At 36.4% G+C, this 71,701-nt stretch overlaps 7 protein-coding genes and 1 long non-coding RNA gene across 13 annotated transcripts; 2 read left to right on the plus strand and 6 right to left on the minus strand.

Annotated features, from left to right (window-relative positions):
* Window positions 1-7,957: 7,957 nt before the first annotated feature.
* On the minus strand, window positions 7,958-17,989 carry LOC141606595 (uncharacterized). 3 transcript variants are annotated; one of them, XM_074425786.1, is made up of 5 exons: window positions 17,726-17,989; window positions 16,516-16,573; window positions 14,115-15,338; window positions 8,778-8,835; window positions 7,958-8,343 (listed from the first exon to the last, which is right to left on the minus strand). In XM_074425786.1, exons 3-4 carry the CDS (start codon window positions 15,334-15,336, stop codon window positions 8,807-8,809), a joined length of 1,251 nt encoding a protein of 416 aa, XP_074281887.1. In that variant the 5' UTR covers window positions 15,337-15,338; window positions 16,516-16,573; window positions 17,726-17,989; the 3' UTR covers window positions 7,958-8,343; window positions 8,778-8,806. The 3 variants fall into 3 exon arrangements, 2 of the variants coding, with proteins under 2 accessions (XP_074281887.1, XP_074281888.1); XM_074425787.1 differs by lacking the exon at window positions 8,778-8,835; XR_012526764.1 differs by lacking the exons at window positions 7,958-8,343; window positions 8,778-8,835; window positions 14,115-15,338 and adding an exon at window positions 15,542-16,081.
* An 11,229-nt stretch (window positions 17,990-29,218) lies between these two features.
* LOC141606596 (putative cysteine-rich receptor-like protein kinase 39) lies at window positions 29,219-34,376 on the plus strand. The gene is made up of 4 exons (XM_074425788.1): window positions 29,219-30,123; window positions 31,230-31,490; window positions 32,257-33,147; window positions 33,739-34,376. The coding sequence occupies exons 1-4, from the start codon at window positions 29,682-29,684 to the stop codon at window positions 34,227-34,229; spliced, it is 2,085 nt and encodes a 694-aa protein (XP_074281889.1). The 5' UTR covers window positions 29,219-29,681; the 3' UTR covers window positions 34,230-34,376.
* A 2,718-nt stretch (window positions 34,377-37,094) lies between these two features.
* LOC141608738 (uncharacterized) lies at window positions 37,095-38,328 on the minus strand. Its single transcript, XM_074428081.1, has 2 exons — window positions 38,260-38,328; window positions 37,095-37,694 (listed from the first exon to the last, which is right to left on the minus strand). Exons 1-2 carry the CDS (start codon window positions 38,326-38,328, stop codon window positions 37,095-37,097), a joined length of 669 nt encoding a protein of 222 aa, XP_074284182.1.
* A 5,381-nt stretch (window positions 38,329-43,709) lies between these two features.
* On the minus strand, window positions 43,710-49,510 carry LOC141606597 (pentatricopeptide repeat-containing protein At3g48250, chloroplastic-like). 4 transcript variants are annotated; one of them, XM_074425790.1, is made up of 4 exons: window positions 47,510-49,510; window positions 46,654-47,202; window positions 46,138-46,201; window positions 43,710-44,535 (listed from the first exon to the last, which is right to left on the minus strand). In XM_074425790.1, the coding sequence occupies exons 1-2, from the start codon at window positions 49,426-49,428 to the stop codon at window positions 47,148-47,150; spliced, it is 1,974 nt and encodes a 657-aa protein (XP_074281891.1). In that variant the 5' UTR covers window positions 49,429-49,510; the 3' UTR covers window positions 43,710-44,535; window positions 46,138-46,201; window positions 46,654-47,147. The 4 variants fall into 4 exon arrangements, with proteins under 4 accessions (XP_074281891.1, XP_074281892.1, XP_074281893.1 ...); XM_074425791.1 differs by lacking the exon at window positions 46,138-46,201 and having other exon boundaries at window positions 46,654-46,815; XM_074425792.1 differs by lacking the exon at window positions 46,138-46,201 and having other exon boundaries at window positions 46,654-46,823.
* LOC141608739 (uncharacterized) lies at window positions 43,906-45,110 on the minus strand. Its single transcript, XM_074428082.1, has 2 exons — window positions 45,054-45,110; window positions 43,906-44,535 (listed from the first exon to the last, which is right to left on the minus strand). Exons 1-2 carry the CDS (start codon window positions 45,108-45,110, stop codon window positions 43,906-43,908), a joined length of 687 nt encoding a protein of 228 aa, XP_074284183.1.
* Window positions 49,511-51,580: 2,070 nt separating the features above from the next.
* LOC141608740 (pentatricopeptide repeat-containing protein At3g48250, chloroplastic-like) lies at window positions 51,581-53,509 on the minus strand. Its single transcript, XM_074428084.1, has one exon. It carries the CDS (start codon window positions 53,507-53,509, stop codon window positions 51,581-51,583), a length of 1,929 nt encoding a protein of 642 aa, XP_074284185.1.
* Window positions 53,510-57,172: 3,663 nt separating this feature from the next.
* Window positions 57,173-58,897, plus strand: LOC141609437 (uncharacterized). The gene is made up of 3 exons (XR_012527429.1): window positions 57,173-57,468; window positions 58,547-58,609; window positions 58,793-58,897. It is a non-coding gene; the product is annotated as an uncharacterized LOC141609437 (long non-coding RNA).
* A 4,465-nt stretch (window positions 58,898-63,362) lies between these two features.
* On the minus strand, window positions 63,363-67,720 carry LOC141606598 (AT-hook motif nuclear-localized protein 6-like). Its single transcript, XM_074425793.1, has 5 exons — window positions 66,166-67,720; window positions 65,364-65,428; window positions 64,777-64,908; window positions 64,342-64,503; window positions 63,363-63,944 (listed from the first exon to the last, which is right to left on the minus strand). The coding sequence occupies exons 1-5, from the start codon at window positions 66,536-66,538 to the stop codon at window positions 63,681-63,683; spliced, it is 996 nt and encodes a 331-aa protein (XP_074281894.1). The 5' UTR covers window positions 66,539-67,720; the 3' UTR covers window positions 63,363-63,680.
* Between the last annotated feature and the right edge of the window lie 3,981 nt (window positions 67,721-71,701).

Here is a 71,701-nt window from a genome sequence, read left to right on the forward strand (position 1 = left end):
TATACGATTGTCTAGAAAATTCAATACTATTACAAAAATGATGATATTCATTCAAGCGTGCCCATGACATATATAATATACTACTCCGTAATCTTTAGTTGATAAATGAATACCTTTATAAGAAGCCACTTAATAGCAATGTAGCATTTTGTAGTTACTTTTTTAATGACATAATATACGAAAAACTTGTATTCTACTCGGTAATATATAGCATAGTATATAGTAAATTACCTCTTCGTCTATTAATAAACGTAAAACTTGTATTCTACTTGAATTGTATTTTTTTGTTAATGACTGCATATTTCTGCTTAAAGAATAAAGAGACCAGGAGATTCACACTTGCGAACTACTTTTCTCCAAACATTAATATATATATCGAGCGTCGACATTAGTGTCTTCGATCTTGGCGATGAAGACATACCGAGATATGGTAGAATATACTAATAGTGAAGGTGAAACCTCTGGTGTGAATTATACTTTTTGTGAATGATGATATACTGGTGTGAATATTATCCAGTGCTAAAATTCAGAAGTTTCTATAATTCTCATTTGAACGAATAAAATATTTAATACGAAGTAGAATATTAAATCTCAAATTTTTTATGAAATATAAAAGGATAATGCTATTGAATAATTAGATGTGATACTTTTGCCATGGGATTTGAGTTTTAAAAAGTGATACGTGATATATTATTGATTCTATGATAATGTGTTGATGATAAGTTCCTCCTATAATAATGCTAACTTCTCCTATAATGATAACACAATCTCGTTTTATGGCAATATTATATCTTAGTTATTATGGGAATATGTTGAAGACCAATCAGAGAGAATTTTCCTCATTTAATGTTGTTATTATAACTTCCTCTTATAATCACGGTATAATCATGTTAATTCTTTTTTAAAGTTCTACGTATTATGGGAAAGAATCAATAATTGATATTTAATTTAAGTTTAAAAAAATATGAAAATGAAAATATAATATATTTTGTGGGAATGACACATGGCAATTGGAGAGGGAATGACACGTGGCAAATGAAGGGGTCACTGGTTACAGTTTTAATATAATATATGCACAAATTCTCATTATAGACGGACACTATCCGTCTATACGTATAGACGGATACCATTTCCCCTCACAAAATACCCATTTGTCATAAAGTGGGAAGACACGCGTGGTCCCCACCTTGTCCCACCCATTTTATTATTAGTGCTTTCTCGCCTGTCGCCTCACCCGTCTATACCAAGCACATGGGGGGTGCCGTCAGTGTACGTAGAAGAATGAGGCGAACAGACGGGTAAAGACCTCTAATAAAATGGGTAAGGAGGACAAGGTGGGGCACCCCCATGTGCTTCCCACTTTATGGCAAATGGGTATTTTGTGAGGAAAAGTGATCCGTCTATACGTATGTACGATAGTCTTGCGTCTATAATGAGAATTTGTGTTAATTTATTGTCTTGGTGTAGTATGGATCATATAATTATATTGGATGTTTAATTTTTTGTTTTGATTTTGATTAGTAAGATTAATGATAGACCTCAAAAGCAAGTTTTTTGATTGACCAGTTTCCAAATGATTAAATTTAATTGCAGATTATTGGTATGAATCAAATTGGTATGTTTAATTATTTCTTGTTTTGATTAGGATTAATGAATCAATCAAATTATTAGATGGGATGTTGTTTAATTATTTCTTGTTTTGATTAGGAGGAGCAAATGACAATTATAGACTGGAACCTTAAAGGCTCCTATAAAAGGAGACGGCCCTCTTCTGTGGATAGATTGACAAGTTTACCAAATGATTTATTGACTCGAATTTTGACAATCCTCCCAACCAAGGATGCTGCTGCAACACAAGTAGTGTCCAAGAGAATGAAACAAGCAGCTTTTTGTTGGATAACAAGCATTGACTTGGATAATTCTCATGTATTACATTGCGTAAGGCGTCCCAGTCCCAATCTAGTTGAAAAATCTAGAACCCTCCCGTCTCTATGCATGGATCTCTTACCCGTTAGCCCATTGTGGGCTTAGGGAACTTGACCTCTCCTTTCATGTAAGGAACTCTGGTCAATGTAAGCTCCCCCCGGGACTTTTTGCTTGCCAATCATTAGAGGTGTTGAGGCTTGATTCCAATCTTGAGATTAATAATGGCGGCGTTGGCGATGAAATTCCCCTCATTTGTCTCCCTAACTTGAAAATCCTTCACTTGTTTTCCTTGGTTTTTACTGATGATGATTTTGTCACTAGGCTCGTTTCAAACTGCCCTGTCCTTGAAGACCTCGCTCTCAACTGATGGTGTGTACTGTGTTAACTGATTGCAGGGTTTCTTTGTACATGACAATGATAGATGTGTTGTTAGTTATCGTGAAGATTCGGAGATAGCTGATTTGGAAGCAGAGGGTTGGAGAACTACAAATATCCCTTCATGTTTTCAATCTCATCTCAGACAAATTGTGATAAACAGTCCCTGTGGATGCGATAGAGAACTAAATATGATGAAATTTCTTCTTGGTAACGCATCAATTTTGAAGGAGTTATTTATATGCTATTCAAAGAGTAAATTTTCTCCATTTGGAATTCGGTTTGATGGTCACAATGCTGATCAATTTAAGAAGACACTTGAAGAGCTACCAAAGGCATCCAACTCATGTTCTATAATGCATTGTGAGTTTGTGACGATGAATCTACCTTCATTGGATATTTAGATTTGTATGTAATTTAGATAACCTTTACTCCCTCCTATTCCTATTCGGCACGTTCTTACGTTTCATTAAAAAACTCCTCACAAAAGAATAAAAACGTATATTATTTAATTAAATAATATGTAGTTCAAATATTATTGATATGTTTAGATGGATTTAGGCATTATTTGGTTACTCTTCTAAATCATGGGAATTTAAGAATTCCTTGAATTGGGTTTTTTAATGCTTGTTTGGTTGGTTACCCTTGTTTTTGTAAAATGGTGGAATTTAAAACTCCTCCCGATTTATGGGGGAGTTTAATCGAAAAGGGTAGAGTTACCCCAGGTGGTGTAACTCTACCCTTTTCGGCAAATACCAGCCGCTCTCAAAAGTTGACTCCAGTAGACTTGATATTTCAACAACTGTACTGCTACTGCTAGCATTATAAAGGTGAACAACATAGTATGAGTTGAAATTTAGACCGTTTCACTTCATACTTAAAGGGAAAGGGCACAGGCTAATGAGACTTTCATTCTTTTTCTTAACTTTCGAACAAACAGAAGAGACGACATTGATCGGTTAATTTAATGAAGACCAGAATAGACTTAATTACTTAAACGTCAACAGGGATCAGACATGGAAGGTTCCATCCAAATACATTACAAGATATATCTACGTTGTCATTAGTCCAAGGCTCTTCCTTTAAGATTTCAATTTATAGTGATTCATGTTTTTTCCCTTTCACATATAATGATTTAGCTCTTCCTTCAAAAAATTGGCTTAGTCTTTGATGATTTTATGTATTCTACTTTATTTTGTTGGACTTGTAACTACTCGAAAAGAGCCTTGATTGAATTTGCTGAGAGAAGGCCTAATAAGTAATAATTTGCCTTATGGTTGAACTACTCCACTTTCAGGTGACAAGGAAGCCAATTTCACGCGAAGTGAGTTTATTATCATATTGAAACGAAACTAGAATTTGATCAATATTAAGCTTAAGAATTGTCGGGTCATCAATTTAATCGGGTCAATATCGGATCGTCATCAGGTTGCAACATTTTCGGATTCTAGCGGGTCAAGTTAGCTCAGATTCAGGTCGGGTCGGATCAATTTCGAATTTATAGGAGTTCCACATATTATTTGTTTAATACGTAGTGGTAAGCTTTAAATTATACCTTTGAATTGTGTTGTACTTGGCAGTTCGTAACTCCACATTACAAGTTTATATTTTGTACACTATTACAAGTGAATATTCAATTTCGGTTTTCTCTCGATAAATAAGTGAAAATATATTATAGATCAAGTTATTTGTGGATAATAATCAGTCTGTAACAATAAACATTTGGGTCGGGCTATACTGGGTTTGGGTCAAGTTCGAATCTTGAATTTAGATGTCATAACGGGTTCGAATTTGGTTATTCGGATCGGATAATTTGGATCGGGTCAATTTTACAAGATCTACTAGGAGGGAGTATGTTTTTGAGCGCCAACAAGGCAACAATGGTTTATGAATTTGACTTTTGAAAGGCTGGATGAAGCCCAAAGCTTTTGGGCTTGGCCCCTACATGATTACAATCAATGCGCCCATTCCAAATTTCCAATGGTCCTGTTAAGGCGCAAAGCCATCTCCCACATCAGTCATCAGTAGTATAAAAGTGAAAGCTTATCTTTATAAGTACCATCAAATCAATCAATCAATCAATCAATCAATATCTATCTATATTAATAAAGGAAGCTTTTTTCGAGCGATTATAGAGAGTCCAACTTTTATATAAGTCTTTTAATTTTTAAAACTTTAAAAAACTGTAGATAATAATGATTAGTTAAACCGAAGATAAACAAGCTACTGCTATTATATATTATATACTCGTATAAGATATAGTTTGGGAAACATTAGATCTATCTAAGATATAGTTTGGGAAACATCAGATCAATGTAGGATTCTTATAGCATTGTCCTATATAATACAAATACCCTTCCCATATTTGTCATGCTAATAAATGTCTAAATTACCTTTATCAAAATTATTTTCAATATTATTATTGACAGTTTAGTAGATTGTTACTAATGTAACTAGTATAGATCCCGCGCATGCATGTGCGGTATTTCTAGATCATTTAGTTTATAGTGTATTATTTATAGATTTAAAATTGACACATTATCAATTTTTCATATTTTAATAAAAAAAATTGAAATATAAAACTAATCAAAAGAATTGAGTAAACTCATAAAATGTGTATTTTAATGAAATTTTTCATTACAAAAAAAAAATCAATTTATAAATTTTCTCAAATAATTTTTAAAAATTTTTTGTCACGAAATTAATAATACAGTTCATATTTTTATACGAAACAAATAATATTAATTTATAGGTTTTTCATATATGAATTTTTATATTTATATTATTTTTTTTATTTTAATTAAGAAATTATAATTTAGTTAAAAAAAGATTATAATGATTAAAAGATTTTATAGTAATTAAAAGATAATAATTTAATAAAACATAAAGTCTTGTTTCCTTATTTAAGTAGATTCCTTTTGGAGGGAAAATCATTGAGAATTTTTATTCTCTTAGTAGTAGGGGGATTACGTGACTTTTCATGTAGTATGAGCAACTGATTTATTTTTGCTTATCTAATTACGTGATTTTTGATGTAGTACATGCAATTAGTCGATTTTTCTCTATCGTTATTTTTATTCTATTCTAATACATTCCCGGCCTTTAATGTCGTGTATTATTCGAAAGCGTCGATATTAGCATCAAACCGATGAGCACACCATGGTTGATAAGAGATATTTTTTTTATACCGAGTAAATTTCAGCGTGCATAGAAGGTAATTTCTCTTAATTTCGGTGTTTTATTGGCTACGTGGGTCTATTGACCATTAATTAATTAAATTGGATTTATCTTATCTAAACTTGGAGAGATTTAATCTTAAGAGCATAAAAAGAGACAACATTTACACCATAAATTGTACACTTACCAAACCTGAATGGCGCAAAACATGTCTTAAGTTGTAGATTAGTTTGTTTTACGCATTAAATTATAGAAGCACCGTTTTATACGAATATTTACATTACTATTTGTTATGTAACCTACTTACTCATAGATCTTTGTTTCTTTGAGGAATTTCTAAAGCTCTTATGATTAGTAAATTAGATACGGAGTAATATTTTGCTTTCATGAATTACAGAAGATAATACGAAGATATGAATTTTAGTTGGCATAAAATTCTTGCATATTAATAATTTTGTGTACGGTAGGATTTTAACGTTAAGCCCTAACTTAACTATCTTTTTATCACATCACAGGGTTGCAATTTCAAAGTCAAATAAGTTCAATTTGAAGTTGAGGATGAGGACATACCATATTATTTCATTAATATACATCATTTCGTTTAGTGATAAAGACGGTATGCCTAGAATATAAAACAAAACTTAATTTTGACAACTCACTCACAAATTTGGTATCTTGAGCTTCCATTAATTAAGAGTTATATTAGTCTCAAATAAATTAGTCTTAGGGTGATAAACTGATAATATATGGACTATGGAGTACATACATATAAAATTCCTTAGAATTGAAAAGAATCCTAACTAATATATGGAGTACTTACATACATATAAAATACTCTAGAATTTGAAAACAATCCTAACTATATATAACAACGAGAAAAAGTGTAATTTTTGTTGCCCTTCAAACGATTAAACATAACCCACTATGAGTTAGCTTTTTTTTTTTGGAAGATTTTCTTTACTTAAAAGCATTTACTTAGGTCGTTTAGGGTTCTATTAACACCAGATAATCTTCGGTTTGTGTAGGTTCAGTTATAGTCGAGTCATTTGGGTAGTGGGTTGTCTAATAGAGTAATATAGGAGCTCTTCAATTTAAGAATGATTATTTATATAAAAAATAAGAGTTGATAATTATTAAAATTAGGGAAATCGATTTACACCCTTTTTCTTTGGTTTTTTACCTATTATTTACACAAGAAGTAAACAATAGATCTGGTAGACAATAGTTAATAGCTATTACCTATTCAATTAGGAAAAAGAAATAAAACCATCCACGAGGACCACGACCATCCACTCTATTAGCTCTCATTGTGAATACTTCCTATACGTAATTTGCGATCACTTCAAATTAATTTCTATATGGAAAAAGAGTTGTATGATTGTAAGAAAGGTGTTCATTAAAGACGTTAAGCAAAACCTTAAAACAAAGGCCAGGTGTTCATTAAAGACGTTAAGCAAAACCTTAAAACAAAGGCCAATGGCCAACAAACCCATCAAAAGAATAATTTATCAATTATTCGCACTACAAGTTGATCTAAATTAGAAATCAAAATTGCAAACTCTGTGTCTCTCTATGTATGGCACTAACTAATTGTATGTACCACAAAACAATAAGCAGTACTCCTATTAAATTTCTTAAGATTCAAAATTATAGAACTTTGCAAGAAAAAATAACTATGAAACTACAATAGTGCTTATTAATGACCTAATTTTCACATAGAGACGTTTCTTAATTTTTTTTAGATTTTCAGATTTAGATTAAACAGTACAAAGTTTTATCAACTAAAGAAATTATGTAAATATCGAACGAATAGGCCCGTGCATCGCACGGGCATTAAATCTAGTATATATATAAAAGAGAGTTTTTTCGAGCGATATGAGAGCGTCCACATCATCAAAAATCAATTTAGGAAAGTATAATTTTTGATGTAAAAAATAAAGTAGAGAATCTTTTAATTATTATAATATGTATATTTCCTAAATTATATTCAAGTGATATTTCTAATTTTTATATCAAACTTTTACATTTCATTTGCCAAAAAAATATCGTTAAAAAATTATGAAAATAATATAATTAGCTTTGTGGTAAAAAATACTATCATTAGAGTATAAATTTCATATTATTTGCACATATTAAAGATGATGTACTTATTAATATGTAAAATTGTGTACTTTTTAGTATGTTTTGTCCCACATTGGAAAATAAGTAGGTGTGCTGAATATACTACATATAAATAGTAGAATTGTCCCACATCGAAAGATTAGTATAAGGTAAATAGTGTGATCCTATGATTGTAAATAGGAGACATATTTAGAACTTATGTATCAACCCAAAAAAATTTGAGTCTCATAAATATTGTTTTAAAGAGCTCTCTTAAGATTTTCTATTATTATCTCTATGATATGATATAAAACATAAAGTGGAGATTGATGATAACTACTCGAGAAAGAGTTAGGAACGTGAACAAGAGAAGCAAAAATCACTTAATGTTGGTGTCACATAGGCAACCTATAATGAACAACATTACAACATACACACAGTTAAAGCTTAAAGCACAATACAAAACCAAGAGTTTTACTAATGGTTGTCTTGTAACACCCCCATTTATTTAAGGGCCTGGCCAAGGACTCCTCAGATAAAGAAGGGTGTTACCATCTCGGAAATCCGAGGTAGTAGATAACAAAGGAAAAATAGACAGTACTTTAAATAGAAGGATATGAATGTTTACAACTCAAATGGAATACGTCTCATAACTGAAATTAAAGTCTGATAACTAAACAGAAATAAAAGTGGGCTAGTTCTAATTCAGGTGGTCCCAGCTCTCTTCCCATCCGGCTCCTAACAGTCACTGGAGTACCTGTCAATCTGCTCCCCATAAAACGGTTCATCACAGGTGTTCACGAATACACAGGGTCAACCACGAGGTTGAGTAGGGAAAACAATGAAACAATAAAATATGATATGCATGATCCACCGTCACCTCCATCTCGGTCACAACTCCACCACACACATCCCCGGAACGCCCAGCCATACCGATCCCCGGCAGACTATCAATCGACCGTCGTCGATATACCAGCTCAACAGCTGAGGTTATCCAGGGCAGGTCCTGCAGAACCCGCCTGGGCCTTATCGTAATAATCTCATCTCCTCCAACTCCAACTCCGATGCAAATGCAACGTATGAAATGTATGAAATGATAATGCTCAATAAGATAGATGAGATAAATCAGATATGTCATATAATCACCGAACATGCCAACTCTTTATAATCGTAAGAACTCAATTAGTGTATTTCCCTACCTCAATATTGTAGTCAAATGGACAGATGCTCAGTAATATTCCACAACAAATTCGCCCTCTGAAAGATAAATAACGATAAATGATTACTTAACTATTCTCGTTCCCAAAATAGAAATTTACTAAAATAGAACTTCCTAAATGGAAAGTTTCCTTAAATGGAAACTTCCCCGATATAGCGGTTTTCCAGTTTAACCAACCCGACTCCAAACCCGTCTCTAAATTCTCTAAATTATTTAAATGGTTCGGAGATTAATTAAATGATTATTTAAGTAACCCGGGAATTGAATTTAATAATTATTTAAGTGACTCGGGAAATAAATTAAATAATTATTTAAGTGACTCGGGCATTGAATTAAATAATTATTTTAAGTAACTCGGGAATTGAATTAAATAACTAACACGTTAATTAAAAGATTTAAACGAATTAAACGATTAAGAACCCGAATCTAACTTTAAACAACTCAAACACCCGTCTCCAATTATTTAAATAACTCGGAAGTTAAATTGATTAAATTATTTAAATGTTACGGAAACTACATTAATTAATTAATACGATATATCGACGGATTCTAATTATTAAACTCGGAATTAAAAATCAAAATGATAAACTAACGAAAACCGTAAACAACACTCAATAAACAACCCGTACTTCACTCTCTCACAACCCACCACACGCCGCTGAACCACCACGACCACCACCACCGCCGTGGTCTCTACTTCAACCCCACCACCAACCACCAGTGCCAAGGTGGTCGACTCCCGCCGGCGAGTCCAGCCATGGCCGTCTTTTGGCCCGGTTCGAAGCCGTGCCTCACCAAACACCTCTCGTTCTTCCTATACCACCACCACACACGACAACCATCCCCCTGCCAACCACCACAGGCATGGTCGCCACCAGCCCACGAACCCCGACAACATGGAGCCACCATTTCGACCTCCCCCGAGTCCATGGTGGCTCCACCCCAAAACTAAACACATAAACCGCCTGAGAATCCCTGTTTTAACCCGTTTTGCCCACCTTAATCGAAACCACCTCCCTCTGCCCCTACAACCACCTAAGACCACCCTAACCACCACCAAACTATTCTACCCTGACCACCCATTACCAATACCCTGCCAACCACCACCAGAAACCCTTATAATAGCCACGCAAACACCCGCAACAAAACCCGACAACAAGAATAAAAACAGAGGAAGGGTCGAGTGCTTACCCAAACCGCCACGAAAACCACCACCTAGGGCCGCCTTACCACGCTGACAACCACCCTACTTTAACCCTTGCTGCACTGTCAAGGCCCACGCTCACTTTCTCTCCCTCGAAATGCGTGAAAAGGTGAGATTGGATCTCGAGAAAGGGGAAGGCTGAATGTTGTGTGTGTGTGTTCATTATGACGGTTTGTGATGGGTATTTGTAGAATTCAAATACCATTGTTTAATTGAGGTAGGGTAAGTTTATTTAATTAATGTCAAATTGGGGTGTGTTGTTCATGATGACGGTAGGGATGGTATATGTAGGTTAGTGTATTATTATTTTAATTAAAGCTAGTGTACTTATTATTTTAATTAAGCTAGTGTACTTATTATTTTAATTAAGGTTAGCTACTATAATATAATTAAGGTTAATTTGGGCTGGTCATTTTATTGGGCCAGCTCAAATGGGTCGATTTCAATTTCCGTATAAACCCGTGTCAATTAACTAGGATCGATACAACGCGAGTTAAATAAAATAAATTGCCATAATTACCGACTCAACAAATTACCCAACTTAAATAGTAATATAAAATACGGGGTATTACAGTCTTCCCCCCTTAAAATGAACTTCGTCCCGAAGTTCGCTCATCTAACAAACCGCCATGCATCGATGTGGGTACCAAAACAGATGTTCTTATAAAAGGACTCGTGGTTTAGGCCTATAAAACCGAAATGTTACATTCTACCCTCCTAAAAAGAAAGTTACGTCCCGGAACTTACCTCATGTAAACAGGTGTGGATAGCTTTCCCTCATGGAAGCCTCAGTCTCCCATGTAGCTTCCTCAACATTGTGGTTAGACCACAAGACTTTCACCAAAGCTATCTCTCCATTCCTGGTCTTTCTTACTTTCCTGTCCAGAATCTCCTTAGGTGTCTCTAGATAGGACAACTGTTCATCCACCTCGATCACCTCAGGACTCAACACATGTGATGGATCGCTCAAGTATCGCCGCAACTGGGAAACATGAAAGACATTGTGAACTCTGGCTAACGCTGGTGGCAAAGCTAAACGATATGCCACCTCTCCAACTCTGTCCAAAATCTCATAAGGTCCGATGAATTTCTGACTCAACTTTCCTCGCTTCCCGAACCTCATAACTCCCTTCATTGGCGACACTTTGAGTAGTACCTTCTCTCCCACCTCGAAAGAAATGTCACTTCTCCTAGTGTCAGCATAGCTCTTCTGCCTGTCCTGGGAAGCTCTCATCTTTTGCCTAATAGTCTGTACATGTTCAACCATCTCCTGAATCATCTCTGGCCCCAAAATGACAAATCGGATCGATCATCCCAACACACAGGGCTCCTGCATTTCCTACCATAGAGTGCCTCGAATGGTGCCATCCCAATGCTAGCGTGATAACTATTGTTGTAAGAAAACTCGATCAACCCTAGTCTGTCCTCCCAAGATCCGCCAAACTCTAGAACACAAGCTCTCAACATATCTTCGAGGGTCTGAATAGTCCTTTCTGTTTGACCGTCAGTCGCAGGATGAAAAGCGGTGCTCATCTTCAGTTGAGTGCCCATCAATGACTGCGCATTCTGCCGAACTTGGATAGAAATCGGAATCTCTCGTCGAGATGATATCCTTAGGCACACCATGCAGCTTGACCACATATTGAACATAAGCCTTAGCCAACTCAGCCTTACTCCAAGTGTCTTTCATGGGGATAAAGTGAGCTGACTTGGTCAACCTGTCGACAATTACCCAAATCATGTTGTTACCTCTTAGAGTCCGAGGCAACCCAACGATGAAGTCCATGGATATACTCTCCCATTTCCACTCTGGCACTTCTAGCGGCTGCACCTTCCCTTGCGGTCTCTTGTGTTCACCCTTCACCCTCTGGCATGTCAAACATCGAGACACGAACTCAACGACCTCCTTCTTCATGTTAGGCCACCAGAACGTCTTTTTGAGATCTTTGTATAACTTATCCCCTCCAGGATGTACAGAGTAAGAAGTAGCATGTGCCTCTGTAAGAATTTTCTTCTTCAGTTCCTCGATAGCTGGCACACACCACCTTTGTCCAAACCTCAAACTCCCATCTGAATGAATACTGAATCTAGAGTAAGGTTACTCGCACCGCCGCTCTACCGCATTTCGCCATTTCTGAATTCTAGCATCCTCTTGCTGTAGTTCTCGAATCTCCTTGTACAACTCCGGCTCAATTGTCATATCTCCCATTGTCTCACCTCGTCGTATCATGTAAATCCCCATGTTCCTTAGCTCGCCTAGCATCCTCACCCTGGATCTGGCACTGATCAGGGCATGGATAGACTTCCGACTCAAAGCATCAGCTACGACATTCGCTTTCCCCTCATGGTAGAGCAAGTCCATGTCATAGTCGCCAATCAACTCGATCCATCTCCTCTGTCTCATGTTCAGCTCCTTCTGAGTATAGATATACTTCAGGCTCTTGTGATCAGAAAATACCTTGAAGGTTGCTCCATAGAGATAATGTCGCCACAACTTGAGAGCAAACACCACCGCTCCCAACTCTAGGTCATGGGTAGGGTAATTCTCCTCATAGGTCTTCAACTGTCGAGAGGCGTACGCGATTACCTTCCCGTTCTGCATCAACACACACCCGAACCCTTTCTTGGAAGCATCCGTATACACCTCGAAGTTATCATTCCCATCTGGCAAAGCAAGGATAGGAGCTGTGGTTAGGCGCTCCTTAAGTGTTAGGAAAGCCTTCTCACAACTCTCCTCCCAAACGAACCTATTCTCCTTCCTCATTAGAGATGTCAATGGTTTTGCTATCTTCGAAAAGTCTTTGACAAACCTCCTGTAGTATCCAGCTAGTCCCAAGAAGCTTCGAATTTCGCCCACATTCTTCGGACTCTGCCATCTAGTCACCGCCTCGATCTTGCTAGGATCCACGGACACTCCTTCTTTGGAAATCACATGCCCCAGAAAGGCAACTTTCTCCAACCAAAACTCGCACTTACTCAATTTGGCATACAACTGATTCTCTGCCAAAGTCCTCAGCACTATCCTCAGATGCTCCTCGTGCTCTTCCTCATTCTTGGAGTAAACCAATATATCATCAATGAATACGACCACGAACTTGTCCAGATAAGGACTGAACACCCGATTCATTAGGTCCATAAACGCAGCTGGTGCATTGGTCAATCCGAAAGGCATGACCACGAACTCGTAGTGTCCATATCTAGTTCTGAATGCCGTCTTAGGAATATCCTCGTTCTTTATCCCCAGTTGATGATAACCCGACCTCAGATCAATCTTGGAGAACACTCCAGCTCCACTCAGTTGGTCAAACAAATCATCGATCCTTGGCAAAGGATAACGATTCTTGACAGTCACGTTGTTCAACTCTCGGTAGTCCACACACAGCCTCAAACTTCCATCCTTTTTCTTGACAAATAGGACAGGTGCTCCCCAAGGTGAAACACTGGGTCGAATATAACCCTCCTCAGCCAATTCATCCAATTGCTTCTTTAATTCTTCCATCTCTTTCGGTCCCATACGGTATGGTGGTTTAGAAATAGGTCCTATTCCGGTTTTAGATTAATGGAAAACTCAACGTCGCGCTTAGGTGGTAGCCCGGAATCTTTTCCTAAATACCTCCTCAAACTCTCTCACTACGGGTATGTCGAAATCCTAGGGGCTTCGGACTCTCTATCCCACATCGACACAAGATCAACTGGTCTCCCTTTCTCGGACTCGATTTAAGGGTGTTTACGAAATAAATTTGACTTTGGGTTTAACCCCGTATCCCCCGTAGGTTACTCGACTCCCTTAGGTCCTTTCAATGATATTTTCTTTTGGTAACAGTCAATGAAGGCTTTGTATTTTCCCAACCAATCCATCCCTAGAATCACCTCAAAACCACCCAATGGAAACTCTATAAGGTTACAAAGAAAGACAACCTCTCCAATCAATAGGTACACTAGTATAGATTCTATCGCAAGACACAGACTCTCCCGAAGGTACTATAACAGAATCAACGACTCTATCATGAGCAGTAACGTTCAAGGCTCTAACATGTTCCCTAGATATGAATGAATGTGTGGCACCAGAATCGAATAACACAAATGTGGGTTTAGAATTGACAAGAAATGTACCAGTCACTACGTGAGCATCCTCCTCAGCTGCTTCCTTTCCCATGGTAAAGAGCTTGCCACTGGACTTAGCTCCAGACTGACTAGATGGAGCCGTACCAGGTTGCTTGTTCCCCTCATTCTGGTTCCTCTGAAAATTGCCACTCCCACTGGGCCGGTTCAGTTGGCTACGGTTCTGATAGTTGTTGTAGCTTCCTTGGTAACTGTTACTTGCCCCAGATCGGGCTCCTCCTCCATAGCCAGGGTTAGGGGCACGGTAGTTGTTGTACCCTGACCCCGCTGTACGAGATCCGCTGTACCCCGATGTAGGTGTCTGGAAACCCCCAGCTTGGTTTCTTCCAGAACTCATGCATTCCCGCACCTTATGCCCGAACTTCCCACAGCCAAAACAAGTGACCTTGGGCGCATTATCTCCCATACTAGCACTCCTGTAACTGCCTCCGCTTTGATTCCTCATACTCCCAGGAGCACTATTGGTGGAGTATCCACCGAATTTGCCTGAATTCGGCCTCTTGGCCCCAGCATTATCACTGGCAGTTTCCAGCTTTCTCTTCTCAGCTTTTCCTTTCTTCTCCTCCTTGATCTGCTCGGAGAGCCTCTCAGCAGCACCAGCCCTCAGGTAGATGTCCTGAACGGTGGTAGGCGGAGCTGCCGTGAGCCTCTTCTTGATGTCCACCGTCAGTCCTCTTTCAAACCTCATAGCCAGCATGGTCTCATTCCTAGCGAATTCGTCGATGTATGACGCCAACAGTCGGAATTTCCTGTGATAAATGTCCACCGTCATATCCTCTGTCATCCGGAATGTATCAAAGTCTTCCCTGAGCTTAGCTTTCCTGAACTCTGGCATGAACTGGTCTGTCAGTATCTCTTGGAACTCTGACCAAGACACGTAACCCTCCCCGATGTCCCGAGCAACATGTCGGATTTCCGCCTTGTTCCTGATCCACCATTCCCCAGCCGAGGCCCTAAGATAGTGGGCAGCCTGGTCCACTTGCAGCTCCTCTGGACAAGCAATCAGCTCAAAGAGGTTGGTGAATTCCCGACACCACTCACCCAGAAAGTGAGGTTCCCTTCTCCGAGTGAAGAAGGTGGGATTATGCCTCGCCACGATGTTACTGGTTCTAGCAGGATCGATTCTTTTGGCCTTTAGGGCCTCATTCTCAGCCCGTAGTTGATCTAACTCCTCCTGGGTGATGTTTACAGCTGTGTCCCTTCTTGGAGGCATGACTAAAAGAAAATTTTAGGATTTAGCTACAACACAAAATCATATTGGCAGTTCTAGCCAAATTTTATCATTTCTTACTCTACCTGTCTACCTAACATGGTTTAAGGATCATATAACCGTGTAAAGATATAAGTATGAATCAACTTTAAAACATGCAAAGTATTATGCTATCACTTCCCATTAACTCTCTTACGCAACGATTACTATACCGATCGGTTAACGATTAGGCACGATATATGAGTTTCATATCCAATATCATGTAACTTCCTCTACCCTTTCTCTCATATACACTCGTGTTTTCCGGGTCAAACTGAGAGGGCCACTGGTTCGGTGTGAGGGGGCCCCTAACTCATCCCTTACCTTAGTGGGCTCCTAACAGTTCTATCCCGGGGTTCATTTTATTTAGACTCTTCCTATGTTCATTGGATTCATTGGTTTAGGCCTGAGGATCGTTCGCTCTGATACCACTTTGTAACACCCCCATTTATTTAAGGGCCTGGCCAAGGACTCCTCAGATAAAGAAGGGTGTTACCATCTCGGAAATCCGAGGTAGTAGATAACAAAGGAAAAATAGACAGTACTTTAAATAGAAGGATATGAATGTTTACAACTCAAATGGAATACGTCTCATAACTGAAATTAAAGTCTGATAACTAAACAGAAATAAAAGTGGGCTAGTTCTAATTCAGGTGGTCCCAGCTCTCTTCCCATCCGGCTCCTAACAGTCACTGGAGTACCTGTCAATCTGCTCCCCATAAAACGGTTCATCACAGGTGTTCACGAATACACAGGGTCAACCACGAGGTTGAGTAGGGAAAACAATGAAACAATAAAATATGATATGCATGATCCACCGTCACCTCCATCTCGGTCACAACTCCACCACACACATCCCCGGAACGCCCAGCCATACCGATCCCCGGCAGACTATCAATCGACCGTCGTCGATATACCAGCTCAACAGCTGAGGTTATCCAGGGCAGGTCCTGCAGAACCCGCCTGGGCCTTATCGTAATAATCTTATCTCCTCCAACTCCAACTCCGATGCAAATGCAACGTATGAAATGTATGAAATGATAATGCTCAATAAGATAGATGAGATAAATCAGATATGTCATATAATCACCGAACATGCCAACTCTTTATAATCGTAAGAACTCAATTAGTGTATTTCCCTACCTCAATACTGTAGTCAAATGGACAGATGCTCAGTAATATTCCACAACAAATTCGCCCTCTGAAAGATAAATAACGATAAATGATTACTTAACTATTCTCGTTCCCAAAATAGAAATTTACTAAAATAGAACTTCCTAAATGGAAAGTTTCCTTAAATGGAAACTTCCCCGATATAGCGGTTTTCCAGTTTAACCAACCCGACTCCAAACCCGTCTCTAAATTCTCTAAATTATTTAAATGGTTCGGAGATTAATTAAATGATTATTTAAGTAACCCGGGAATTGAATTTAATAATTATTTAAGTGACTCGGGAAATAAATTAAATAATTATTTAAGTGACTCGGGCATTGAATTAAATAATTATTTTAAGTAACTCGGGAATTGAATTAAATAACTAACACGTTAATTAAAAGATTTAAACGAATTAAACGATTAAGAACCCGAATCTAACTTTAAACAACTCAAACACCCGTCTCCAATTATTTAAATAACTCGGAAGTTAAATTGATTAAATTATTTAAATGTTACGGAAACTACATTAATTAATTAATACGATATATCGACGGATTCTAATTATTAAACTCGGAATTAAAAATCAAAATGATAAACTAACGAAAACCGTAAACAACACTCAATAAACAACCCGTACTTCACTCTCGCACAACCCACCACACGCCGCCTGAACCACCACGACCACCACCTGCCGTGGTCTCTACTTCAACCCCACCACCAACCACCAGTGCCAAGGTGGTCGACTCCCGCCGGCGAGTCCAGCCATGGCCGTCTTTTGGCCCGGTTCGAAGCCGTGCCTCACCAAACACCTCTCGTTCTTCCTATACCACCACCACACACGACAACCATCCCCCTGCCAACCACCACAGGCATGGTCGCCACCAGCCCACGAACCCCGACAACATGGAGCCACCATTTCGACCTCCCCCGAGTCCATGGTGGCTCCACCCCAAAACTAAACACATAAACCGCCTGAGAATCCCTGTTTTAACCCGTTTTGCCCACCTTAATCGAAACCACCTCCCTCTGCCCCTACAACCACCTAAGACCACCCTAACCACCACCAAACTATTCTACCCTGACCACCCATTACCAATACCCTGCCAACCACCACCAGAAACCCTTATAATAGCCACGCAAACACCCGCAACAAAACCCGACAACAAGAATAAAAACAGAGGAAGGGTCGAGTGCTTACCCAAACCGCCACGAAAACCACCACCTAGGGCCGCCTTACCACGCTGACAACCACCCTACTTTAACCCTTGCTGCACTGTCAAGGCCCACGCTCACTTTCTCTCCCTCGAAATGCGTGAAAAGGTGAGATTGGATCTCGAGAAAGGGGAAGGCTGAATGTTGTGTGTGTGTGTTCATTATGACGGTTTGTGATGGGTATTTGTAGAATTCAAATACCATTGTTTAATTGAGGTAGGGTAAGTTTATTTAATTAATGTCAAATTGGGGTGTGTTGTTCATGATGACGGTAGGGATGGTATATGTAGGTTAGTGTATTATTATTTTAATTAAAGCTAGTGTACTTATTATTTTAATTAAGCTAGTGTACTTATTATTTTAATTAAGGTTAGCTACTATAATACTCCCTCCATTCAACTCCACACTACCATTATCTATTTTGTACACTATTCATAATTAAGCATTCAATTTCAATTTTCTCCCAATACATAAGTGAAAATATATTCATGTGGGATCTTGTTTTATTCGTCGTTACGAGTACATTAAAAATATCTAACTTTTATATTTTTTGCAAATACGTATCTAATGATATTTAGCGCGTAAAAGATGCGTTGACAAACGTGAAAAAAGAAAGTGGTAGTGTGGAGTTGAATGGAGGGAGTATAATTAAGGTTAATTTGGGCTGGTCATTTTATTGGGCCAGCTCAAATGGGTCGATTTCAATTTCCGTATAAACCCGTGTCAATTAACTAGGATCGATACAACGCGAGTTAAATAAAATAAATTGCCATAATTACCGACTCAACAAATTACCCAACTTAAATAGTAATATAAAATACGGGGTATTACATGTCTCCTAACACAGTACAAAACTAAAGATTTTACTAATGGTTGTCTCCCAGAGCGTTAATGTGTCGTTATATGTACGATATAGAGATCCCTATCTAATGATCGTCGATCGAGACTAAGTGGTTTTACCTTCAAAGAAAAATAATTCTTATACAATAATAGTTTTTTTTTTAAGAAGAGACATTTACTTCTTGGTATGTTATATCTTTCACATTGGAAAATAATGTAGGCATGATAAACATACTACGTCTAAATAATTAAATTATGTATCTCACATCGAAAGAATAGTATATAAAAGATATGTACTTTTTAGTAGGGTGAAATTTAAATAGGAGGCATTCTAAAAGATATGTACTTTTTAGTATATTATATGTCCTACATTGAAAAATAATGTAGGTGTGGTGAATATATTATGTATAAATAATAGAATTGTCTCATATATATACATTTTCTATATTATATTAAAGTGTTGTTTATAATTTTGATATAAAAACTTTATATTTTATTTGACAAAAAAGTATCGTATGAAAATTATATAATTAGATGGTGACAAAAAAAATGCTATCATTAGAGTGTAGATTCTATTGTATTTTCTCATTATTAAATCGAGTTGATGTCAAAGTAGGTGCGAAAATAAATGGGGTACTTAGTATGTTATGTGTCCTACATTGAAAAGTAATGTAAGTGTAGTGAATATACTATGTATATATATTAGAATTGTCCCACATCGGAAGATTACCATAAGGCAGGGTGATCTTATGATTATAAATAGAAGTCATAACCCAAAATCTTTTGAGTCTGTTAAGTATTGTCTTGGAGAGCTCTTAAATTTTATATCATTATTTTTTACCTATAGATTTTATATGTCCCACATTGAAAAATAATGTAGGTGTGGAAAATATACTACGTTTAAATAATATAATTAGAATTGTATTAAAAAAATTCTATTATTAGAGTATAGGTTCATATCATTTGCATATATTTTAATTATGATCAAAAAAATAGAAAACAAACGTATGAATATTAATAGATAATATAGTATTTGCTTATTATTAAATCGGGTTGGATGTCGAATTAGGTTCAAAAAATATGGTGTACTTTTAAATATGTTATTCATCTCACATTGAAAAATAATGTAGGTGTGATAAATATATATTACGTATAAATAGTTTAATTGTCCCACATCAGAAGATTATTATAAGGTGATGTGATCCCATGTTTATAAATAGGATTTATCCTTGGAACTTAGGTATCACCCCAAATATATTGAATCTCTCAAAGTATACTTATTATATAAGAGACTTTAAACATAATCTTGAATTAAATGTTAATTTTAAAGTTGTAACATTTTTTTAGGTGGGAGGAAGAGCGATAAAATGGTAAATATTATAACGAAAATGTTTCATTGTACCCTCGAATTTTGATAGATTACACATAATACCCCTAATTTTAAGTTTCTACATATAATACACTTGTGTTTAATTTTTTCATAATGCCGTTACTCCTATGAGTAACTGAGCATGCCATACTATTTGTGTTTTATTATTTAGGTATTAGATGTTAGTTTATTAAATAAAATATGGAATTAGGAATTAGATGATGAAGTGTTTGTGTAATAGATAACAAAAGAAAAAGGAGTCACAAGTCATAGGAGTAATGACGAAAGTTGTCAAATGGTATTCTGGGAAAGAGAAAGGTGAACACATGAGTATTATTTGTAGAAACTTAAAATTAGGGGTACCATGTGTAATCTATCAAAGTTCAAGGTTACCATGAGAAATTTCCAATATTATAATGATATAGTTAATTAAATTTTCATTTAAAAGAGAGAGATATCCGTACCAATAAAACAATAAAGGGTATATTATTCTTTAATTGTTATTTTATTAACATGTCATCAAACTTAACGTCCATTTAACAGCCTTTACATTAGGGGGTACCATAGGCAAAAAAATAGAACCTTAAGGGTACCATAGACAGATTCTTAAAAATAGGGTAACATGAAAAATCTGACAAAATTAAGGGGTAGCACGGGACATTTCCGTATCTCAATTATGATAAAAAAAAAATGAAGAAAAACAACGTACAAATATTAATGGAGAGTACTTGATCATATTATTAAATTTAAATATAACTATTATATATTATGAGTAACAATTGTCCGTGTTCGGTATTCGGGATCTGGTTGGATGTCGAACTAAGTGCAAAAACGATGGTCTAATTCTGAGTATGTTATTTGTCTCATATTGAAAAACAATGGAGGTTTGATGAATATATACTATGTATAAATAGTAGAATTGTCCCACATCAGAAACATAATCCAAGTTTGGTGAATATATTACTTATAAATAGTAGAATTGTCCCACATCGAAAAATTAGTATAAGGTGGGGTGATTATATGATTATAAATAAGAGTTAACCCACGTATATATTAATCTTTTATTTTTTTTGAAAGAGATATTTTAATAATATGTAAACAAATCATTAGACATAAAATGTAAACATTAAACTCTTATAACGTTTTTTTTTTCATTTTAAATAAGTTAATTACCCTGTTGCAACGCACGGGCATTCAAACTAGTTTGAGTAACAATAATAATAATGGACCAAAGCCGACCCGACTAGAATATACCCAAACTAAATTAAATAAAGTTAAAGGAGCTAAATTTAGGTCCAAATGAATCGTGCCTAATACCTTACTCTCTTGGCCATAAGTTATCTAAACTTAATATCAGCGAATGATTGAAAACCTTTCTAAAAAAAGTATGAAAATTACGAAGCGAAATAAGAATTTATTAACTCTAAGACATGCCTAGATAAATTATATCTATATCTTTAATTAAAATACCTTTATAATGAATATAGAAGTTAAACAAACGATTGAAAAGGAAAGAATATTTCATTTTGCATGGCTGAGATTTGGGATAGCAGTCGGAACTTTTTTGTGCATAAACTTTCGGCTAATGCTCAAAGAATCAGATGCTAAATTGTTAAGGTATCAGATTCTGTAGTCGATCAAGTGTACTATTTGGACCCTTCTAAATAAATATGTAAAAATACATTAAGCATAATCGTTTTAGATTCTTCACAAAATCTCATTTGTGACGGTTTGTGACGGCACGTATCCGTTATTTTAGAGAGGGAAGCACATGGAGGTGCCCCCACCTTGTCCCCCCTATCCGTTTTGTGAGTGGCATTATCTGTCACTTGCTCCGACCCGTCTTCAGCAAGACTAATTGTAGATTCTTAGGTGTTTGCTTGACAAAAAAAAAAAATTAATAAAGGTGCATTTAGTTTATTTTAATTCGATTAATTATATAACATATTCGTTCAATTCTCCGATCCATAGCATATCCATATATAACAATAAACCTAGCCATAAGTCATGTAAGAATACATCTTAAAACCAATTGATAATAAGCATTAAGGTGGTGCTATATAGTACCCGAACGAAATTGTCCTAACTATCAGTTGATAATATTTTAGTTTGGACCTTATCGAAATAGTAATCGTCTTAGTTTAGCTGATTACATCCACAAGGAAATGAATTGATAGAGGTTTTATCGTAAAACCGATAATAAGAGGAGTAATCCGACTTACTTTTCACAAATTAATCACTACCATTAGTTTTCTTTTTCGAAAAGTTGTCGTAGGAGTGAGTGAAAAAATTAAAAGAAATAATACTCAAAATATTAAACCAGTTTGGTAAGGAAGCATGACAATTGACATGCAAGTATGTAACCAACCCCATAGCTTTTACTATATAAACGCTTTTATGAGATTCTTGACGCTTTTCAGCATGGTGCTTAGTTGCTTATATTAAAGCAATTGTAAGTTGTTATCTTTATTTTAGGATATGTTCGTCTTAAATAAAAAATAAGTCAAATAAACTGATGAAACAAAAATAAAGTAAAAAATAAATGACAAATTCTTATCTCATACATCCATATACGAGTATAAAATATGGAGTAGTATATAAACTATTTTAAGGGTAGCCGACTGTTTTATTTTAAATTTAACCTCGGTCAGAAATCATATACTTTAAAAGAAAATACATTTCATATAATTAAATCATATACTTTAGAAAAAATTATGAAAATGATATCATTAGATTCGTCATAAAATTTGTTTTTAAAAGAAAATACATTTCATATTATTAACTTATACAATATATCTTAAGAGTAACCGACTGTTTCATTTTAAATTTATCCTCGGTCACAAATCATTTCTAACCAAGTAACCAACATTATATTAATGAATATGAAATTTTGTGCACAAAATTAATAACTGTCAATAAACCCTAGTATTTATAGCTTTAGGTCCTCCAAATTTTTAAGTTTGACCAACTCTTTGACCAAAATAAACTACGAAAGAATAACGTACATAATGTTTTTGGCGCCATTGGAGCAAGGTGATCCAACAACTTTATCCACCACGTGCTCAAGTGCTCTGCTTCAAATGCTTTCTTTACAACTTTATTCATGCCCTTTTCATTCCCTTCCTTTCTCAAGTAACACAAAGATGCCCTTCTACAAGGTACCCTAAGCGTCCGAGTATACGTAACGAGCTAGGCAGACGTCCCTGCTGAACAATGAAAAAAATGAAATTTCAGGTTAAAATTAGGAAAATGAGATGGCGACACCGGGTGTTACTCAATTTGGGTAACACCCGGGGCATAATTGTAAATTAGTTAGATATTTTCATTTCCCTCTCTTAATTTTTAAATTTCAAATTAATTAATAATAAGGGTAATTTAGGAACTTTATCTTATAATTAACTAAATAATCAAATTGATTTTGAGTTCCATATTATTTATCAACACCATTTTAATCTGGAGATCTCTTTCTAGCTAATGAAATAGATCTAGATTGAAGATCGTCAATTGGTTGCGAAACTTTAAAGCACACACTTCTTTTCCAAATTAACAAAGCTTTGATTTATGAAAAGATCATTAATAAATTCATGACTGATGAGAGAATTTAATGATCAAAACCTAATTTACATAAAGACAAATTAATTTAATTTCAAAGAGGCGAATGAACTAACGAAGATCAAATTCGATTGCAAACTGTATTAACATAAATTTATTATTCGCAAAGTAAAATCATATGAGTGCTAGATCAACCTCTTGAATGATACTCCACTAAGCAAATTATAATGATGAAGTTGGTTTTGCTATACGAGCAGAATTCATCTACTTACCTTCTCATTTGTTTAAACATTTACGAGTAATTCATACGGAGTAATTGTTATTATCAGTAATGCTTGGATATGTTAGATTTACCTAAAAAAAACTTTAGCTAATTTAATTACACTTCTACCCTTTAAAATTTTGGCGCAAATCTGAAAATAGATATTTTGACATTTGTTTTTATTAATTTTTTAATAAGGTGTTACCAAAACTCGGTAACACCCGGTGTCGCTCTATCACTTCCCTTAAAATTATAATGTACTCCGTATAAAGTTTATAATTACAGAAACACAATACTACCCTATTATTTTGTTCCTCTGAAACCCGAGGGTTCAAATGACCCTATTATCAATAAAACAAATACACGAAATGAAATTAAATGATGAACGTGGTTATGAGTTATGACTTACGACTATGATCGAACAATGAATTATAGCAAAATTACTGTTAGAGTATAAAATCGATCTACGGACTCCAACCATCAGTTTAAGCGTTTGGTTGAGATTGTTTATTGATATGGTATCAGAGTCAGTATGACCAAAAGGTCACGGGTATAGCCGATTAGGGAGGCCTGCAGATGCATCCACATTTCAAGCCCAAAGGGCGTTCGTGTAAGGGGGAGTGTTAGAGTATAAAACGATTTTGGGACTCCAACCATCAGTTTAAGCTTTCGGTTGAGAAGGGTTTTTGACAATTAGATTAATAAAATGTGAAATTTTACATGTGAAAAGATCTCATGGCTTATACACTAATGAGCATGCTAAACTTCATGCACCTAAAACGCAAAATATTCTAGGAAAGAACAAAAGACATTAAAAGACTATACATTAGCACAAAGGTTAAACAAAAGGCTTCAATAACCACATTAGCTAATGAATAAATCTAAAGGAAAGGGGATTGTGTCCATTAGTGCACAATAATTAGCATAAGTATGATGAAGAAAGACTAATTATGACCACTATTAATTTGAGTTCAATCACTTCAATATCATCATCATAAAAAATATAAAATTCAATAATTAACACCTTTTAGGATAACAAAAATAGCCCTAATTGGAGTAATTACTATGGAGTACATGTCATTTATTTTTTTGAAATGCCCCTTTTAAAAAGTTTTCTTTTAATTTGTAAGATAAGATAGATTTCTCAACCTTTCACTCCATGGGTTCAATTGATAAGATATAAAGAGATGGTACCTAGTACCTACAATCTCAACCAAATCGACATCGATTTATATGCATAATCTTTGTATATACGGACTATATATTTATCGTACCAGATTAAAATCACCCATCTATACTACAAGTTACTTTAAACTTAATTAATTATTAGCTCAAGACTTATTTTTTTTTAAAGCTTATGTAAACGCATAATCTCGTGTTTGGATATATTTACCTCAACTATCGAGTCAAAGCAATTTGAAGGATATTTCAAGTATATTTTTTTTAGCGTAAAAGGAGCCATAAACCTAATATGATGTTGACATGATTCAAACTCATTTCAGAAGTACTACGGAATATTTTTTTTACCATTTTACTAGTTAAACAAGCTGACAAGTGACATCTACATAATATTTTGAATTATAGGGACTTAAATGATCCAAAAGAATCGAATTTTCTCCCGATATAACTAAGATTCTTGACAAATTATTATGAGTAATCGGTTTCATTGTTTCAAGTGAACTAGTGAAGTCGTTTTGAGTTATCCACTTGTACTTCATATTTTAGGTGAATTGTTTCAATAAAGAAGGCTTGGCTAAAACATGAGATTGGTACAATCGATACACTAAGCACAAGGATTGCATCAAATCTAGTGTATAAAATGCTTATTTGTGCTTAAATAGCTTTCAATGTCTTACTATTGTGTCTTGTAGTGATTGACAATATCTATAAGATTTATGCATGAAAAGCAGTAAATTTGTGCTTAAAGCATGATACAGTAAAAACTTCTTTGTTGGTAAATGTATAAGCAATAGAGAACCGTAAAAGAGAATATAATTCTTCTTTTTGTCCATAAGTTGAACTTAATCAGGATCCTTTTGCATGGATCAATGTATTATGTATGGCATGATATATTTCAAACAACACAAATTCTCATTATAGACGGACACTATCCGTCTATACGTATAGACGGATACCATTTCCCCTCACAAAATACACATTTGTTATAAAGTGGAAAGCACATGGGAGGTGCCCCACCTTGTCCCCCCTACCCATTTTATTAGAGGTCTTTACCCGTCTGTTCGCCCCACCCGTCTATACCAAGACCTATTGTTCAAACAATGTGCGCTTGAAAGAAATATTTTGTTTGTTTCACCATGTTTAGCAGTATGTTACCTTTAGTTAATTTGGCCTCGATATGAAAATATAAAGAATGATGGGGGAGTATCTATATTCGAGTGAGTTTCGTTATCATCTTCTCACGTGTATTATATAATATATATATAGACTCGATACAAAAAAAAAGGTGAGAGAATCATGTAGACTTGTGAGTTACTAATGCCGTAATGCGCATGCGCACCTGAAATTCGATAATATTTGATGATAGTATGATACTATCTCTTTTTTTATGCTAATTTCAACTATTATAGATTATCCTCGATATCACTTAGTAAAAGGCACTCCTGTAATAAAAACTATAAGGTCAAATGATTTTACGATAAATTATTTGCAAAATTAAGTAGAGACGTATGTCTAATTAACATAGGTATATTAAAGAATATAAAAATTGTCTTAAAATTATATTTGAGTTAAATAAAAAGTACTATTACACACATCTAAAATTTCCACAAAAATTGTCTTAGCTATTTGTCTTAGTTATTTGAGTCAACAAGAAAAGCCAACCAGTCTCATTTATAACGGGTATATTTGTCGTAAATTTGTAATGAGTCAAGTACTATTCATGTGGGTAGATAAGACAAAAAAAATTACTACTCTTTAGGCACTCGATTTTGTCTTATCTACCCACAAAAATAGCATTTGATCCATTGCAAGTTTGCGACGAATATGCCTATCAGTCTGTCAGAGATGAGAATTTGTGGAAAAGGGAATGCTATATATATCTCCACGGTGAATTTAACTAATCCACGGGAGATGTAAGAAGAGTAAACAAATATCGTGGAATTAGTCATTTTCACCGTGGAAATAATGCAATTTCCCCAAAAAATACGCGGAGCAATTATCCGAGTCTCCACGCAGTCTGACTAGTCAGTGGGCCCGTAGTCCATGATCACTGAATGTCAGTCAGAATTTGGCCCAAGACATGGAAATTCAAAGACCTACTCAAATTATTTTGAAAAAAAAAAAAGTGATTTTCAGCTTTACATTACTACTCTACTTTTTAGATATGGGTCGGGTATTTTGGACAAAATTTTAAAACCCGTCAACTCTTATAAGATGCGTGCGTTAAGTTAAGTTCAAGGACTATAATTTCAGTCTAGTTTTGTTTAGCTTTAATTCAGTCAATTAAGTTCAACACAACTTATTTTCATTAAATTAAATCTAATTCAATTTAAGTAAGTTCAAGTTTCTATAAATCCAGTTCAAAGTCATTCAATTAAGCTAAATTCAAATAATTTCATTAAAAAACCGATGTCTAAGTTTTAGCTAGATTTGGCAAATAGGGTCAACCGAGCCAGGTGCAGGTTGGATCATTTCGTATTTGACAAAATTCCATTCAAATCCGGTCGAGCTAGGTCATTTCGAATCCAGGCCGTTTTCGATCTCTTATTATCAAATTATATTAGCGATAATGAACAAATGTGCAACAATCGATATTCAAGCCAGGTCATAATGGCCAAGTCAATTTGAATTACGGTGGAGCTATGCCCCGATTCAGATGTTGAGTCGGATTATTCGAGTCGGGTTATTTAAATCTGTCAATTTTATCTGGTCCAGGCCATCCAAATCATATGCATTTATGGTGTCAGCAAATACCAGCCGCTTTCAAAAGTTGACTCCAGTAGACTTAATATTTCAACAACCGTACTACTACTGCTAAATAATTACTAGTACTTCTGTAAAATCAAAGAATAAATGCTCCAAATTTAAAAATTTTACTCCTAATAAAGGAAGTCAAAACCATAACCAAATTAAAACCAGGTAAAAATTCAGACCTTAACTTGGTAAATTTACGTACAAGTTCCTAACTAAATGTACACTTTGCCAATTTTATGTCAACATTTTGTCATACTCATATTTATTTTCAGGAAAATACGGAGTATGCTTATAATATTAATATTTACTGTGAGTCAATCATGTGACTGATTTTTATGGTCACGGTTAATTTTAGTTGATCATGACTGTCAATTTTCATGATAGTTACTTAAAACATTGATGACAAGTGCAAATGTGCAATGATCACATGCAAACTTCATGTTACTAAATATTGATATTATGATGAATGATGATGTTGATGATCTTTTTTGATAATTCAATATGATATTGTTAGATACTTCTATATGATTTTGTTCGATTCTTCTCATATGATGTTGTTTACTTTCCATAAATTGGTTCGAATCCAAGTTCTATAGAAAGTGTATTGGATATTTCTCAACTTATAGCGGAGATTTATAACGTTATTTGGGTTTTTAGGTTGGGATTTAAGAATTTCGAATTTCTTAGAGCTGGGATTTTTCGCCCCTCTCTTAACGGGACAAGAATGTTCAATATAGGCATAAAGTCAACAATTTTTTTGGCCTCACGAAAACAATGTTTAATCACTTATCGAAAAAATGAAGGTCTAACTTCACATCTTTAATAATACTTGAAATTTTTCACGGAATTTGCCAAGTACTACAGATTGTCAGATTGAGTTAATAACACATAAATTATCATTTTCAACAATTGGCTTTGAAATTCTACGTATTTAGCTGCTAGAATGTCTTCTTTTAATTTGATTTAGTTTTTTAATCCCGATGTTTAAATAAGCTTAAAACGAAAAAAATATACTCCGTATATAATTACCTCTTCAAGTAAATAGTACGGAGTAAACTATCTTAGGAAGACGATATCCGTATTAAGGTGAAAACGGATAAACTATGCTCACATTTACATTTATATGTATCTTCCTTTATTTCTTCTACCATAGGAGTATTTATTTCGGCTTAAATCTTAAGGCAGATATTTCTGTTTCAAACACGAATTTGTATCAATTAAAAAAAACTACACCCCTAGTAAACGAAGACCAATTGTCCAATCCTAATTCCTACCTCGTTTTGAACCAAACATCCTTGATCCTTGTTTAGTTGTTTACACATCTCTTGTCTCTTCTTCACCATCTTTCTCTTTGTCCACTTAAAACACTCCAAAACACATTAAAATTTAAAAATAACATTATTTTATTTATTAAAAAATTATTAAAATCACAACTAAAAAACAGTACTCTCACACTCACACTCACACATCACACTTCACACACTTCTTTACTTTTCTGTCCTTCTAACAAAGCCTTGTGTGTTGGGAATCTCATTAGTGTTTCAGAGAATTCAATTCTTTTCTCTTGGCATTTGTGTTTTTTTTTTCAAATTCACAACTTCAACATCTCAAAATCCTCAAAAAAACAACACCAAAATCCGCTATCTACCTTCTCTTTTCTACCTTTTCCGACTTCAGAGCATCAAAATCTCAAAGTCTACATGTAGCATATATAAAACCATATCATAGTAACTAAATCAAAAAACCCGTTAGTCCGCTACCAACCTTCTCTTTTCTACCTGGTCCGACTTTCTTAGTAAACAACATTTTGCATTTCTCATATACACCCTTAAAAACAACAAAACCCATATTTCTCAAAACTTATTATCAACACAAAATGTTACATTAACTAGAAACCCGCTATCAACCTTCTCTTTTCGACCTTTTCGACTCCTTACTAAAACAACATCTTACATTTCTCATACTCCCTTAAAAACAACACAAACCATGTTTCTCAAACCACATCACCAACACAAAATGATCTTAATTTTCATCATATTATTCAAATTTTCTTGTTTAACCCTAACAAAAACACAAGAACTAGAACCATTACTTGACCTAAAAACATCATTAGACCCAACAAACAAATTTCTAACATCATGGTCAAGTAATGGTGATCCATGTGATGGAACATTTGAAGGTATTGGGTGTAATGAAATGGGTCAAGTTGCTAATATTTCATTACAAGGAAAAGGACTTATGGGTCAACTTTCACCATCAATTTCTAAACTTAAATATTTAAATGGTTTATATTTGCATTTTAATTCACTTCATGGTGTTATTCCTAAAGAGATTTCTGATTTAACAAACTTGGTTGATCTTTATCTTGATGTTAATAATTTTTCTGGTGTTATTCCTACTGAGATTGCTAAAATGGAGAGCCTCCAAGGTTAGTTTTTTGTCGGTTTTGTGTAAGACTGTTGTATACGTATATTGTGCTATTTTACTTATGTTAGGACTAATAAGGTCGTTAATATATGAAGTAAGGCATTAATTTTTACTCACTTCGTCTCATTTATTTATTTACCATTTTTTTTCTGCATAAAAATATTTAAATAAATGATGAGGACGAAGGGAGTATGTTTTAAGAGTACTTTTCTTGAGATTAATTTTTTTCTAGGGTTAGTCCTCCTGAGTTAGGTAACATGGAAAATCTCCAATGTTGATTTTTACTTTATTTTTTGTCGGGTTTTGTGTAAGACCGTTGTATGCATATATCGTAATTCGTAATGCTAGTTACTTAAGGTGTTTATTTTTAAGTTTTAGGAGTATATCTCTTGAGATTAAGAATATTTTTTTTTTTTTTGATATTTGCATTGTAATTATATTTGAACTTTTGTGATTTTTATGTAAAAAGTTGTTATTATGTGATGTTTTTGGAAAAGGTATTAGCTTTATGACATTTTTAGTAATTAATTTTAGCTTTAGATTGCTCTTAGATTCTCATAATGATGTTTATTTGAAATTAATTTGAAATTAATTTATCACTTAATTTCTTAAAAACATTTTAAAAATTTAAAATGCACCTATCAAAAAAAATAAATAAATTAAAATGCAGAATGCATGATGTACTCGTATTCTAAGAAATTAATTCAGTTTTTTTTTTTTTTATATTGAATTTATGCAAAAAAGGTTGTAACTTTATATCAATTAGAGTATAGTAATGTTTTCTAATGACTTGATTTCGTATTGGGTCTTTCGGAAATAGCCTCTTTGCAGTGGTGGAGCTAGGGGGGGCTAGCAGGGGCGGTCGCCCCCCTGGCGGATGAAATTTTCGAAGCTTTTAATTAAATTTTTCGAAATTTTTCCGGGGTGCCTTATAAAATTAGTCGTTCGCCCCCCTAAAATTTTTCGCCCCCCTAAGTTCAAATCCTGGTTCCGCCACTGCCTCTTTGTATCCGACCCCCACTTACCCTGCAATTTACGCTAGCCATTTCCCATTTGAGGCACTGGGGTAATGTTATTGTTGTTGACGATAAATTTGTTGATTTGCAGTGCTGCAGTTATGCTATAATCAGCTAACAGGAAGCATTCCAACACAATTGGGATCACTGAAGAAATTAACAGTAATTGCATTGCAATCAAATCAGTTAACAGGAGCAATTCCTGCAAGTTTAGGAGGTTTAGAAGCATTAGTGAGGTTAGATTTGAGCTTTAATCATCTCTTCGGTTCGATCCCTACACCTGTTGCTGAAGCTCCTTTGCTGCAATCTTTCGACATCCGAAACAATACTCTTTCTGGGAATGTTCCTACTTGTAAGTTCACCAGACTTGAATTCCTCTGTTTTTTTATTGAAAAATAGCATAGTAGGACACTAGGGGAGGCTCGGAATTTTTTTAAGGGTAAGGCCGTGTACATCTGATTCTTATCGACACAACATTGAATGGGGAATATCGGATTGTTAATCTATAAGGGAGAAATTTGAATAAAATTTTAGGGATATTCTCTCGTGTATCCTTCAACTTTTTCATTTTTTAAGATGTACCCCTCTTTTCTTGCAAAAAACAAACAAACTTTGGATCGTCAATAACGCTTGGCTACAAATTCAGAATACAGTAATTTTTTTTTTCAAATTGACCGTCTTTAAGAGGTCTTCAGTTTGAAAAAGAAGTCGCCCACGTCTCAACTCGTAGTCGGGAATTATTGTCGGTCAAAGTTTATTCGTTAAAAAAACTTTGACCAACCATAACTACTGACTACGAGTTTAAAAAGCAGTGAATTTTTTTTTTCAAATTCAAGACGTTGACGAGATAATTGGTTTGAAAAAAAAAAATTACCGTTTTCTGAACTCGTAACAGAATATTATTATCAGTCAAATTTTTTTTGTGAAAAACGAGGGGTACATGAGAGAATATCCCAAAACTTTAAAATGTAAAATGTATGCATGGATACTATGCTATCTCACAAACCAAGAAGCAGGTAGATATTCAGTGAGCCGTTTTGTTTTATTCCATCATATTCTAAAGTCGAAAAAATAAGAATTTTATTATGTTACTAAATTTGTAAATTGAAATGTTGCAGCTCTGCAGAGATTAAGTGAAGGGTTTAAGTATGCAAACAATAGAGGGCTATGTGGAGAAGGTTTCATAACATTAGAAGCTTGTCCTGATGCTGACCACCTAGGTCAAATCCGTCCAGAACCGTATGGAGGAAGAGCGGGAGCTGGACACGGGTTCCAAACAAAGGATATCCCGGAAACAGCAAATGTTCAACCAAACTGCAATGGAAATGACTGTCCAAAACCTCGAAAAAAGTCACATGCTTCCGCAGCTGTAGGCATTGTGGTTGTAATTCTTGGTTTGTCGGTGATCAGCGCGTTCATTTTCACAAAATACCGCAGGACAAAGCAAAAGCTCGGGAGCTCATTCGAGCTGACTGAGAACCGTCTCAGTCTCAGTACTACTGATCAACCTAAGGAGTACTGTCGTAAAAATGGGTCCCCTTTGATCAGTCTCGAGTACCCAAATGGGTGGGACCCGTTATCAGATGGTCGAAGTATAAGCGGGTTCTCAAATGAATTGCTGCAAGGGTTTCGGTTCAATTTGGAGGAAGTCGAATGTGCTACTCAACACTTTTCACCGTCTCACTTGTTAGGCAAGAGCGGACTATCTGCTGTTTATCGGGGAGTGTTAAGAGACGGGACTGTCGTTGCTGTCAAACGGATTAGTAAGAGCAGTTGCAAGTCTGAGGAAGCCGAGTTTCTTAAGGGATTGAATCTGTTGACCTCTTTGAGGCACCCGAATTTGGTTCGTTTGAGAGGGTTTTGTTGTTCTAGGGGACGAGGCGAATGCTTTCTGGTCTATGATTTTGTTCCTAATGGGAATGTGCTCAAGTATCTCGACCTCAAAGGCGGTGATCCTAACGTTCTTGAATGGTCTACTCGAGTCAAGATCATCCATGGCATTGCCAAAGGTTCGCTCTTTTTCCTAACCTATAACAGTTCATTCGGGTCATTTCATTTTGCGGGTATTCTGAACTTTTTCGTTTTCTAAGGTACTCGTTTTTCAGACAAAAACTTTGACCGATAATAATTCTCTGTTACGAGTTCAGAAAACGGTAATTTTTTTTTTCAAACCAATTATCTCGTCAAGGCCTTGAATTTGAAAAAAAAAAAATTCACCGCTTTTTGAACTCGTAGCCGTTAGTTATGATTGGTCAAACCTTTTTTAACGAATAAACTTTGACCGACCATAATTCCCGACTACGAGTTGAGACGTCGGTAAATTCTTTTTCAAACCGAAGACCTCTTAAAGACGGTCAATTTGAAAAAAATGTTTTATCGTATTCTGAACTTGTAGCCAAGAGTTATTGACGGTCAAAGTTTTTTTTGCAAGAAAAGAGGGGTATATCTTAGAAAATGAAAATGTTCAGGGATACACGAGAGCCGTTTTTTTTTGGGGTATAAAGGGAGCTACAAAACGCAATTTTGATGCTGACGGGATTTTAAGTACGAAGGTGACCGGGTTAATTTAGTTCGGTTTTTTGCATCTGTTGTATTTGCAGGAATACTATACTTACACAGCAACAAAGTGAACAAATCACCCCTGATTCACCAAAACATATCAGCAAAGAAGGTTCTAATCGACCACCGATTCAACCCGATAATCACAGACTCAGGCCTACCCAAACTGCTGACAAACGACACCGTCTTCTCAGCCCTAAAGGCAAGTGCAGCAATGGGGTACTTAGCTCCCGAGTACACCAACACAGGCCGGTTCACTGACAAGAGTGATGTCTACGCTTTTGGCATACTTGCATTCCAAATTCTGTCAGGTAGGAGGAAGATACCAAACTCAATGAGAGGCGGACTTGAATTACCGACATTTCAGGAGTATATCGACTCAAATATTCATGGCAAGTTCTCAGAAGTCGAAGCAGCCAAGATTGCTAAAATCGCGTTGAATTGTACTCATGATTCCCCTGCTGATAGGCCTTCTATGGATGTAGTTGTCTTAGAATTGGGTAGTTGTATTACTTGTTATCCATCTCCATGAGTTTAGGACTAATCCTTGCACAATTAAGGGTATTTTTCCCTTAAATTTTCCGAAAATCGATGTAATTTGTAGGTGTAGGAAGTATTGAACTCATTGAACTTTCTCCAATCCCTTAAACTAATGTATTAACTTAGTATTATTTCATGTTTATTTAGTTGTTCTCAATTTTTTTTTTTTTTTTTTTTTTTTTTTTTTTTTTGGGTCTAGAGGAAGTCTCGAGTGTAATTTGTTGCTGACGGGATTTGAAAGTTTTTATTTGTTAGTTAATGTTGTAAGTTAAAACCAAAATGACAAATCAAGCCATTTCAAGCATGTTGGACATTTCATCATGGAGTAAAAATTTCTTGACAAAAAAACTAAATAATTAAACATGTGATTATACATTTATAAGATTCCTAGCTAAAAACCCGAGATTATTCCAATATAAACTTATCAACCATCCTCGGAAATTTAATTATCTAAAACACTGTTGCCCGTTTAGCATCACAACAACACGACAAGGCCTTAGATGAGACTTACAACCCGGCCACGATACAATAAAGTTATGACTTATGAGTTATGAGAGGTGATATTCATAACCTGGATTCAAATCTGGTCAGCATCAAATTTGTCCCACCTGACTATAACACGTCTTAGTAGCGGAAAGACGGTCTTATCCAATACATTGTATTTTTATACAAATTTGAATTTTCCACAACTAGGTGTAAAAATAGGCAACATTTTTTGCCCCTATCTTTGTCATATACTATATGGTCTATTTGTAGCTTTTATTCTTGGATAGTGTCACAATAATATTTGAATTAGCAGTCCAAGGCAAGGACCACTCAGTAGTAGTTATAGCTTGTTCCATGCATATAAATAGGGACATTATTTCATGCGAAAAATAACAATGGAAAAAATACAAAAGGATAAAAACAAATGCATAGTTTTTTTTTTTTTTTTTTTTTTTTTGTCAGAATGAAAAAGATCGTTTCTTGCGCTTATGTAAACATGGTTTATAAGCGTTTAAAGCGATCCTAATAATACATCGAATGATGAATAAGATAAAAACAAACCATAAATCTAATAAAACTAAAACAGTCTCATGACAAAAGAGACGCCAAGTGACAAGCTGGTAAGATGATGTAGAAAGGCCACGAGCCGCTTCGTCCAAACCATCAGCAATATACAATAGGACATTTATACAATAGACAATTATGTAACAATTACACTATTATATACAAATCCAAAAGTTTAGATGGTTTTGTCGTACTTGTATAGTTGTATATATGTTTCAAATCCGTGACGAAACCCGGATTAGCGGGGAAGGAAAAATTAACAAGGGTAAACAAGTAATTATATTAAGCTGGCCTTGTAAAAAAAAAAACAAGAAAAGTTTGAACCAAAACTTCGAAATTTTCAGCTGCCAACGAGAACTCAAAATGCATGTGTAAATAAATAAATTTACGGGATCTTTGTTAAATGCGCGTGTACACAAATACCCTAAAAATCATCTATTTACCCACGATACAATGGTTAATGAAGATTAAAATTGTAGAAAAAACCACTCGTAAAAATGTAAAATATAGCACTAAAAGTAATACTCCCTCCGGACAGCTATTATCTTTCCATTTCAATAAAATGTTTCTCACATATATTAGAGAAATGGTAAGAAAAAAGTTGTCTAGAGGGACTAATACACCGTGCTTTAAAAATAATAATATACCATTTTTTAGATTAATGAAAGTGATATACATATTCCAATTAGTCTTTCTTAAGACAATTATATCCGACTTAAGATTAAGAACGACCATATGACATCCACTTGAATAGATACGAAAGTTTTTTTTCTAGTACCTAGAAATTCAAATGATTTTGACTAATCTATGTTATTTGACTCGTTTCAAGTTCAAAACTAAAACTCCCGGTGAGAGGTTACCGGGAGTTCCTAAATGGGCTTAATCAGATCTATTATTATAGCCAAGTGGGCTTTACAGGCAGTCCGTTTCTTGTTCTATTTGCTTTCAATAATGGACTATACGCTTGAACATTTGGGCCATTCTGGCTTGGTTTTCAAAATTTAGGCTTTGTTCTTTGGATTTAATTTTAACTCGTTTCAGTTTAGTTAACTCTATTCAATTTAATTCAATTCAGTTCAACTTGATTTAGTCATTCAGTCATATTTTCATAAATTAGCTCTTAGTTCAGTTTAGTTCAACAGTGCAGTTCAATTTAGTTTAACTCTGACTAGTTAAGTTCAGTTTAGCTTTTTTTAGCCGAAAAGAACATGGCCTATAGTTGTCTAAAACCAGACCTACTTCATCACTTTTGCTTGACCATCAAAATCGGGCCATTCATAGGGGATCCACAGAAATCATATCTGCATCCATAAGATTCCAAGTCCCCTGATCAAACAGAAGTTCAATTCTATCTGAACTACTCATTTTCAAATGATATCCACATTGTTCACAAATATTAAGGTGGATTTTTGTGAATTTTTCTTTAAAAAATTTAAGAAATAACAATTGTCGCATTGAACCCACAAATCCCTCATTTTTTGAGTTACATCAAGATTTTCACTTTTAATTAAATTCATATCATTTGTGATAGTTTTAGGTTTCTACCTTCACTTAAAATGGAACTCAAAATGGAACCATCAATGTTCATGTAATTATCACTACCGCTTAGAATGAAACTCCCAATACGAATTTGAGAATAAAGATAATTATCAACAGAATTATTAAATGTGATTATTCCAATTATATTTAGTAATTTTAATCATATAAACTAGCAATCTACCACATAAATCTTACTTATAACTAGCTATAAACAAATAAAACAAGAAATCAAACAAAACTTGTAGTTAATCTCTTAATAAAACTACTACTACTTGCCATTAGGGCACCTTACCCTAAACACATGCTCTTCTCCTGTATGCTCATCTACTTTAACAACCCAATGACCCTTCTTCCCAATACTATCCTTCCTCTCAATCGGGTTCGCAATTCGGGTCACCAATAACCCGTCTCCAATAGGCAATAATTGGGTCCTCAACCCGGCACATTCCCAAGATTTCGTCGTAAATGCATTACACCTTAAGACAATAGCCCCCTTACAATTGGCATTACATTGCATTTCTCTAAGCAATTCTTGGTGATTTTCTAGCTCACAATCATTTAACATAAAATCGACATTTTGATATTTTTCGCGAATTAGTCTCTTTGTATCTCCTAATACAAACTCAATTGAGTCATTATTCGCGTCCTGACTAAGGGCTTGTTTGGTTGATTGTAATTGGTTAAGATCGCGATATATGCAAATGACACGTCCATTTGTTTGGCTAGCCGCGGCTAGTAGGGCTAGTAGAGTTGAAAGCGTTGTGGTTTCGCCACATGCGATTAGTATAAGCTTTGCATTGTTTCCTGCTGCTATTGCTGATATGAATTCTAATGTGTCTGGCTCTTTGTTGAGTCTCTTATTAATTCCCTACATTCCAAAATCAAATTGAAATTAGTATACATTAATGTCAAAATTGACGATATAAAATATTGTCGTATTTACACAAATTCTTATACCAGACTGAAAGTAACATCTTGCTTTAAAATTTGAAAAGTTAACTACTTCCTCAATTTCATTATGTTCTTCATGTTTGACTTTTCAAGGTCAAAGTTTCAAATATTTGACCCTAAAGATATTGTAAAATATTAAAAAAAATTAGCATAATATGGAGTACTACTAGATTATTTACATAAGTAACTAGACAATTTTTTGGAAAATTATAATTTCAACAAAAATAATGTAATATGTAAGTGCTTAGAAGAAATGCGGTAAAAGTGTCATCTTAGAGACTGCAAAAAGTCAAGCAGAAAAATTATGTTAAAATGGAAGAAGTATGATAATTTTAGAGGATTAAAGTTGAGAAAAAGTACTTTGATTTCTCTTGAATTTTTCTTTGTATGCCATAAGGCCATACTATAGAAAAACCGTTTTAGTTAAAGTTGTCTGAGACAAAACTTTGAATAAGAATATGCCAATATATGTAAGGTCTTACCATTTTTAATGTTTTGAGGTAGGCTTTTGTTGCATTTTCAGCTGACCATTGTGAATATTTGCTCTCCATTTCTTAGATGATGATTTTAATATTTCACTTGTATTTTTCTGTGCTTATTAGACCTCTAAGATGTTGGTTATATATATAGAGGACCAAAAAAAGAAATTTGTTTGAGGATATGCTGACAGTCCAACTGTGATTTTGTTGGTTTATTATTTATTTTGGGACATTATTTATTGCAATATTTTTGTTGTGTAAAGATGATAAGGCAATTTTTATATCCGGGCGATTAAAAACGGGCTTGGATCTGATACGAGTCATGTTAATATGGTTTTTTTTTGTCCTTTAGCAAGCAGGGTAACGGGTTTGAGACTGATTAACATGTTGATCCTTTGTTAATTAAATTCTGATGCAAATGTAATCCTAAGTCCAAACCCACCTTTTTTTTTGTACAGGCTGAATAATAAGCCAGGTTTAATAGACAAGATGACTCACAAACAACTCTAGCTAGTTAGCGAGTTTCAAATTTGGATATGAGCACCTCTACTCGACCAGCTAAGCTATCTAAAATTAGTATATTACATGAAAATATAGCATCAAATAAATCTATGGTTGGCAAACCATGTTAATTATTTTGTGATGTGACTTGTAATAATTGATTGAAAATGTGAAATTCATTACACTATCTTAAATTTGTTGGCAATCAACTATTGTTCTTGTATGAGCTTGTCATGGATTAATATGTTAAATTAAAAGTAATTAGGTTAGCTAATTTGATTTAGATTCTTATGCTTATTATTACATGCCACGATGAATTCTGACTTTGCACCATTTCCCCATGCAAGTCATCTTCCCATAATAGCTGTTATGTTCTTTAGACAATCTTGACAATAATAATATTGTATTAAAATGTAATTATCAAAGACCACCTAATATTTATTTATAATTTCTTGTACATGTAATTAATTAATTAATTAATTAATTAATTAATTAAATGCACAAATTATTCATGAAAGGTGGCATGTTTGGCTCTTGCTATAAACCTTTTCTGTAGCTGAATTCTATCCGAAAGTTTGTAGTACTGTAGTAAACTCTCTGTACTAAACAGGCTCTTTTATCCTAGAATAAGACCGTTTTATAGTTTTACGTGTTAAATACTTGTTTAATGCTACTCATATTAATAAAATATTAATTTAAGTCTACCCCTTGTTTATAGACACCCCATGAGTAATATTAACACGAGTCGAGCTCATGACTCGACAAAGTTACATATATCTTCCTTGTAAATAATATTCGAGTGATAAACAGACTATTTAGTAGTAAAAACTTGTAAATTAGACGTATTTTCTTTTCCTAAAAGTAACGTCTAATTATATCGTATCTTTATTATCTGTCAATATGCAGTGGTGGAGCTAGGGGGGGGCTAGCAGGGGCGGTCGCCCCCCCTGGGGGATGAAATTTTCGAAGTTTTTAGTTAAATTTTTCGAAATTTTTTCGGGGTGCCTTATGAAATTAGTCGTTCGCCCCCCCTAAAATTTTTCGCCCCTAAGTTCAAATCCTGGCTCCGCCACTATCAATATGTCATATCATACTATATACCACAACATATAAACATACTGTTAAATTAAAATGTCATAGTAACATAGATCGATATTGACTATTAATTTCGTTTTACTGTCAAAATCATACATTCCTTGAATGAAGACCTTTGAACTAGTTTCCTACATACATACTCCTTACATACATATATTTGGACCATTAGCTTGTTACCTTATCTCATAGAGACATAATTGTATCAGCATGAAACTGAGATCTGAAAGTGACTTTTGCATGAAATTTTTCGTTCTCCCATACTCTAGGGCATAATGCTCGTTGCGTATTCGGTCATTTGTTTATCTATTTCATTTTAGGATATCTCATTCATTTATTTACCCTTTTTAAGCTGGTAATTAAGATTTTTTTTAGGTAATTTGATTATTCAATTGCACTATCGTTCACAAATAATCCCCTCCTATCTCGTTCGTCTTAATGCTAAAAGTAAACGTAAACAAATGACCGGGACTAATGGATGAGCCTTTGCTTGCTTTGTTTGTTCTTTCTATCAATATCATATCCATGCTACTCCCATGCATCATCTAGCTAGTACCATCTCCCTTACCCTTGAAACATATCACAATATAATTTCTGACAAAATTATATCTTCATGCAAATAGGCCATTCCTACAATTTAATAATAATAATGTTGATGATCATGCTAAAAATCATAAGCTTTTAAAGAATTTACCAGCTTCTAGCTACTTTCCCATAACATTATTTTCTACAAATTTTAAAAAATTATTTTGTGTTGGCAGATTTGGTCTTTTGTTTGCCTCCTAAATACACCACATAGATCTGTTCTTAATTACTTTGCCTCCTTTTCTTCAATCTCTTAATAAATTGTTGGTCTCATGGTTGATTATTTTCGTCCTAGCTCCCTCTGTTCAAGCCAATTTCATACGTTTTTCTTTTTTTTTTATATATATATAAGGTGTATTTTAATCAAATATATACAACGGGGTGGGAGTTCAGACTCACTCTGTATTATTCGATATGTCATAAGGGTACCTCTTATATATGAATTTACCTATGTTTTGTTAGTAAAGAGAGATTGAAGTATGATGAGATTAAGTGAACAATAATTTGAGCTTTAACCATAAGTTTAAAATATATTCGATAATCAGTTACTATTAAATTTGTACCAAAAAATAAAATAAAATCAATTACTCTCAAATAAGGGTGACAAATAATGTTAAATATTAGTAATGGGCGAGTTTCACCCCGTTACTCTGCATGTTAGCACTGCAAATGTCAGCTAGCATAGCTGATAAAGTCACGAGAGATGATACTCATGATGTGGATTCAATTTTCGTCAACAAGATATGAGGTATTGAATAAATCTCACCCACATTATTAGAGTATTAGTTGATATATGGTCCTTTGTAGTACTCAATTGGTACTTTAAATGTACATAGCCATAAAAACTCACATGCACTATGCAAGTGTGTAAATTGTAATTCATTGTATGATGGAATGAACAAGACAATATATGCAGAAGATAATGTCGAGACCCATTTTTAATTTGTTTCAATGAACTTGAAAAAGAAGATGAATTTCAAAAGGGAACAAATTATGGATGAAAATATTTTGGTTGGATTTGTTAATTGTTATGTAATTCATTCCCAAGAAATACCATGTTCATCATAGGAAGATATTGTACACAAAAAAGCAAGATAACTTTTTTAAAATGCTCAAAATTGAACTATTTTTTAAATTACTTATTTTAGGTTGAATTGAATGTTAGGGGTGTAATCAAGCTGATTTGAGCTTAAAGTCGGGTGGATTTGGTATTGGCTCAAAAACTGTAGCTCGAGCTCTGAAACTCTCTAAGATTAAAAAGTTAAAGATCAGAATTGGCTCGAGTTCGATTAAGTTATTTTCGTTACTTTTTTTTTTTCAATTTCAAAAGCAAATTAAGAATAAATATATTTTGAGATGAATGAAAATATAAATACTTATCAAATATAATATAATTAAAATATAATCATGAGATAAAATAAAATTTTATTAAGAACAAATACCATTGCAAAATACTAAAATTAAATAATAATAAATAAATTTTAAAAAACTTAACTAATAAAGGAGCTTCTAGTCCGAGCTCTACGAAGCTCGGAGTCGACTCGGTTTGGTCAACCTCGGCTCAAAATCGTCTAAATCGGCTTGGATATAGTTTTGACCGATTTCGAGCCGAGTTTTGACCTAGTTGATTTTAAGAGCTCTATAACCGGCTCAAATCATTGTCAACTCTAAGAAGCATTGAAGTGTAAAACTGCTTCTCCTCGCAAAACCGTGATATATATATCATTTCTACGCGATCCTAGTTACGATAACTAATTTGAGAACAAATTAACTTAAAGCAATAAATAATTTAATTACCTAAAAAAACAAGAACATCTAAATAATTGTGCCAAGCATCAAGACTTTTTTAGCTAACGGCTTTGAACAACAATAATTTGGTCATACGTGCACTCGTGCATCTCCCTGTATTTTAGATTCTTCACATTATTATAAATCAATTTAACCATTTTTTAAAAATAAATTTTGAACCATTATTTCTCTAATTTGGTGCAATTACTCCTAGTTGGCAAGCACATGAGCCTTTGTTTTTAAAATGTTAAAGTTAGGATAGAAGAGAAGACAAATACCAATAATAATTGCAACTAGTATCAATTAATTCGATTAAATTCATCTTAAAATTAAAACGAGTTAAATAATATCCCACCTGTATAGATAAGACAATACTTTGTAAATCTCTGGCCATTTTACCTGTCTTTTTTTTTTCCTGGTTACGAGGAAACCCATAGCCGCTGCCTTCGGTGCACACTGGGTAAACCCTCGGGTATACGTGATATTAAGTATGGACTCAGACCAAAAATGCTCCACAAGATTTTGTTCTTGGGGAGGCTTGAACCTGAGTCTACTGAAAATTTCACCCAAATTTTAAATAAATTCATTTTAAGTTTAAAATGCAGTCTTAAACAAGAATTTATGTAATTTTAAAGCACATGAAATAGAGCGATTTGATCGATAAACTGGCAACCCATTTGTGTTCTGTATGTTACAGATCGCACTAAGCCTAATCATAATAACAAATTAGTGATATTTTGCATAGATTAATTAGATTAAATAGATCAATGATCTAGATTTAATAAAGGTTTAGAGACAAATCTCCAAATTAATGCCAGAACATCCATCATTAGCAGCTCATTATGTCAGTCTACATGTTAATAGTACACAAGTGACAAGTCGGAACAATGACTAGTAACGAAACAAGAGAAAGGAACGATCTTATCTGGAATATGAAATCGGACACTACACCATGACGAATTAGGTATGGAGATGAAAGTATACCTAATTCGTCATGGGACGTAAATTCTGTTTATACTTTCTTTTAATCCTTTTAATATACAGGACACGTCGCGATGTGAAAATTCTCTAGTTAGTAATTTAGTTCTCTAGTAGTGTGCTGGCGGGATTTGAACCCAAGCAGGGTTATAAATATCACTTCTCATGACTTTACCAACTAAGCTAATTGACATCTGCGGTGCAAGAGCAAGATGAACTAGTCATTTAACCAGTAGCCAAGTGATGCAATTTTCAGTACAACTATTGTATCAATTTATTTGAAAACCTCCTTTGTGTGTTCTCTAACATAGTAGTAGGATCCATAGTGATCCGTATCCGATAATTTCGGATCGGATATCCTATCCGAACTGCTTTTCGGATCAGATATCCACTTTTTCGGATATCGGATCAGTTCGGATAATCGGATTTTTAGCTCAGTCCTAAATACGCACATTCGACGTCCCTATCCGTCTTAGGCGCAAGTCCGATGATATTTGAAAGAATACGAATTGAGACAGTAAAAAGAATACTCATGCTAATCATCATCTATATACAAAAACTACTGCTGCTGTAACTACATAAAAGTTACAATCTACATTGGTCTTCAACAAAAACTACAAGTGAAAATTAATCACTTACGAAACGACCAAATTCGTACTAATTTGCATCCTAATCTTAATTAATTAGACAATCTAATTAATCACACTAATTAGCAACCTCTAACTTCCTCTGTGACGATGATCTAACCCGAAACACATGTTCTTCACCAGTACATTCATCAACCTTAACAATCCAATTACTCTTCCTACTGATACCGCCTTTTCCCTTCCGAACTTCCTTGCATAAACTCCCATCAATTCTCGTAACCAACAATCCATCACCAATAGGCAACAAATGGGTCCTTAACCCGCTCCATTGCCACGATGATCCCTTACAAAACGCATTAAACCCAACAACAACACCGTCTTTTTTAACTTCCCTTTTCGCTTGATCAATTTCTCTCATAATATTCTCGTAACCCTGAATGTTACAGTCAATAAGCAGAAAGTCTGCATCTTTGTACTTCTTAAGTAGAAGTAATTCACTGGCATTACCAACGACAAAGCGTACAGATTTTGCATCCTGTCCAAGTCCGTGTTTGGCTTCCTGTAATTCTTTTTTCCCAGGGAGAATGCAAGTTACACAGCCGCCAGTTTGATGCGCTGCAGCCACTAAGGCTAATAGATTGTTTATAGCAACTTTTTCGGCGCAAGCTGCTACCATCACTTGTGCATTGTTTCCTGCTGCTAATGCTGATATGAACTCTGCACTGTCTGGTTCCTTCTCTTTTCTTTCCTGTTAAATCATCACAAATTCACACATCAGTCTCGAACTTTGTGTCATACAAATATAAAACAACCTATGTTACCCTGACTCGACTGCAAGAATCTGACCCATCAGTCGCGGACTTTATGTTGCACAAAGCCACAAATATAAAACAACCTATGTTACCCTGACTGAACTGCAAAAATATGACTCGGGTCCATGTCAAACACGGCTAATTTGTATTTTTGACAAATTTACATGAAATCACATCACAAATTCACAAACATCAGTCTCGAACTTTATGTTACACAAATATGGCACCCTATGTTACCCTGACTCGACTACAAGAATATGACCCGGGTCCATGTCAAACACGACTAATTTGTACTTTTGGCCTAAAATGACGGGTAAAGTTAAAACTAACCCTTAGAGTAAAGCTAAAACTTTTGAAATCCATGACAAAGTTCAAATAACCATCTTATATGATAAGACAGTCTTATGCAAGAATAGTTTTATCACTGATATGAGCATGAAATAAAACCGCTTACCATTTTAAGAGTAGTGATATAAGCCTTGGTAGCATTCTCAGGTGACCAGGAAGCCATATTCAATAACCCTTTTAAATAATTAGTCGAGATTCGAGAATAAATGAATGAATGAATGAATGAATATTGCTGTTGATGATATAATGAAATGAAGTTATATGAAGTATATATATATACACACACACTCATTAATACAAGGCACAATCAAAGGAATAGTTTATGGGACAAGGAAAAGTCATTACACTCTGGCATGTCTAACAACATGGTGAACCACAAATGAAATTTAATTAAAATAAATAAATATCACAAGATGTGACTTGGGTACATGTGGAAATTCTAGATTGGTCCAAATCTCATTAGCTTTAGGGAAAATCTTACCAAACTATTGAAATTTTGGTAATGGTGGATCATGTGAATCACAAAGGTAACTCATTTGGGGGACCTTGTACTACCATTAGTTAGTTACTTAGTTCATCACTATAACCTAATTTAAGTACTTTAATAATGAGTCGGGATTCTCTCAAGTTCTTTATTTTCACTTTATAATCAACATACTACCATTAGTTCATCACTCTAACCAAATTGAAGTACTTTAATAATGAGTCGGGATTCTCTCCAGTTCTTTATTTTTATTTTCTAATCAATGGTCGGGATTAATCTTCGACAAATTCATTTCCCTTTCAAAAGAAAAGGAGAGGATCCTGATTCCTTTAACAAACTTTTGTTTTTTTAGAAGATTATTCTGTTCACCGAGAAGAATAGAAGATAAAAGAAAGAAGTTCTGGCTTGGTTACTAACTTGCGAAACTAAATTTAAGGATCCTTAATTTTTTTTAGAAAGGAGAAGAAATAGAAGAGCACTCGGAAGTCGGAAGCTTTTAAGGGTATGAAGATAACATAGTAAAAGAAAAAAGGGTTGAAGGCAAAAACCAAAATTGGGCTAAATACGCCTCGACTACAAACTAAACCGACATCAATAAAAAAGATACAATGTCGATGTGTCGAATCATAATTTACTTGAACATAATTTCAATAAGCTACATCAAGTAGCGTTTGTATTAAAATAACTTAATGTAAAACCATCTTACACAAGTTTTTTCCACCAATCATCGCCTCCACGGCTCCACTCTCCAGACTCCACATGAGAAATCCCTTTAATTTTTTCAGTCCATTGAACAACATACAACAAAACAAGCTCTCAATAATCATATCAGCAAGCAAAATCATTAAAAATCTACTTAAACGTGATCTGGGCACTAATAATTCGCTACAAGATTAGCTTCCTAGCTACTTCCGTACAATATAATTAAGAAATTTACTAATAAAATAACTCAAATAATCTCCATCCACATAGAGAAACAAGAAGTGATGGGTCTCTTAAATCGTTACGCAATTGTAAAATTAAAACGACAAATGGAACAATGATAACCTGATACAGAAAGATTATTAAAATACGGAGTCATATGAAAAACGCAAATTCTTGTTTAAGACGGGTATATCCTTTTAAACTTAAAACGGGTCAAATATAGTAAGTAGGACAAAAGCAAAACGTCTAGGACTAACAAAAGCTTGCTGTATCTTATTTACAAAAGCTGAAACTTTACCAGCTAAGCCGTGATATCAGCAGTCTCGCTTGAACAGAAGTGAAAGCGCCTTTCATTCTCATAAGCCGGAAAAAACAATGCCTTTTTGTGCAGGAAGTCGGCTTGGAACAGAATTGAGAGTGTCATTCACATACCCAGGAAACTAGCATCAGTGTATCACAGCTGCACAGCTGAACTGTTAATTTCAGTACAGTAAACTCATGGATTCATTCACATAACGTAAGATAAATGAGAGAGCAACAATACCGTCCAAGTGCTCTAGTGAGCCTCGCCTATGACGAGTTAGGGGAGTCGGATATAGAAGCTTAACTCTAGATTCACGGCTGATAAAACCATTTGACAGCAATCACCGTAACAATGCAAAACCAAGGCCAAAAACTCAGGTAGGGCTGTCCGTTGAGGTAATCATAACAGCCTTGAGACGAACTCTTAAAATAAAGATTACCTCTAAATCTTGAAGCTAATCGCGTCTTACACACTTATCGTATGTATAGCTATACTGATACGAATTTGAACTCAACGGAATGTCGTAGACAAACCAGATTGCAACTTCAAAACATAAAAACATAAAACATTATAGATGATCAACACAACCAAAATATATTTTCTACGAAAAAGAGATCAAGTTCAAAATAAGAATAAGAATATTCCCTACAGACGACAATCCGGGAAAAAAAAGATACTTGTAACAAAATCAGCAACCAGTTGGAATCATTTGTTTACTTTTGATTAAAATACCCTCGAAAATAATAAAAAGTTAAATGAGAGTGATTAACTAAAGTAGGTGTATTTTAGAACATCATCGCAACAGTTCAGTCTTTCGCTCAACAACTAGAGTCTTCATCATGACTATTACCTCTTTGCAACCTGTTCCGATGGGGTAGCTTGGCATGAGGCATGCATCTCACGAATTGCCTTATGTTCACGGACACAAAGAGGGCTTGCATAAATCAAATCACTGACATCTGAATATCTACCTTGTTCAAAGAAAGCTTCAAAGATTTTCTTATAAACTGGAATACAAGAAGTAACACTTGGAGACAGTACCATAAGTAATCTCTTGGCATCTGCAACTGTTCCACACTTAGCAATGTATTTGGTAATTGGCTCAGGGAAAGCCCGGATTTTATTCTTCTTCATCATACTAAGAACCTTTAATGCTTCTTCGAGTTTTCCAACTTCCGTTAGGTTCTCAATCATAAGGTTATAAGTATCACGCGTAGGTTTTACTTGAGTTTCAGTCTTGATGAACTCTGTAAAGAATTTATAAGCATCAAGCACCTTATTTTCGGAGATAAAACCTTGTAGCAAAACTAACAATGTTTCAGGATCCGGAGTGACGTTTTTCTCCTTCATCTTTGCGAAACAGGATAAAGCCTTTGCCATTAGATTACCTTTACAAAGACCGTTGATTAACATAGTCCACGTTTTTACATTAGGAACACAACCCTCAAACTCCATTTGCTCAAGCACCTTACAAGCTTCATCAAACCTCTTGCATCTACAAAGGCCAAAAATTTCTTGGCTGTAAGTAAAGTTGTCGGGCTTAAATCCCGAATTCCTCAAGTCCTCGACCATCTTCTTTGCTTCATCCAATTTTCCTAACTTACAAAAAACTCTATGTACAGTATCATAGAAGATTTTAGTGGGGGCATTCCCAGCATTAACAAAGTTGTTAAAAACCCGATACACCAAATTGGGATCAGGATCCGCTGTATTCGAGACCCTAGTCAACAGTGACGTTATATGTGACGCTGAAGGCTTGTAAGGCCCATCCATCATGAACTCGAACAATTCAACAGCATCTTTGCGCGGTAGAGACTTACAACTCCTTACGAATGTATGGGTATCAATATTATGCCCCTTAAGTCTCATTTGCCTCACAAAATCCCAAAACTGACCTAATGATTCAGGACAATGAGCTAAAACATCGGCCATTGCATTATAAGTTTCACTACCATGTTCATACCTTCCGCAACTTCCAATCCATTCGAAAAACCTAAAAGCTTTGAATGGTTGTTTCCATAATTCAGTAATAATCCTTAACACAAAATTCTCCGTCAAAGGAAACTTAAACTTAAGCTTCTTCTTCAACTCACACTCGACCTCCTCACCCCAATCAGACAACAAAATCACCTCCAACACCTCATTTGCAACGCCTTTTTCGACATCTTTTTCAACCATCTCCTGATACCTTTTCGACCATTCAACCGACTCCTCTTTCAACTTCTCAGTTGTCAATTTTACATTAATACCCTGAAAAACCCTATCATCCAAATAAAACCCTTTCCTCTTCATTTCTGAGAAAACATTCCAAAATTCACTCATAAACCCTCGACAAGCCAAACACCTAAGCAATATAATATACGGCGTAAAACTCAGATCAAACCCTTTTTTAACAACTACCCAATTGAAAAAATCCAAACTTTTTTGCGGGTTTGTATTCGAATTCATCAAAACATAAACAACAGATTCATGGGTCAATTTAGGGTTCAATTTTTCCAATTCATTCTCAATTTGTTTTGACCAATCATTTGACAATACTAATTGAATGAACGATTCCGGCTTCGATGAAAAGAACAGATTTTGTTGGAAATTAAAGGGATTGTAACAATTATAGGTCTTCGTTGGGAGAGAAATAATATCAAATTGACGGAAATTTGAGGAACGATTCACCTGAGTCGAGTTGATCCGGAAGTAGCGAACATTACGCCGAGTTGAGGAGACCGAGTTGGCGAGTGCGGTTGACAGGTTCAGTAACTTGGATCTCTTCATGGTTTTTGAGAGAGATCAAATTTAGTGATGATTTAGAGAGAGAGAGAGGGTTTAAGAGAACTGAGGGTTTAAGAGTTTCGTTTGTTTGTCAGTCAATCGGATTGGACCTTGGAAAACGGGTCAATCGGAGAACAGTATTTGACCTGACCCGTATAGTGCAACTAACCCGACCCGTTTTATATGTCTAAATGTAAAAAAAAACGAACCCGGAAAATCAATCGAAAATAACTGAATTGATAATCGATCGAACATCTGATACGAGTAACGTGAATTGTACCCGAAACTCGACTCAATCCGGATGGAACCGAAACTGAATCGAATTCAGTAATAACCGAATGAGACCTGAACCAGAATATATCTGAACCGACAACAATTGAACCGCTTGACCTAAATTAAAAGTATCTATTTTTTCAGAATAAACTCATATTTTAGGTGTTTTTTCATTAATTCTTTATTTATTTATGATATTATGAACTATTACATTCAAAATGGAAAGTATCAAAGACATTTAAGCTAATATATTTACCGTTAATTAACAAAAATAATAATCCGAAATAGAATTGAAGTGACTGAACTGAAGTTGACCTGACCCGAACTGTACCGACTCGAAAGAGTACAAATCGATTAAAGTGGCTAACTGAAATGAACCCGATCGAAATCGCACTGAAACCGAAATTAAGGTCAACCCGATTTAAATTGGACCGATTTTAATCGATCCGAAACTTAATCGAATGACCCGTTGCAGGGTCTTCAGACTTAAATGCATGTAAGCAAGCAAAATCATCAAAAATGAAAAATCTATTTAAGCGTGATCTGGGCACTAATAATTACTTCTTGTTTAAGACTAGGCCAAAATATAGTAGATAATATAAAAATGGGTATATCGGTCTTAAACTTAAAACGGGTCAAATATAAAGATTAGGGTCTAACAGCAGCTTGTCGTATCTAAAGATTAATTTCTAGCATTACTTACTTACAAAAGGCCGTTTTATGAAACTTTACCAGCTAAGTCGGTTGACATCAGGTGCCTTTCATTCTCATAAAGCGGTAAAAAAATCGCCTTTTGTGCAGGATGTAGGCTCGGAACAGAACTCAGAGTGTCATTCACATACCCAGGAAACTGGCATCACAGCTAGGGATGGCAATGGGTAGGGTCTGGGTAGGGTCCGCTTAGACCCGGACCCGACCCGAGATTTTCCCTTTGGACCCGTACCTGACCCAGACCCGTAAGGGTCTAAAATTTGAGGACCCATACCCGGACCCTATGGGTAAGGGTAGGGTCTGGGTCTATCCGCGGGTCCGAGTTTCAGCCATTTTAGTAACAAGATTAACAGCTATAGGGTCTATAATATTAAAAAAAAAATCATACTACTTTAACATTATGAGTTTATTAATCTGCCGTTAATGGTGGTTGTCGGTCGCCGGCTATTAGAGAGGTGGTTGCCAGTCGGTGGTGGTTTTCTTGTGTCAGTGGTGGAGTGGTGGTATTGTCAGAAGAGTTTGGTTGAGTTTTATCATTTTATGGGATGAGGGAAGAGAAAGAGACTTTAGTTGGGTTTCTACAGTCTGCCTGTATGAATTCAGAAAAGTTGTAATTTTGATTTTTTTTTTCTTTAATAAAGGGTCTAAGGGTCGGGTATGGGTCTCATAACTTAGACCCGGACCCGGACCCGAAATATTTTCTTAAGACCCATACCCGACCCATACCCATTGGGTCTGAAAAAATGAGACCCATACCCGACCCATTAGGGTCCGACCCTCAGGGTCTGGGTCGGGTCCCCGACCCATTGCCATCCCTAATCACAGCTGCACAGCTGAACTGTTTTCATTTCAGTAGTACAGCAAACTCATGAATTCATTCACATAACTTACGATAAATGAGTCCCGGCGTCCCGCCTATGACGAGCTAGGGGACTCGCTCTAGATAAAACCATTTTGACAGCAATCACACTGACAAAGCAAAACCCAAGGCCAAAGGCAAAAACACAGCTTTGAGACGAACTCTTAAAACAAGTCGAAAAATCAGCAACCAGATAGAATCATTTGTTTACATTTGAATTTTTATTAAAATACGCTCAGAAATAATAAAAAGTTATTATTTAAGAACATGGTCGCAGCAATTCAGTCTTCCGCTCAAAAACTAGAGTCTTCATCATGCCGGTGACAGCTTTGCAATGTCTTCCAATGGGGTAGCTTGGCAAGAGACATACATCTCGCGAATTGCTGTATGTTCACGGACACGAGGAGGGCTTGTATAAATCAAATCGATGACATCTGAATATCTACCTTGTTGAAAGAAAGCTTCAAAGATTTCCTTATAAACTGGAATATAAGAAGTACCAGTCGGAGACAGTACGACAAGTAATCTCTTGGCATCGGCAACTGATCCATACTTAGCAATGTATTGGGTAATTGGCGCAGGGGAAACCCGGATTTTATCCTTCTTCATCATACTAACAACCTGTAATGCTTCTTCGAGTTTTCCAGCTTCTGTTAAGTTCTGAATCATAAGCTTGTACGTTTTCTTCGTAGATTTTACTTGACTTTCAGTCTTGCTGAATTCAGTAAAGAATTTATAAGCATCAAGAAATTTCTTTTCGGAGAGAAACCCGTTTAGCAAAACTAACAATGTTTCAGGATCCGGGCTGACATTTTTCTCCTTCATCTTTGCCAAACATGATAATGCCTGAGTCATTTGTTTACCTTTACTATGGCCTCGGATTAACATAGTCCACGTCTTTACATTTGGAACAACACCCTCGACCTCCATTTGCTCAGGCACCTTACCCGCTTCATCAAACCTCTTGGTTTTACAAAGGCAAAAAATTTGTTGGCCAAAAGAGAAGTTGTCGGGTTTATATCCCGAATTCCTCAAGTCCTCAACAATCTTCTTTGCTTCATCCATTTTCCCTACCTTACACAAAGTTCTATGTACAATATCATAGAGGACTTTACTTTTACCGGGGGCATTCCCAACATTACTACCAAAGTTGCCAAAAACCCGATACAGCAAACCAGAACACTCCTTATTCGAGAGCCTACTCAACAATGTCGTTACATGACACAGTGAAGGCTTGTAAGGCCCATCCATCATGAACTTGAACAATTCAACAGTATCTTTGCGCGGTAGAGACTTACTACACCTTAAGTATGTATAAATATCAATATTAATCCCCTTAAGTCTCATTTGCTTCACGAAATCCCAAAACTCGACTAATGATTTAGGTTGAGCTAAAACATCGGTCATTGCATTATAAGTTACACTGTCATGTTCATACTCTCCCCAACTTCCAACAAATTCGAAAAACCTAAAAGCTTTTAATGGTTGTTTCCTTAATTCAGCAATAATCCTTAACACGAAATTCTCTGTCAAAGGAAACTTAAGCTTCTCATCCAATAACTTACACTCGACCTCATCACCCCAATCAGATAACAAAATCACCTTCAATACCTCATTTACAACACGTTTTTCGACATCTTTTTCAATCATCTCCTGATACCTTTTCGACCATTTAACCGACTCCGCTTTCAATTTCTCAGTTGTCAATTTTACATTAATATCCTGAAAATCCCTATGATCCAAATAAAACCCTTTTCTCTTAATTTCTGAGAAAACATTCCAAAATTCACTGATAAACTCTCTACAAACCAAACACCTAAGCAGTATAATATACGGCGTAAAACTCGGATCAAACCGGTTTTTATTACATACCCAATTGAAAAAATCCAAACTTTTTTTAGGGTTTGTATTCGAATTCATCAAAACATAAACAACAGATTCATGGGTCAATTTAGGGTTTAATTTTTCCAATTCATTCTCAATTTGTTGTGACCAATCATTTGACAATACTAAATCGACGAAAGATTCCGGCTTCGATGAAAAGAAGAAATTTTGCTGGAAATTAAAGGGATTGTAACAATTGTATGTCTTTGTTGGGAGAGAAATATGATGAAATTGACGGAAATTTGAGGAACGATTCACCTGAGTCGAGTTGAACCGGTAGTAGTGAATATTGCGCCGAGTTGAGGAGACCGAGTTGGCGAGTGCGATTGACAGGTTCAGTAACTTGGATTTGTTCATGGTTTCTGAGAGAGCAAATGTAGTGGTGATTTACAGAGTGAGGGTTTAAGAGTTGACTGAGGGTTTAAGAGTTACTTCCCGGTCCGGTCATTTATTATCTATTCGTTTTGACAGAAAAACCAGAAAATGACAAAAATATAATCTCCCATAGTCGCTCATTTCTTTCCCCTATCATTTTGCACAAAAAATAAGGAAATGATTTTGAACCACACAAAACACCTTACTCCACGTACAAATAAGTTTGGACCACACAAAACTTTTCAAAAAAAGAAAACAGGAAAGAAAATTGGATTATCATAAAAAAGGAACTAGGGAAGAAATGACCGACTAAAAGAGATTATAATAGAAAAATATATAATGATAAAAATGAAAGAGCTCTCTCACATGTCATTTGTCTAATTCACTTGTCTACTTGAGTAAAATTTAACAAAAATGAAACTAAATAGTATTCCCTCTTATTCGGAATAATAACTCTCTCTATTCATGGGTGACACCTGAATTAAGGGTGTTTGAATTAAATAAGCTAAAATATTGTGATAGGGTGGGGTAATTGGAGAGAAAGAAGGTAGTGTGGGTATTATTGTGGGGTGATGTGATTAAAATCTTATCTTTATTAATTCAGAAGACAATGCTGAATGCAGGATGCGCCACGTCATTTGTACATCTTTTTTTTTATTTTTGGAATTCAGGTTATGGTGGGACCCGTTGGTGTGCAAAGAATTAATTTTTCAAATCATCCGCCAATACAAACATGCGACAATTTCCGTCTTACCGAAAGTACTATGAAATAATTTTACATTCGGAATAAATGAAATTAATTTAGACCAACTTGATAATTACAATAGAAATGCAAAAAAAAAAAAAAATGCATCCAAAAACATTAATACCGGCCCAAATACATACCCGTGCAATTTTCCACGGGTTTAAAACTAGTAAGTATTGTTGTGGGGTGAACTGATTAAAATAAGTACGAAGCATAATGTAGACATAAAAATGTGTCTTACATTTTTAAAATGGGGTCAAGGTCAAATATTGACTTATGTGAAATTTTATGAGTAAGAGGATTTTAGCCCGAACAAATATACGGTATTTAGTCCATCTTATCAAGATATAAAATCGGTTCAATCGAAAAATGGGTTGTGCTATATACTAGGTAGCACGGACATTCCTCCTAACTAGCCGTCCCGTGTCCGACACCGTGTCCGACACCCGGACACCCGACACTCGTCGGACACACGCCTAAAAATGTTATAGTTTAGACGAGGGAAAAATTGTCAAAAGAGATTGATTAGAAGATTGGTTTGGGTGAGAAATGAGAATTAGTTATAGTTAAGGTCGAATTTTACCTTCAATTACTTAAATTTAGTATCAAATACATTAAATTTAGAATCAAATACATTACAAAAATAAAATCATACGTTATTAATAACCATAAAATATGTTTTTTTATTAAATTTAAATAGCGTGTCCCGTGTCCTAAATTTTATGGGATGCCGTATCACGTGTCCGTGTCGTGTCCGTGTCCGTGTCCGTATTCGTTTTAATGCTACCTAGGCTATATATCTAATACGAAGTATGGGGCCTAAATAAGCATGACAAGCCCTTAGTTTCTCCACAAAGAAATCGAATGCTGGGATGGTGGGCCATGCATGCATGTATAGATAACGTGGCTTTTGGCCAACAGAAAATAAACAAAATACCGAGTCAATAACGGAATGGCATTTGGTTCCACTAACAATTAGTCTTGTTGAAGACGGGTCGGAGCAAGTGACGGATAATGCCACTCACAAAACGAATAGGGGGGACAAGGTAGGGGCACCCCCATGTGCTTCCCTCTCTCCTCTATTTGGGTCATTTGTAAGGGAAAATGGTATCCGTCACTCCAAAGTGATAGATACGTGTCGTCACAAATGAGATTTTGTGTTCCACTAAAAGGGGAAGACTAGCGTGAGCCAAGGAGTCAACGAGAAATGAATGGAAATTGGTTGCTTTTTTTCTTTTTTTAGGTAAGAAAACTAGGTTGATCCTCTAGGGTAGGATCAACATATCTCATCCTTTCGAATGAGGGAGGTGAGTTGAAGTCACCGGCTATCAAACCACCTCCAAAGAGTTGGACATGAATATCCAACAGAAGTCATGAAGTCAGCAACCTTATTGGTTTCACGAAAGCAATGTTTAATTATCACTTTATCGTACAAATGAAGGTCTAATTTTACATCCTTGATAATACTAGAAATTTCCAAGGAATTTGCCAAGTACTTCGAATTGAGTTAATAACACATAAATTATCACCCTCCACAATTAACTTTGAGATTCTTAAGTGATAATTAGAGAGTAAAACACTCTCATTGAAGACTAATCCCCATAATAATCACACAAAAAACAACACACTTTAGAGAAAACAAAACTTCTCTACAAACACTCTACAAATCTCTCCTAAGAGAAAACAAGAGAAAAGAAAAATACATTCACCTCTCTATAAAAATCTCTCCCAAGAGAAAAATAAGAGAAAAAGAAAACATTCATTTCTAGCCATCTAGATTTGGATACTAAACTGCTCTTTGATCTGACATCAAGCATCCGTCGCCGTCAATTGAAGAGAAGCAAGTCAAATTCGTCAAAGGAGAATCAAGTCTTCAAATCAAGACTCTCCTATTCATTCAGTGCGGAAATTGAATCAGTAGAATAACTAGTAAATTGTACCCTAAATCCCTTGAATTAATAAAATTATTATTTTGTTGCATTTGTTTGTGTTTTCTCTATTTATTTCCAGATAAACACAAATTTGTTGTTACACATAAAACTTTATCAAATAAAGAAAGAGTGAAGGTACTATGAATAGATAAAAAAGGAAAGAGGGATGATTATTTAGAATAGAAGGGAGTATGTAACAAATGAGTCGTACACGCCAAAACAGAAATAGATAACAATTGACCGTAACAGAGGGAGTAATTAAAGTTTTTTCAAGATAAAATACATTTGATGAACAATTTAATCTTTCACACTCAATTTGGTACACTTGTCATTTTATAATTGACATCCTCTTCTTTCCTCGGTCTTTGTGCCAAAACCAAAAGACAATAATTGATCGGGATGGAGGGAATAAGGAGTAAATGATTGTTCTTCTCACCTTATCACCTACATATGGCAAACAAGTCGGGACATTTTCGGATTTAACACAATTCGGGACGAGTCAGTTCGGGTTCTCGGATCATTCTCGAATCATTTATTATCGTGTTATTTATGGGCAGCAGTTACTTTCCAGCAATAAACATTCAGGTTAGGTTACACTAGTAGAAAAAACCCCTATCGCGACGCTGATATTGTGGCGGTTCTATTAGAAACCGACACAAAAAGTAGTTAACAAAGTATTGGTGACGGTGTTACTTAAGAACTGACGTGATAAAGGAAAGTATTTGTGGCGGTTTTATTTAAAAACCGCCGCTATAAGGCTTCTGTGGCGGTTTTAATTTATAACCGACGTGAAAAGTGTGTGGCGGTTTTATTTAAAAACCGTCGTATAAGACATTTGTGGCGGTTTAATTTACAACCGACGTTAAAAAATGCGTTGTAGGTTTATTTAAAAACCGCCGGGTAAGATTTTTATTACTCCATTACTCATCGACATAAATACAATCCACTCAACTTCCCAATGATCCTCATCTCTGACACTACCCCGCTAAACCCTAACGCTACCCCTCTTTTATTCCGATTCCCCATCTCCCTCAACACTCAACTTCCCAATTATTGATCCTCATCCGTGACAGGCTGACACCCCCAACCAAGGCTCGCAGGAACCCCTCAACGGTCATCAGTACAATCAATTGACCATTTTTTAGATGGTTTTTCGTCTAGTTTAATGAATTTTGCTTTTTGGTTGTACCATTGGCCTTCTACAAGACGGGGCTAACATCAGTTTCCTACACGCCAATTGTTATCACAATCGATTTGGACTTCAGGTATATTTCATTATCTAGGTATTCGATTTTCAGATTTGTATATGTTTTGAGGTCAAATTGTATTAGATACTCACTTTGGAAAATTTTCGTTGGTATTTGCTGTCAGGCCATTTGAAATTGATTCTAAAAATCGGCTTGAAATTATGAAGTGTAGTTGTTTATTTCAAATTTAATGTTATGAATTTATCTGATTGCAAGATCCGTGGATTGAATTTGACTGATATTGTATTTTAATTGATAGAGAACAACTGAAGTTGTGATTTTAATTGGTAAAGAACATCCTTTGACTGCCAAAGCCAACTTGTTCTAAAATGCTGTAATGTATCTTTGTATTGCTGAAATAAATTAACCAGCTGTAAATAAATATTGTGAGAATGAAAAGAGGGGAAGGTGATTTCGGGAGTGTAAGTCAAATGGGAGTTCTTGTTGAGTTATCATGGATATGAGAGATTGGCTTATGCTTTTATCTCGTATATTGTTCTGTACACCATCTTCGAGCCCTGGATAATTTGTGATAATTTAGTAAATGTCGAGGAAAGTAGAGTCCCTGCTCTGAATTACCTGAGGTTCGTATCAGTTATTGGCTTGGTTTCTTATCTTATTTTTCTTAAAAGAGATGAGTGGTTGTTTCCACTGGAGAGGGGGAAATGATCAAACTAATAGAGGATGTTATAGATGGATCTGTGATGGGTTTTTGGGATTGTGTAATGGGGTGATAGTTTAAATTTTGTTGCTGCCACAGTGTTCAAGTCACTGTTGTTACTTGTCTAGTATAGACTAAAAGGTTACAGTTAGAGTTTGATTTACCTAATTTGTTCACCTAATTTGTGAACAGTTAGATTACTTTGGTCGAGACAACATAACCCCTTGCCCGTTCTGTCTAGGCTGGGGGCTATACAAGATTTCATGTCAATTATGTACCGGTTTATGTGATCATATACGTTGTGTATGACATTGTAATTGTTCTTGTTATATAGGAGCATCTTCATTTGTTTGTTTAAAATGCGCCAACTATTAAGTGATAACTATTAAGTGATAAATTGAGTTGATTTAATGGTATTTCTGGTTTCTTAAATAGGGCGATGCTCTTAAAGGTTACAATTTGTGCAACTTTAGCCATATAATCCAGATCTTCTATCAGGTGTGTGTACTTTTTACTTGTGCAATTGTTTGTTCAGTAATAAACATAGAAATGATGAAGACCAATAATAATATTAGAGTAGAGACATTATGGTTTGTTTGATGTTGCCTTCTTTTTAAGGTAAAGTTGCTGTTATTTTTTTCCATGTGTGTTCTAAATTCTGTGCTCTCGGTTGTTTTGAAGAGATTACTATCCAAGAGCGGCTTGTTTTCATTCGGAGGTCAGATATTGGCATGCCTGGCATGCCATCTTTCCCTGCGCAATCCATCTTTTTCGCTGCCGTGTTTTTATTATGTCAAGTAAGTTTCTCAACTTTCCTTGTGACTTGGATAGTTTGCATGCACAACTTGTCCATCCTTGAACTTGGATTGATATTGGGATTGCTAGAGTGGCTTAATGACTTTTTAGTTTTTTTATCACCTCTTTCCATATCATTGCTGAACTCCCATTTCCCTTTCCCTAAACAACTTGTCCATCCTTGAACTCCCATTTCCCTTTCCCTAGACAAATTTATGAGTTGTTTTCTGATCAGAAAGGCATTTCTCAAATTAAGCAGGCTGAAATTCAAGCGGTACTGATACAGTCGTAGTGTGATAGAGTCATGTAGCTCGTGATGGTATTACTGCTTGTGCGCTACGAAGATCAGCTCGATTGACGGTGATGGTGCTTGGAGGAGATGCGGCGAGCAGGCCATGGTGTGAGCTGCCTGTTTGTAGTTGTGCGGAAGCTTTATATGAAAATTGGGGTGTGCAAACTGGTATTGTATATATAAGAGTTGTCGGAAATTGTACGTTATTTTTACGAGTGTAATTGGGAGTTTCATTAATCTGTTGGATGAGGATATGATCGATATAAGTTTATTAGACCGTATTGTTTAGAATATTATTTTGGTTGTTGCATTTCTATTTATGGTCTTAGTTGTTCATCTATAATATTCGGAATTATTAAATTTATGTGGTGGCGTTGTTGATATCTTGGTATCAAATATTTATTACTATGAAAACACATATTGACTTATTATGACGGTTTCCATAAAAACACCGTCGAAGGGTCAGCTATTTTACCCTATATTAGGAAAATTAGTCCGCTTTTGATGGCGGTTCTTTATCTATTATGTCTCTACAACCGACGTTATAAAGAACTTTTAGTGGCGGTTTTGTGTTATAATGTTCTTATTGAAAAACCTAGAGTGGCGTTTCTTTACCAACAACCGTCGTTTTAAGTAAGACTATGGTGGCGGTTTTTATTTATAACCGCCATTGTAGGAGAGCTATTGCGACGGTTCAACAACAGCTTAAAACCGCCGTAAAGTTTATACGACGCCGTGATAAACGACGGACCCTAAATCTCTAAAAACCGCCACAAAAGGTCTTTTATAACCGCCATCGTAGGGGGTTTTTCTACTAGTGTTAATTCGCTTCCGGGTTAAATTTGGGTGTCAGGTCAATCAATTTTAACATGTATATTTATACTCATTCAAGTTGGGTTAGTTGAATTAATGGGCAAAATTATCGGAATAAACGTTAAGGCTAACAATTAGAGCACGATAGTAGGCCGAGTCTTATCTGACCAACCCTAGTCTAACATCGGCCCACATGAGGGAAATGGGCCGAGCTGAGCCACCCCGTGCTACCTCAAGTTTGGCCTAGGGCCGGCCCCTAATGGAGCGGGCAGAGCGAACATAACTTTTTTTTTCATAGAATAAGTGAATTTTAGACCCTCAAAATTGAAACTCGGACCCGACACTATCTATTATTTTACATACATCTATGTAGAGCTGGCCATCAGCACGGGTTGACCCGGCCCAGCCCGGACCCGGCCCGCCTTGACCCGTTATTTTATGCAACTTGGTCTGACCTGGCCCGACCCGACTTTAGCCTGTCGTTAACCCTGGCCTGCCCCGGGTCCTGGAATTCCAGCCCAGCCCAGCCTTGGCCCGTCATTTTAACAAAAATAAAAAATAAAAAAATAAAATGGTAAGGCCCGCCAGCGCGACCCGCCATTGGCCCGCCTCGGGTCCTGGCCCGAGTCAAGCATATCCCAGCACGCCCCGGCCCGTCCATTCCCCCTGGCCCGGCCCGGTCTGACTTGGAGAGCCTGACCCGCCCCTGACCGACCCGGCCCTAGCCCGGCCCAAGTACAAGTCTACATCTATGAGACGACTATGAGTCGTCTGTCATCTGACCAAGAATGATCAACCCAATAGCTTTCACACCACACTTCATTGAGTATAATCCAATTTCTTACCCCCAAAGAAGATTCCTTTGCACACTATTCACTAGTCAACTTTTATTGGCATATGACTACCTATATATAAAGGCCACTACCACTCAAGTCGTCCCAAATTGTAATCACAATAACAAATCAATTTCCTCATTTTCTTAGAAATTTCATACTCATTTACACAATGTTGCACACAACTGTTGAATTTTTAACTCTAGCTTCATCCAATTCTCATATCCTCTTTTGTTTTTGTAATGTTATTATAATTCTACTTTTTATTGGGAGCTCGAAATCCAGTGTTTCGAGCTCCCACCGTGATTTTAAAAGCCTACAATCTCAAAGTAATGTCGTAAAGGTCGAAGATGTCCAAATGAAGGAAAATGTCGAGGATCGAGAAGATATTAAAGTTAGTGAAGAATATGAGGAAGAAGAAAAAGAAGAAGATGAAAACGAAGGGGTAGAAAATCTTAACGGCTTAGTAGGAGATGACGAGGACGTGGATGTGGACGAGGGCGAGGACAAGGACGAGGACGAGGACGAGGAATTAAGAAGGAAATTTGAAGAGTTTATTGATAAAGTCAACAAAGAATGGAAGGCAGAGAAACTAAGGACTTACTAATCATAGAAGTAAACACCTTTTAATATTTTGTGTTTAACTACCACCTTATTTTAGTTATTTACGCGAAATATATTAAAATAATACGCTTTATGTAAATATATGCTATTTTTTACGAGTATTATTGAGTAACGTAAACTCATTTTCCTAAATAATACGTCGATTTTTTTGGTGTTAAGGATGTTGTAACAAACACTAGTATAAGAAAGTGTGACTTGCCATTTTTGTGCGAACATTGATTATTAGTCATAAGTTTGCATTGTAATATTGTCTAGTTGAAGGCACGTAATTACTACAAGAGATAAAACTTAGCCTCCTTTACTTCTAAAAAGTAGCTCTATAAATGTCTATTTAGTACTCCATCGGTTCCTCTGTCACAAAGTAAACGTAAATTATTAACTGGAACCGCGGGTATAGTGCAATTTGGTGTAGTGTGACATATTTGGTGTACCAAAGTCCAAAGTGCTAATACAAACTCCACTCACTACTCTTTTTCTCATATAACCAAAGACCTACTTATATTTTATAAGTGCAAACTAAGCAAAACTTTTATCTTGCCATTGCTAGAAGTAATACCATGTTCAGCGTTAGTCTTGCGTAAAATGATTTTACGTTAAGTTAGTAAAAAAAAAAAAAACGTCATTAAAAGTATATCTGAAGTACTCTTTACTAAAACATAGCTAATGGTGGGGCGAGGGCGCTTGCTTCTGCTGAAAATTAAAAACTGCGAAAATTTAGTTAATTTTTGAACATTTGTCAAGCTTACCTTATGGCATTAATTGGTCGCTCCTTCCAGGGGCGTCTTTGGGCCCGTGCGGGCCGTGCGGCTGCACAGGGCCCCAAATTTTTTTGGCCAAAAATCAAAATAAAAGTAAGAATAAATAAATGCAGTACACTAAATATTCAAAGAAAGATAGTGGCTTAGTGGATAGTAATTGGGTTTTTAAACACTAGATCTCAGGTTCAAATCTTAGTATCCGCATTTATGTACTTTTTTTTTTTTTTGTCTTATATTTTAAGATTTTTTTACATAAAATGTTATATAGGGGCAATAGGGCCCCATATTTAAAGTTTGCACATGGGCCCCCAAAACCCCAAGACGGCCCTGGCTCCTTCTGAAATTTGCGCCCTCCTAACCGTAAATCCTAACTCTACCACTGAAACTTAGGTGGTTTTAAACTCTAATAGTAAAAAAAAAAAAAGTCTTAAACAAAAAATTGGGTTGGTTCAAATTTCGATTTTCCAACAAACATTTTCATAATATGCCAATCATCTTTTGACAAGTCATTTTAATAATGAAATGTTTGATTGATGCAAGTTATTTTTTTATTGGATTATGAAAATCTTTGGAAAAGTTAGGTGAAAAAGAACAATATTGTGTTCAACATCATCGACGACTCAACGTAGCCTTTGTTTGATACACATACTCTCAACTACTCTTCTTTATATTATAAATAAATATCATTGTCAAAGATAGTCATTTGTTTTCTAGTTCAATATAATTGTGATTGTAATTATAATAATTAAAATTAAATCAAGAAAAGATTATCGAAATCAATCTCTATGCAAGTACATGTGACGGGTACGATCCTGTTCTTTCTAACTTAATTTCAATTTATATCTGTTCAGTTCAGCTCAATTCAATTCACTTCACTTTATTTCAGTTCTAACATTCCAACCACCTTGTTCGACCATGGGTCAAACTCACTTGCCAATACAAGGAAGCCTCAACGGTCGGCCCATGAGAGTTATTGTCTGTCGTTGACCTCTAAAGGTAGAAGCAGTCAACCATAGGCCCGAGAGACGGTGGTTTACCGTGTGGGCCGCTGTGGCGGATGTCGGCGGTTCTTTTTTCAATCATTAAACGAGTAGCATATAACGCGGAAAAAAAAAAAAAAACATTCGGAGTAATTATTGTCTATAATCGAAATCATATCACAATTTCATGCTACAAAATCTCTCAATTTAATTCCGAAAAGTTGGACAGAAGAATGAGTTTATACAATACACACACTGCCATACAAGACATTTACCTGTGATTTTCTAAAAAACCCGGAAAAAGGGGAGAACAGTCGAAAACCCTGTGATTAACATTACCTACTAAAACTACAAAGCCAAACTAGTCCTAGTGAACGAGAAAACGACTAGCCAAGCTAATTTTCAGGTGGTTAAAAGCCGAGACTAATGTGAAGCTACGAAACACAAGTTTAAAGGTGAAAGTTACTAACGCGGTCATCCGGAAATTTCCAAGTTTAGAGGACTGCCGTCTTCATCATCGTCAGTGTCTTCTTCTGAGACGAATGCATTATTGTCGCCATTAGGGTCCCGTGGGTCTTGGGCAAAGGTTGGGGATGCAAAGTTAAACCTTTGTGGTCCATAGCCTCCTCCTTGGACCGGGTTGACCACGGCTGGTATAACGGGTTCCACAGATTCACGCCTCGGTTTTTTGGGATTTTGTTCTTGATGGTGGCCGTGCAAAAAACTTCCTATCACCACCTAATAATTCAATCCCGACAAGAACATTAGATATCGAGAGGCAAACATTGGAGTTCTACGCATAAAGGATTCGGACACTATTTGACTAGAGGTGTTCAAATAATCAAATGCGGGTTTGGGCAGGACATGGGCCGGCCTCATGTTACATTTTTGGCCCACGGACAAGTGGGTTTGGGACGGGTTAGTGGGTCGGGCCTTTGTATTTTTCTTAAAATCCCTTGTCCGTACCCGTTTATTTAGCGGGCGGGATGGGCCAGGCGGGATGACCCATAAACAACTCTAATGTCTATATCCCACCATTCGGCATTAGAAGATGAAATCGCTTGAAAACTAAATGGGTACGAGTATCAACGACCAACAAGGAACCCGCTGTTACGAAAGTTGTTTAGAATCATACCTGCACGGGACTACCGGCAGTAAGTATACCAGCAAGTCCTCCACCCAGCACACCGCCATCAGGTGCTGCTAATAAGATACTCATACCCCCAGTTCTGCTCTTCACTATACCGTTGTCAGTAGGTGCAAAAGATCCCGATAAAGAAAGTATCTCGAAACTTCCCTGTACATACATCAAAATAGCATTGATTGAAAACCATAATGAAAAAGCATAAATGTCCAAATTCCGCAATGACGAATATAATACAGATGGGAACAGATCCTGGACACTATCCAGATCCGTTAACACTTGAACCTGACTGGTCGGGACTGGATCTTAAAATTTCGAGACATACGAATGTGGGATTGACATGGATCCCTGGTCATCGTTATTGCTTTAAGATCAGATGGGTTACTATGACAACTCAGGGCAAGTAATAAGGAGAAGCGGGTATACTTGATGGGTTAGAGTGCCTCCAGGACAGTTAGGCTGACGAAGAGTTACATTTGATATCGAACCACTTGCAGAAAGAACACATATAGCACGTGGTGATTGCCGGGAAAATGATAAGATCTTCATCGTAATATCCTGATACCAGATAAGAGAATTACGAAAATCAGTACATAACAACAGATAGATACACAAGCGTCTAGATAACAAACAATTAATCAGCACTATTTTCTTAATTTAAAATATAGAAGTAATGAGTATTGAAAAATATGACCACATAGCGAATTTCAGCTAGCAGCGAAACGTATACTCATGACCTGGGTTTAAAACCCGTCAACATCAAACTCACCGTTATGAATTGTGACTTGTGACTCTCTTGCAAACAAAAGAAACAAAAAAAATTGACATCAACCAAGCATAGCTACGATTATCGAGGAGTCGAGGACAATGGCATAGAACTGATAAACGGCCAAAGGATAGACAAAATTAAAAGTATCACAACCCTCCTTGAGAAGTACAAGCACATAACGATTGGAAAAAAAATGCTGCGGATATTAACTTGTTCACTGAACTGTATTGAAATTAGAACATACCTCCCCTGCACTCACTGTCATCACATGGGGTGTGAAATTTGCACCAAGGGAAGGCAATCGTTCACCTGAAAAAGTTTAAACGCCAAAACGAAAATAAGCCACCAAAAAAAGCAGTTAGCGATAGTTGCTAATTAAATATTCCCAATTAGAACATATGAGAAAACACAAGATTTGTGATGACAGATTGACAGTAGGTTCTGCCTACATACTCAGTATCGAATTATCTGCATCTGTAATGTTAGGCTAAAATTACAGCAACCAAAAAAGGGCGATCAAGTTTTGTTTTGGATACCTTTGTTTAAAACCGTATCACATTGAAAAAATGTGAATTCGCAATAGATTACTAATGCACTTAAAAAGGGCGGACTTTCGAGCAATCTCTAAAAGAAATTGAAAAAAGAATAGGACAGAAAAATGGTAGGTGAATCAATTGTGTTCTAACAAAGTCGATAGGGACGGGACAAGAACAGAATATTCCGATGAATCTACTCTTAAAGGCAAAGCAATAGCATGATACCACCAAGTTGATAAGGCCAAAACACAGTCCCACAGACCAAAGCTCTCTACCACTAGTCCTAGCTATACAAGCCGTAAAATAAGGCCATATTCACCGATATGAAAGCCACTTCATAGCATCAGAAAAATCAAAGAATCAACAGATGTCAACTAGCTTAGCTACTAAAATCAATAAATAATACTCCGTAGAAATCACTAATCATGACCTGTTTTCAAAACACGTCAGCATCAAAAACGCCCATATAGAAGTAAACTTTCATAAACCAACAAGCGCGACAAGCTATACCTGTTTTTTCAAACTCCATTTTGTGTGCCTTCTTTATGACGGGATACGGTCTAGCTTTAGGTTGTTTCCAACCCGAAAAGTCTCCAGTAAGAGGAATAGAAGCTGAAATCGGCATTGGCGACAATGTAGGAGCTCTAACACCATCAGAGTCATATTTTCTAGGTCTACCCTTTCTCTTCTTTATATCAGTGGGCATGTTCATGTTTGCTCCTGGTAAATGTACCGGTTGCGCAAAATCGGCTATAGTTGGAGCTCCAAGCTGATTACGGGCACTCGGGTTTTCAACCCTAGGTCCCATACTATAGCTTTGAGGAGCTCCAGCTCCATCACTTCTCATTCTATTCCCACTACTTATATCCTCTTTAACATCCATGCATTAAACTTTTTAACAGACAGTAAAAACCCTAATACCCCAACAATCTAATACACAGTAAAACACTAAAATTATATCTAACTTTTTAACAGACAGTAAAAACCCTAAAACCCCAACAATCTAACACAGTAAAACACTAAAATTATATCTAATTTCTAATTAGACGGATCGAAATTACAACTAACTCCTCGGTCTCTAGCAAGACATTAGGATTATATAAATTGTTCAATTGTTAGGACATTCTGAACAAAAATTACCTAAAATTTTAACAGTACAAGAAATATTAACCTAAAGGGTAACTAATTATCTAATCATACAATTGAAAATGAAAAACATTAAAGAATCAAACTTTAACAACAAAAACTAAACTAAATCATGAACCCAGAAACATACTGATTAACTGTCAGAAAAAGTTACTAATTTACTGAAAATGGATCAAAAAATAACCAAAAAATTACCAGATCTTAAATTAAGACTAGAAATTAACCAAAGTTAGCAACTTTATTACAAACTACACTTACCCATGTAAAAATAATTAGAGATTAAATTAAAATTAGGGAAATTCTTACTTGAAATTGAAGATAATTTTGAACAGACCAAAAAAATTGGATTTTTTGTTTTTGAACAAAATGGTATTTTCTGGAAAGTGGGTATTTGAAGAAAAAGAGAAGAAATAGTGTTACAAATAAAAATTCCACAAATTGTTGAAAAAAAATAAAAGGAAAAATAATAAATAAATACATGGGATATTAAAAAAATTTAAAAGTTTTTAATTAAATATTAGGCCCATTAAATTACAAAAACCAAAGATTAAATTATAGTTAAGAAATTGGTTGAAGTCCGTCTAACAAATTTAATAAAGTAGATATGATTATGACAAAAAGTAAACAAATTTAAAAATAAAAAGGAAATTTGAAAATAAAAAAATAAAATAAAAAAATTCATTTTTTATTTTATTTTTTAATTTTGAATTTTTGTCTTAAAAAGTGGGCAACATTTAATTTAATAATTAATTAAAGATAGGAAAAGTCATGGCAATGCAAAAATTTCCACACCAAACACTTTGTAATTATAAACTTTGGACATCAACATGACATTGCAATTTTTGTTTTTATTTTTCAATTTTATTGTCTGTTTGTATCAATTCTTCACCATTGACTACCATAGTGAAAGTCATTTCTTGCTAGACTTTTTTCTTTTGGGGCTTATTCTCTTCTTTTAGGACATTTCATATACCATTTGATTTACCCAAATTTGATATTAATACTGAAATATCTGTTTTATAGTTAAAACGAGTTAATTATTAAATATTTCTGATGGGGCATATTCTGCACCCGCTGACCAAGTCAACATATTGAGCGAGGTCAAAGATATCCACAAACAACAACGACTTTAAACAAAGATATCCCAGTGCACGGCCTATCGGCCAGTCACCCGTCTCTCGGCCTGCTAAACTAGCCAGCCGGGAGACACATCCGCGTACTCATATCCAAGACCCCTCGGCATGGAGTCAACTGGGCCCTTCGTGACAAAAGGTGACAAAAGGTGACAAAAGGTGAAAGTCTATAAATACTCCACCTCTCTCATTGAGAAGGGGATCCGGAATCTAACCTAAGAACCACATAAATTGGTATTATCTCTCTCATCTCTCTACAATACACGTCATCAAGCAACATACCACTTAATCACGATAAGTTCACTGACTTGAGCGTCGGAGTGAGTACGCTGGACAAAGCCAAGCCCTCGCTTTGCTCATTGTTGCAGGAGAGGCCGAGGAGAGCAATCAAGGCTAGAAGAGGCATTATTCGACAAAGCTAGCGTGGTAAACAAACCTACTTCGGAATTCATACCCGGAACAATTGGCGCCGTCTGTGGGGATTGATACTAGAAGCTAGTCATTCCCAAACCAAAACAAAAACCCACCCAAAAAGCTAAGGAGATGTCAAAAGAACAAGAGGTACTCGTGACTACCGAGACCGAATCCTACCACGAGGACACCGTCCACACTTCAGAGTTGTGCGGCCCTCCACCAGGATAATTCAACCGGAATTCGGGATGCCAATAATAACCGATCGCCATTGTCCGCCGACCAGTCACCGTCATGGGACGTGTGGTTGATGCGAAAAAAATCAAGCAACTCCTGGACTGATTGTCGGTCTGCGCCGCTCACACTCGTCACACCGACAAGAGCGGCGGAACCCGTCCGGGAAGCTAGGGCCCAAAAGGTGACTCCGAGAGACCCGAACGAAGCACTAAGAGAGGTGAACCTACCAAGACGCCGGGGAGCCCGAGTGTCGGTGGTAGAACTAAGCCCTTCCCGCACTCGCGGAAGGACGATGTCGCCGCGACGCCAACGAGGCATGCCCCAGACGAGCGAAAGGAGTCCGACTCACCAGAGTCGGAGAAGGAGTCCGACTCACCAGAGTCGGAGAAGGAGTCCGACTCACCAGAGTCGGAGAAGGAGTCCGACTCACCAGAGTCGGAGAAGAAGCCCTTCCCGCCACGGGGAGAGGGGGCGGACTAAGGATGCGAGGAGCCGATCGCCGCGTGTCATTAGACACGTGGTCGACAGCCCCTCGGTGCCTCGTCCTAGAGACCCGGGTGCCGCCAAAGCTAAAGCTACCATCTATATCATACAAAGGAGAGGGCGACCCAACCGATCATGCCGAGGCTTTCGAGTCTCACATGTCGGTGTGGGAGCAACCTGACGAGGTCTGGTGCCGAATTTTCCCAACGACCTTGGTTGGAATGGCGCAAAGGCGGGTACAAGGGCTACCCGATGGGTCGGTATACTCCTACTCCGACCTAAGAGACGCGTTTTTGGCCCAAGACTCTACCAATAAAGGAGAGCCGTCGAGACATCGGATCTCCCGACCATCGAGCGGGAGGGAGGCGAGTCACTCCGAAGCTATGTGAAGAGGTTCGATGCCGGGTTCGGCAGATTAGGGAGCCGAACAATGGCGAACTAGCGGCCTTCGCACGATGAAAGGCCTCCCCGGAGGGGACTTGAAAACGAGCTCATCAAGTGCGGTGGCTCGAGCCTAGAGTCCGCCAGGAAATTGGCCGACCAGGCCATTAAGGTCGAAGACTATCACAAAATATGGGTAGGCCACGGCGAGGCCGGCACTCGAAAAGGAAGAGCCACCGGGAGGACAAGCCGGATGAAGGGCGCCGTGACAATAATAGGTCGCGGACCGACAGCCCGCCGGGAAGCGAGAACCCGGCGGATGCGGGGGAGTTCAGTCCGTACTACCATAAGAAGTACAAAGATCACACCCCCCCCGTCGTATCTGCCGCCGAGGTCTTCTCCCGAGCGAAAACGAGGGGCGAAGTGGGAAAGGCCCCCAAACCTAGGGGGACGGTGACACGAGCGATCTTTGTGAGTACCACGGCCACACCGGTCACTTAACCAACGATCACGGCATTTGAAGAATGTCATTGAAGAGCGATCCGGAAGGGGAGCCTCAAGAAATATGTTGCGGAGGCCAAAAGACTAACACCGGTGGCTCAGATAAAAAATCCGTCTTTGAACGGATAGGAACAATTCATGTTGTCATCGGGGGAAACGAGAACGGCGGATCCGCTCGCGGACACAAACGGCACTGAACGGATCAGTGTCGGGCCGTCAACTTCGTGCCCACTACAAATGCCGGCCCGCGCTTCCAACATCCCGAACGTAACTATTGGGAAGGAGGACTACGAAGGAATCATCGCCCCGCATAGCGACCCACTCGTAGTCCACTTAGACATAGCTAACCACCTGGTCATGAGATGCCTGATTGACACGGGTGCTTACACGAACATCATGTTCAGGGAGTGCTTTCTAGGGCTCGGCCTGAAAATTGCGGACCTTAGCCCATGCACCAACCCATTGTACGACTTCTCCGGCAGGCTTGGTCCCCCGGGGTCTATCAAGTTACCGGTGATGTTCGGCCGATCCCGACGCGGCCAAGAATGTGATGTCCGAGTTCGTGGTCATCGACGGCTCATCCGCATACAACGTTCTCATCGGTCGTGTCACCCTGAGTGAGGTCGATCTTTGTGATGTCCATCCGGGCCCGACAACGATGTATGTCTCGGACCGCGGGGAGGCTCATAAACTCGTCTCAAAGAACGAAAAAGACGAGGTGGTCAACGTCCAAATATCGGCCAGAGGATGCAACATGCAATCCTTCAAGGTAGCAAAGAAAGAGGAAAAAGGGAAGAACCCCTCCTTACGACAGGAGGACGAACCGATGAGCACCAACCACGTCGGCATGGTCGAAGGGGCGAGACCGAGCAGATAGAGATTGATCCGGGGCACCGTAATCGCGCTCGGTGTCGGCTGGAACCAAAATTCAGGGCCGATCTCCTAGACTCTGCCGAGGAGGAACAAAGATGTCTTTGCGTACTCGGCCGCCGAGATGCCGGAGTGAGCCGAGAGGTGATCGTTCACAAGCCGAACGTGCTCTCCAACGCTCGCCCATCAAGCGAAGATGAGAAACTCCTCGGCCGAGAAAGATGAGGCCATCAAGGCCGAGGTAGACAAACTATTAGAGGCGGGTTTTATCATGCCTTGTACTTACCCCGTGGCTAGCTAATGTTGTAATGGTGAGGAAGTCATCGAGGGGGTGGAGGATGTGTGTGGATTTTACAAATCTTAATAAAGCATGTCCTAAAGATTGTTATCCCTTGCCTCGAATAGATAGCTTAATAGACGCAACGGCAGCGGCTACAATCTTGAGCCTGCTCGACGCCTTTTCGGGATACCATCGGGTATTCATGGCGGAAGAAGACATGCCTAAATGCGCATTCATCACCATACACGGCACCTACATGTACAAGATGATGCCGTTTGGTTTGAAAAAACGCCAAGCGACGACTTACACAAGACTGGTGGACAAAGTATTCCAAAATCAAAAAGGGCGAAACATTGAGGCTTACGTCGACGATGCTATTGTCAAGAGCAAGTCCGACGGCGAGCACCTAGCCGATTTACACGAGACATTTTGTTCACTAAGAAAATACAAGATGAAGCTTAACCCTACAAAATGCAACTTCGGTGTCCGGGGCCGGCAAATTCCTCGGCGTGCTTGTTAGCCGGGGGAATTGATGCCAATCCAGAGAAAGTCCAAGCAATTCTAGACCTGCCGGAGCCGAGGAATCGCAAGGAGGTTATGATAT

Source organism: Silene latifolia, chromosome 10 (genome assembly GCF_048544455.1).
Source record: "Silene latifolia isolate original U9 population chromosome 10, ASM4854445v1, whole genome shotgun sequence".
Taxonomy (NCBI): domain Eukaryota; kingdom Viridiplantae; phylum Streptophyta; class Magnoliopsida; order Caryophyllales; family Caryophyllaceae; genus Silene; species Silene latifolia.

Bases quoted from the DNA above. Each gene is read 5' to 3' on its own strand.
- LOC141606595 (XM_074425786.1), bottom strand. From the start codon at position 15,336: ATGCCTCCAAGAAGGGACACAGCTGTAAACATCACCCAGGAGGAGTTA. The intron at 8,836-14,114 runs GTACATTTCTTG...TTTATCTTTCAG, and splicing joins GGATGCTCACGTAGTGACTG to AGGGCGAATTTGTTGTGGAA.
- LOC141606598 (XM_074425793.1), bottom strand. From the start codon at position 66,538: ATGGATGTTAAAGAGGATATAAGTAGTGGGAATAGAATGAGAAGTGAT. The intron at 65,429-66,165 runs GTATAGCTTGTC...AAACTTTTTCAG, and splicing joins AATGGAGTTTGAAAAAACAG to GTGAACGATTGCCTTCCCTT. The intron at 64,504-64,776 runs GTATACCCGCTT...ATGTATGTACAG, and splicing joins GAGGCACTCTAACCCATCAA to GGAAGTTTCGAGATACTTTC.
- LOC141606596 (XM_074425788.1), top strand. From the start codon at position 29,682: ATGTTTCTCAAACCACATCACCAACACAAAATGATCTTAATTTTCATC. The intron at 30,124-31,229 runs GTTAGTTTTTTG...GTTGATTTGCAG, and splicing joins TAAAATGGAGAGCCTCCAAG to TGCTGCAGTTATGCTATAAT. The intron at 31,491-32,256 runs GTAAGTTCACCA...GAAATGTTGCAG, and splicing joins TTCTGGGAATGTTCCTACTT to CTCTGCAGAGATTAAGTGAA.
- LOC141608740 (XM_074428084.1), bottom strand. From the start codon at position 53,509: ATGAACAAATCCAAGTTACTGAACCTGTCAATCGCACTCGCCAACTCG.
- LOC141608739 (XM_074428082.1), bottom strand. From the start codon at position 45,110: ATGGCTTCCTGGTCACCTGAGAATGCTACCAAGGCTTATATCACTACT. The intron at 44,536-45,053 runs GTAAGCGGTTTT...ATGATTTAACAG, and splicing joins ATATCACTACTCTTAAAATG to GAAAGAAAAGAGAAGGAACC.
- LOC141606597 (XM_074425789.1), bottom strand. From the start codon at position 49,428: ATGAAGAGATCCAAGTTACTGAACCTGTCAACCGCACTCGCCAACTCG. The intron at 47,203-47,509 runs GTAATAGTCATG...TATGTTTTGAAG, and splicing joins TCGGAACAGGTTGCAAAGAG to TTGCAATCTGGTTTGTCTAC.
- LOC141608738 (XM_074428081.1), bottom strand. From the start codon at position 38,328: ATGGAGAGCAAATATTCACAATGGTCAGCTGAAAATGCAACAAAAGCC. The intron at 37,695-38,259 runs GTAAGACCTTAC...TTTGGAATGTAG, and splicing joins ACCTCAAAACATTAAAAATG to GGAATTAATAAGAGACTCAA.